The sequence below is a fragment of the Panthera onca genome, chromosome F1 (genome assembly GCF_046562875.1).
Source record: "Panthera onca isolate mPanOnc1 chromosome F1, mPanOnc1 haplotype 2, whole genome shotgun sequence".
Taxonomy (NCBI): domain Eukaryota; kingdom Metazoa; phylum Chordata; class Mammalia; order Carnivora; family Felidae; genus Panthera; species Panthera onca.
In genome coordinates this window covers 48,083,943-48,156,031 of record NC_138355.1, presented here as the reverse complement: position 1 = coordinate 48,156,031, position 72,089 = coordinate 48,083,943, and the positions used below count along the sequence as shown (strand labels likewise).

The following is a 72,089-nucleotide window of genomic DNA, read 5'->3' as shown; positions in this document are numbered from 1 at the left end:
ACGGAAGAGCAGCTTACCTCCACGGCAGCCCTCTCACCTGTATTAGCAGGGGAACTCCTCTTATCTTCCCAATTGTGACACTTTTATGCAACTTGGGCACCAGAATTTTGTCTTTCAAACTCGAAGACATACACCACAACACTTCTAAAACTCCTTCAATCTCATGTGATCCCCTGTGGCACTGACTCTAGTGGTCTTAGGTTTGGCATGTGGGAATTAGCATCTCTCCCCTCTCTCCTATGGCTGGGGGAAGGAGCACAGCACAATCTTCTCTACTATGCAAACAGCCGTTTGCAAATAAATCCTGACTTTGGTGAAGCTCCTTCATGGTCCTGCAGTTTTCTCCTATACAGAAGCTGGATGGAGAGGATGTACTGGGGAGTCCAAAAGATATGTTTGGTCACTTTTTAGAGAGTCCTGCCAGGCGATGTCCAACAAGTCCCTTTTGAATGTGTAAGTAATTAACACCCATTGCCATCAACAAGAGGGCATCAGTTAAAACTCTGAGACCACAGGAAGAGTCGGTTTAACATATTTCTAAACAAATACCATTAAATCCTCCTCACAGCTTCTCTATGAAGGCATTATTCTGTTTTATAAGAAAATACTCCAAGGAGATTAAATAATTGCCCTAATATCAGAAGCAGGAAGGAAGAATTTCAGGATTTCCAGTGCAAATCTCTTAAACACATTACGGGTTCTACAGATGGAATCTTAGTAGGCATATTCATTTATTGGCGTGTATTTATCAAGGAACCTGCTCAAGTTTAGAGTAGCTAGTCTGATTTCCAGTTTTATCCACTGGAGACAATGGGGCCACGAATATAACCTGAGGCTTGTTAATAATTGGTTCAGGCAGAGAACAGAGCCAAGTCCACATGGTGAAGGACTTTAGGCCTGTATTAATTAGATGGAGAAAAAGAGTGTAAGCTAAATAGCCAATAATGCAGGGCCTTATAGAAAAAAAAAAAAGGAAGTGATCACCTTCAGAGTATTCTAAGCAGGTAGACTGCTGTGTTTCACATGGTTGTTTGTTTGTTCATTTGTTTAGAACAGGAATACATTACAGATTGTAACTTTGCCATTCCCTAGAGGAGTAATTGTCCTGATTGGCAAGACCAAAACTCAGCTGATAAATGCTGATTCTGGCTAGAGAGAAGGGCAGTGCGTTGTGAGACATATAATACCATCTGAAAGCTTCATGAAGAAAGTGGCACAATCCCACCAATTCCATGGGTGAAGACTTCGCCACCCAGTCACACCTAATTACAAAGCAGGTTGGATAATGAAGTACAGCCAGACAGCCAAGTGCATGACTATAATCCTCATCTATTAGAAGAATGGAAGAACGAATTATTGGGGAAAACTAGTAATATTTGACATCGGCCTACAGTAGCACACAATTGCAAAACGCAAAAACTGAGCAGACAGGAGAAAAGACACAAGACACAAAGGCCTGGTTGCCTAGAAGACAAGATTGGACAATCCTGAGAGAGCCAGGGATGGAAATGATATTTACAGCATACACATGGCATGATTCACTCTTTGATACTGAATTACATTTCAACTAGTAGGATCCATGCTTCAACTTTAAGAAATATGTTTACTCACTATACTAACTTCCACTTATTTTTCATATTTCTTCTTCCTCTTTTTCATTTCAGCCCTTCATTCCCATCTTTCACTCCTCCTGTCTTCCTGGGTGCAGAGGGGGTCTGGATCCATCTCATAAGATAGAACTCTAATCTCCGATAGGCATGGCTGAAAACTTTAGGAAGACTAGCAAGTTTTCACTTCAATCAAACAAATTCCCATTTCACCATCTCTCACTCTCATCTTCTGAAGTAATGGTAACTCCAGTTCCTTAGGCATTCCAGGATTCTGCACCCACAACCCACAATTCACTTATATGTTTCCTTCCCAGAAGCTCAGGCCTCAGATTTCTTATGTAGAGTTAAGTCACTGGCCATCCATCTTTATATTTTTAGTTTCTAGAATATTGTCGATGCATCCTCTTTCCTGTTGTCCCCCCATTCCTTTTTTTTAAGTGTACTTATTTATTTTGAGAGAAAAAGGGAGAGAGAGCAGAAGCATGAGTGGGGGAGGGGCAGAGGGAGAGAGGAGAAAGAGAGAGAGAGAGAGAGAGAGAGAGAACCCCAAGCAAGCTCCATCCTGTGAGCCTGGAGCCCAAGGTGAGCTTAGAACCTTGAGATCAAGACCTGAGCCAAAATCCACAGTCGGGCGCTTAACTGACTGAGCCACTCAAGTGCCCCAATTTTACTTCCCTTCCTTTTATATTGTCACATTTTAGATGCTGTATAAATATTACCTAATTTCCAGCACCTCCTCTTTTTATGTGTGAAGAAAAAGCACAAAGGCTCTGTGGCAAATTCTGTGGGTTAACCACTCAAAATTATGCTCGGGCCTTTTTTACAAGACTTCCTTTAGTATAGAATATTAAAAATATAAAACACCTTTTCTGCCTAACTTTGGCTAGGTATAGTCACTAAAAAAAAAAAGCAGATGCCATTGGTGCTTTTAAGATAGCATTTTTAAAAAAGGAACTCAAGTTTAAAAAAATTAAATCTGTGCTTTAATAGAATTTAAATTCTCATGAGAGATAAACAACATTAAAAATTTATAAATGTGGGGGAGGAGCCAAGATGGTGGAACAGCATGGAAGTTTTTTGTGTGTCTCGCGTCCATGAAATACAGCCAGACCAACACTAAACCATCCTACACACCTATAAAACTGATTGGAGGATTAACACAACAATCTGCACAACCTGAACCACAGAATTCAGCAGGTACGTGGTGCAGAGAGGTGAACTTGGGGAGAGAAAAGCCGGCGGCATGCAGGGAGCCACTTTTGCAGGCAGAGAGAGGACGGAGACTGGGGGGGCAGGGGGGAATACGGGAAAAGCACCCCTCCCCAGAAGCAGCTGGAGAGAAAGTGGAAAATTGGAAAGAGCCACAGGGACTAAACTGAAAAGGGAGAAAAGAGAAAGGAGAGGGTTTAAATTCCATTAAGACTGTAAACAAGGGTAGCACAAAGGCTGCAACTCTGCAGCTCGATACCTGGCGGTGCTCTGGTGGGAAGGGTGAATCCCCAGGAACAGAGTGGGGTCCGGGAGTTTCTCAGGCCACATGGGGAAAAGCGGTTCCACTGCTGGAAGGACATTTGGTGGAAACTATTGAAGCCACCTGGTCCCAGCAGACCCCAGAAAACGGCCACATTCGCTGGTGCTGGAACAAGGTCGTTAACGGTGAAGCCTGGTGCCAGATGTGTGTTGTGATTTTCCACAATCCCTGAAAAGCTGCTGCTATGCTATCTCACGAACTTTTTCCGGGTGGGGGGGCTGGCACCTGGCCACAGTCTTGGGGCACCAGCAGCAGCAGGGTCCAGCAAGCGTTCCTGGGTGCAGCTGACATTAGACCATTGCTTGGTGAGACCCTCCTGCAGAAGGGCGGAATGCGTCAAAGCCGCTGCAGTCCTTCAGAAGTAAGGGGCCGGGGAAAACAGCCGCATCTGAGACAAAACTCAGGAGAGAGGTACTGCCTGGGGCCTGGTAACGGAGAGTGAAAAAGTGGGGAATGGACGAAAGCTGAAGACAGAGGACAGGTGCACAATTGCTAATTGGAGAAAACAAAGTTCTCATACTAGAGACTGAGTAGCTGGGTGACACCATTTTCATTGCTCCTGCGCAAGCGCATATGCACCTACGAGCCCTGCAACAATCCACCCCAGTAGCCTAGCAGCGCCATCTAGTGGAGAACAGAGCCATTACACTGAGCCCCTCCTAAATGGGCCAACTTCACTCTTCAAGAACACAAGTCTCACTGCCTACTTAGTTTATGGACTATAAAGCATTATACAGTCTGACTTCTGGGAGAAAACGAAGTAATTTCAGTCCTATTTCCATCTGTTAGCAGGTAGATCTATTCATTTTCTTTCCTTTTTTTTTTCCTTTTTTACACTACTTTTTCTTGAATACAGAAAGAGAAAAAATTCATTTTTATTTTCAATTTGTATTAAAATGTTTTTAATTTTTTTCTATATTTTTTACTTTTGTGTAAATTTTTTCAAATACTATTTAACTTCCATCATTTTATTTTAGTCTACTTCAGCGTATTCACCTTTTCAAATTTTCAAACGATTTCCCTTTTTTCTTTTTCTTTTTTCTCTTTTTCATTTATTTTCTTTTTCTTGAATGCAGACAGAGAAAAACTACATTTTTACTTTCAATTTCTATTAAAATATTTTTCTTTACTTTTTTACTATATAGTTTGATTTTATGTAAATTTTATCAAATTCTATTTTACTCCCATCATCTCATTTTTTCAAATTCTCAACCGATTTCCTTTTTTTCCCCCACTTTTTTTTTCTCTAATCTGTCAAACCACTTTCAACACCCATGCCAAAACACACCTAGGATCTAGCATCATTTATTAGATTTTTTTGGGTGTGTGTGTTTTTATTTTTTTAATTTTAATATTTTTTTAATTTTAATTTTTCTACCTCGTTAATTCCTTTTCTTTCTTCGAAATGACAAAAAGAAAGAATTCACCCCAAAGAAAGAGCATGAAGAAACGACAGCCAGGGATTTAACCAACACAGCTACAAGCAAGATGTCGGACCAGAATTTAGAATCACAATAAGAATACTAGCTGGAGTCGAAAATAGATTAGAATCCCTTTCTGCAGAGATAAAAGAAGTAAAACATAGAATGAAATTAAAAATGCTATACCTGAGCTGCAATCATGAATGGTTGCAGCAGCGGAAATGACGGATGAAGCAGAACAGAGAATCAGAGATATAGAGGACAAACTTATAGAGAATAATGAAGCAGAAAAAAGAGGGAGATTAAGGTAAAAGTGCATGATTTCAGAATTAGAGAAATCAGTGACTCATTAAAAAGGAACAACATCAGAATCATAGGGGTCCCAGAAGAGGAAGAGAGAGAAATAAGGCTAGAAGGGTTATGTGAGCAAATCACAGCAGAAAAATTTCCTGACCTGGGGAAAGACAGACATCAAAATCCAGGACGCACAGAGGACTCCCATTAGATTCAACAAAAACCGACCATCAACAAGGCATATGAGAGTCAAATTCACAAAATACTCAGGCAAGGAGAGAATCATGAAAACAGCAAGGGAAATACAGTCCCTAACCTACAAGGGAAGACAGATCAGGTTTGCAGCAGATCTAGCCACAGAAACTTGGCAGGCCAGAAAGGAGTGGCAGAATATATTCAATGTGCTGAATCAGAAAAATATGCAGCCAAGAAATCTTTATCCAGCAAGGCTGTCATTCAAAATAGGAGAGATAAAAAGTTTCCCAGACAAACAAAAATTAAAGGAGTTTGTGACCACTAAACCAGCCCTGCAAGAAATTTTAAGGGGGACTCTCTGGGGGAGAAAAGATGAAAATATATCAACAAAGATTAGAAAGGACAGGAAACACCACCAGAAACTTCAACTCTACAAGCATCATAATGGCAATAAATTCATATATTTCAGTACTCGCTCGAAACATCAATGGACTCAATGCTCCAGTCAAAAGACATAGGGTAACAGAATGGATAAGAATACAAGATCCTTCTATATGCTACTTACAAGAGACCCACTTTATACCTAAAGACACCTTCAGGTTGAAAATACGGGGATGGAGAACCATCTATCATGCTAATGGTCAACAAAAGAAAACCAGAGTAGCCATACTTATATCAGACAATCTAGACTTTAAAATAAAGACTGTGTCAAGAGATGCTGAAGGGCGTTGTATCATAATCAAGGGGTCTATCCACCAAGAAGACCTAATAATTGTAAACATTTATGCACCAAATATGGAGGCACCCAAATATAATCACAAACATAAAGATTGATAGTAACACTATAATAGTAGGAGACTTCAACACCCCACTCACAGCAGTGGACATTTCATCTAATCAAAAAATCAACAAGGAAACAATGGCTTTGAATGACACACTGGACCAGATGGACTTAACAGATATATTCAGAACATTTCATCCTAAAGCAGCAAAATATACATTCTTCTCCAGTGCACATGGAACATTCTCCAGAATAGACCATATACTAGGACACAAATCAGCCCTAACTAAGTACAAAAAGATCGAGATCATACCATGCATACTTTCAGACCACAACGCTATGACACTCTAAATCAACCAAAAGAAAAAAATTGGAAAGGGAACTAACACTTGGACACTGAAGAACATCCTACTAAAGAATGAATGGGTAACCAAGCAGTTAAAGAAGAAATTAAAAAGTATATGGAAGTCACTGAAAATGATAACACCACAACCCAAAACCTCTGGGATGCAGCAAAGGCAGTCATAAGAGGAAAGTATATAGCAATCCAGGCCTTCCTAAAGAAGGAAGAAAGATCTCAGATACACAACATAACCTTATGCCTTAAGGAGCTGGAAAAAGAACAGCAAATAAAAACCAAAACCAGCAGAAGACAGGAAATAATAAAAATTAAAGCAGACATTAATGCTATCGAAACCAAAATAACAGTAGAATAGATCAATTAAACCAGAAGCTGGTTCTTTGAAAGAATTCACAAAATTGATATACCACTAGCCAGTTTGATCAAAAAGAAAAAGGAAAGGAACCAAATAAATAAAATCAAGAATGAAAGAGGAGAGATCATAACCAACACAGCAGAAATACAAACAATAATAAGAATATTATGGGCAATTATATGCCAATAAAATGGGCAATATGGAAGAAATGGAAAAATTCCTAGAAACATATACACTACCAAAACTGAAATAAGAAGAAATAGAAAATTTGAACAGAAGCATAACCAGTAAGGAAATCGAATTAGTAATCAAAAATCTGCCAAAAAAACAAGAGTCCTGGGCCAGATGGCTTTCCAGGGGAATTCTACCAAACATTTAAGGAAGAGTTAACACCTATTCTCTTGAACATGATCCAAAAGATAGAAATGGAAGGAAAACTTCCAAACTCTTTTTATGAAGCCAGCATTATCTTGATTCCAAAACCGGACACATACCACACTAAAAAGGAGAACGATAGACCAATTTCCCTGATGAATATGGAGGCAAAAATCCTCAACAAGATATTAGCCAACAGGATCCAACAATACATTAAAAAAGTATTCACCATGACCAAGTGGGATTTATACCTGGGATGCAGGGCTGGTTCAACATCCGCAAGACAATTAACATGATTCATCACATCAATAAAAGGACAAGAACCATATGATCCTCTCAATAGATACAAAGAAAGTATTTGACAAAATACAGCATCCTTTCTTCATAAAAACCCTCAAGAATGCAGGGATAGAAGGAGCATACCTCGAGATTATAAAAGCCATATATGAACGACCCACTGCTAATATCATCTTCAATGGGGAAAAACTGACAGCTTTCCCCCTAATTTCAGGAACAAGACAGGAATGTCCGCTCTCGCACTGTTATTCCACATGGTATTGGAAGTCTTATCCTCTGCAATCAGACAACACAAAGAAATAAAAGGCATCCAAATCGGCCAGGAGGAGGTCAAACTTTCACTCTTCGCAGACGACATGATACTCTATATGGAAAACCCAAAAGATTCCACCAAAAAACTGCTAGAACTGATTCATTAATTCAGCAAAGTGGCAGGATATAAAATCAATGCACAGAAATCGGTTGCATTCCTATACACCAACAATGAAGCAACAGAAAGAGAAATCAAAAATCGATCCCATTTACAGTTGCACTAAAAACCATAAAATGCCTAGGAATAAATCTAACCAAAGAGGTGAAAAATCCATACACTGCAAACTATAGAAAGGTCATGAAAGAAGTTGAAGAAGACACAAAAAAATGGAAAAAGATTCCATGCTCCTGGATAGCAAGAACAAATATTGTTAAAATGTCAATACTACCCAAAGCAATCTACATATTCAATGCACTTCTTATCAAAATAACACCAGCATTCTTCACAGAGCTAGAACAAATAATCCTAAAATTTGTATGGAACCAGAAAAGACCCCGAATAGCCAAAAAGATCTTGAAAAAGAAAACCAAAGCAGGAGACACCACAATCCCAGACTTCAAGCTATACTACAAAGCTGAAATCATCAAGACAGTATGGTACTGGCACAAGAACAGACACTCAGATCAATGGAACAGAATAGAGAACTCAGAAATGGACCCACAAACGTATGGCCAACTAATCTTTGACAAAGCAGGAAAGACTATCCAATGGAATAAAGACAGTCTCTTCAGCAAGTGGTGCTGGGAAAACTGGACAGACACATGCAGAACAATGAACCTGGACCACTTTCTTACACCAGGCACAAAAATAAGCTCAAAATGGATGAAATACCTCTATGGAAGACAGGAAGCCATCAAAATCCTCAAGGAGAAAGCAGGCAAAAACTTCTTGGGTCTTGGCTGCAGCAACTTCTTACTCAAAACGTCTCCAGAGGCAAGGGAAACAAAAGCAAAAATGAACTACTGGGACCTCATCAAAATAAAAATCTTCTGCACAGCTAAGGAAACATTCAGCAAAACTAAAAGGCAACCGAGAGAAAGGGAAAAGATATTTGCAAATGACATATCAGATAAAGGGCTAGTATCCAAAATCTATAAATAACTTATCAAACTCAACACCCAAAACACAAATAATCCAGTGAAGAAATGGGCAAAAGTCATGAATAGACACTTCTCCAAAGAAGACATCCAGATGGCCAACCGACACATGAAAAAATGCTGAACATCACTCATCATCAGGGAAATACAAATCAAAAGCACCATGAGATACCACCCTACACCTGTCTGAATGACTAACATTAACAACTCAGGCAACAACAGATGTTGGCAAGGATGTGGACAAAGAGGATCTCTTTTGCATTGTTGGTGGGAATGCAAGCTGGTGCAGCCACTCTGGAAAACAGTATGGAGGTTCCTCAAAAAATTAAAAATAGAACTACCCTATGACCCAGCAATTGCACTACTAGGCATTTATCCAAGGTATACAGGTGTGATGTTTCAAAGGGACACATGCACCCCCATGTTTATAGCAGCACTATCGACAATAGCCAAAGTATGGAAAGAGCCCAAATGTCCATCAATGGATGAATGGATAAAGAAGATGTGGTATGTATGTATATATATATATATACACACACACATATATACCTATATTTATATACTCATATATATACACACACATATATACACATATATACACACATACACACACACACACACACATATATATATAATGGAGTATTACTCGGCAACCAGAAAGAATGAAATCTTGCCATTTGCAACTACGTGGATGGAACTAGAGGGAATTATGCTAAGTGAAATTAGTCAGTCAGAGAAAGACAAAAATCATATGTCTCCACTCATATGAGGACTTTAAGAGACAAAACAGATGAACATAAGGGAAGGGAAACAAAAATAATATAAAAACATGGAGGGGGATAAAACTGAAGAGACTCATAAATATGGAGAACAAACTGAGAGTTACTGGAGGGGTTGTGGGAGGGGGGATGGGCTAAATGGGTAAGGGGCACTAAGGAATCTATTCCTGAAATCATTGTTGCAGTATATGCTAACTGATTTGGATGTAAATTTTAAAAAAATAAAAAAACAAGTTGAAAAGAAAGAAAAATAAGTAAACATTTAAAAAAAAAGAGGAACTCAGTGGGGCATCTAGGTGCTCAGGTTTGTGGTTTCCCTAAGGAAAGAGAAAAAAAACCTCAAGGCACCTGACTATACCTTAGGTATGTGACAACATTCCTCAAGGCCTTGTAACATGAGACCACTTAATCAGACTACATGTTTGTGTGTTACCATATATGGGAGACAAAAAAGTAAGAAACATACAAAAAACTACACCAGGTGGCATTCAGGACTCAGGTCTTTGGGTACGAACCCAACTGAGTGGTGTCCACAGGAATAAAGTTGCTTCCTGGAAAGAAATCCCTCGGTGTCATGACTCTGTATGATAATCCTGGTACAGGTGCAGCGTCAGACTTCAGCTCAGGTCATGATCTCAAGTTCTCGAGTTCGAGCCCCATGTGGGGCTCTGTGCTGACAGCTCAGAGCCTGGAGCCTGCTTCGGATTCTGTGTCTCCCTCTCTCTCTCTCTGCCCCCTCCCCCACTCATACTCTGTCTCTCTCTCTCTCTCTGTCTCAAAAATAAATAAACATTAAAAACATAATTAAAAAAAAAAAGAGGAACTCAGCTTGTGAGGCCTTCTTTGGTTTGGCTTTTGTCTTTTGGTTTTGTGTTTTTCACTTTTCTTTATTCCTGCCTGGAATCTTAAGATAATGCTTAGAATATCAGCCATCCTGAAACATGAGGCTTACAGCTACATGATGAAGATATGAACAGAAAGTTAGGATTTTGGGGTTCCCAATAACATCATGGAACAGCTACAGAAGGCCTGGACTGCTAAATTGAGGCTTCTTAATATTGGGAATAATCAATTTGCTACCACTTAAGCTTTTATTTACCAGCCTTTCCTAACTAAGCCGTGCACACTTAGAGTCCATATGTTCATGAACACTCATACCTTTAAAATCCAAAAATGAAAGTTATGAGCTCTAAATTGTACATGTATAAATCATTCTCTCTAAAAGTCAATACTTGTTTTTTAAATATTGAGAGAATAAAACTTTGTGTTTTAAATTTTTTTAATTTTATTTCTAATTTTTAAAAGTTTATTTATTTATTTTGAGAGAGATTGAGAGAGAGAGAGAGAGAGAGAGAGAGAAGCAGGGGAGGGGCAGAGAGAAGGGGAGACAGAATCCCAAGCAGGTTCCACACCATCAGTGCAGAACCCAATGTAGGGCTTGAACTCATGAATGGTGAGATCATACCTGAGCTGAGATCAAGAGTCAAATGCTTAACCGACTGTGCCACCAGGCACCCCCAGAATAAAACTTTCCTAAACTTAATTTCCTGTCATATTTTGCTCTCACAATTTTCCTTCCGATTATGGTGATTATACATACCAGATCATCTACCACGAGATACCCTTTTAGGATCTTATTCTAATTCTCTACGTGAAAGGGAACATATTGATGATACATGTAAATTTTAGCAGCCTTCTTTCAATATACTATAAACATTGGGATTCAGAATAAGTAACAATAAATGTGTCTCTGGCAAAGATATCAAAAATTCTTATATGACAATATATAAATTGTTTACTCCTATTAAATAAAAATAAATACATCTCTAAACAAGTATGTCATATTCATTTCTGTAAGTTAAAAGTGCTAAAACATTCTCAATACTTTTTATTAATTATGTGGGTAATTAGAACATTAGGAAAAATTACATTGAAAAACTGCCTAGGTTCCTGAAAGCATTGATTTTAGAAACAAGTTTTTTTGGAGAGGGAATTGTGTGGTATGTTTGCATTAGACATCTAGTCCCAGGGGCATTATAAACATCAACAAGATCATTTTTGTCACGCTGGTGTTACTTTTTCACTGTAGTTGAGACATCTGACAAGCAAAGTCTCCATGCTACAATACACAAAGTCCCTTGATATCCTACGCTTTCAACAATCTTAATCCAGCGTGGTGGATTTCAAGAGTTTCAATAAATCAGAAAAACCAGGGTGGTTCTTTTCTCTATACACATTGCACAAACAAGAATCATATTATTGCAAAGTTGAAGAGGATTAGTGATTATACCATTTGTCTTTTTATGTTTGCTTGAACATCGTTTTTATTCTCAAATGAAGTAAGTTTGGGAATTCTTAACTCATATAAAAGTTGAACCATATCACAAAAAAAATAAATCAGCTATTTATTTGCTTTGATTTAATGCACATGACAATATTCTAGAAAAGGTGTGATTTGGTTACACTAGAAGTTAAAGCTGAGACTTTTTCCTTGATACAATTTAGGGAGTAATCGAACTTTGAGTAACATGTATACAATTTTCTATCATCTTTCAGTTGCTACATGGTTACCTATACCCTAATCCATGTTAGCATCACCTTTTTCTTGGATTTACAAAGCAACCACATCATCAGTCTTTCTACAAATTTCCTCCCATCAATATTTCATCCATAGGTATCATTCTAAAATCCAAATCTGGAGCCCCTGGGTGGCTCAGCCAGTTAAGCTCCTGAGTCTTGATCTTGGCTCAGGACATGACCTCACAGTTTGTGGGATCAAATCCTATGTCAGGCTCTGCACTGCTTGAGATTCTCTCTCTCCCTTTTTCTCCGTCCCTCCCCCACTCTCATGTGTGCAAGCGTGCACTCTCTCACTTTCCCTCTCAAAAATTAAATAAATCAACTTTAAAATCCGAAAATAATGTCATTCTTTTCCTTGAAACCAATAGCTTCTCATTACTCTTCTACACATATTATTTAAATCTTTCCTGGGGCGCCTGGGTGGCTCAGTCGGTTAATCGTCCGACTTCAGCTCGGGTCGCGATCTCACGGTCCGTGAGTTCGAGCCACGCGTCGGGCTCTGGGCTGATGGCTCAGAGCCTGGAGCCTGCTTCCGATTCTGTGTCTCCCTCTCTCTCTGCCCCTCCCCTGTTCATGCTCTGTCTCTCTCTGTCTCAAAAATAAATAAACGTTAAAAAAAATTTAAATCTTTCCTTATGATGTATAACAACAGCTATCAACACTCTCTTTTTTGTTGTTAGAATTCCAACATTTATTTCCTATATGAATCTTCATGCAGCATATGTTATTATTTTCTTTGCTTAGACAAAGATATGCTCTCAATACACTCCACATCACTTTCTACCCACTCTTTAAAACTTCAACTTAGGGGCACTTGGGTGGCTCAGTCAGTTGAGCATCCAACTTTGGCTCAGGTCATGGTCTCGCCATTCCCGAGTTCAAGCCTTGCGTCAGACTCTGTGCTGAGAGCTCAGAGCTTGGAGCCCACTTTAGATTCTGTGTCTCCCTCTCTCTGCCTCTCCCCTGCTTGCATTTTGTCTGTTTCTCTCAAAAATAAATAAGAAAGTTTAATAAAAAAATAAAAAATAAAACTTCAATTTAATAATCCCACAGTCAATCAAATCTTCCCTAATCTCTAAGACTCAGCAATTCCCCTATTTTATGATCTCACATTAACCTGTATTTGTCTTTTACAACTATTGTAAACAGACAACTAATTGTATATTTAGTGACTTAATGTCTGTCGTCCCTCCTAGAACTTAATTTCCATGAGGCCAGTTATATGGCTGTTTTGTTCATCATCATCCTGAATAGTAGAAACTCAATAAATATTTTTTGAATATACAAATTAATACCGTTTGCCAATTCAAACACAGCCACAGCAATGACAGAAAATAAAGTACTAAACTAACTTGTAAATATCATTAAAATATACCCAAATAACTCAGTCACAGAGAAATTAGGTCGTTTATAATATACAATTACTAGTGTACAAGCTATGTGACTTACACTTTGACCACCGTCTAAAAAAGGATTTGGGATATGGGGCATCTTGGTGGCTCAGTTGGTTGAGTGTCTGACTTCGGCTCAGGTCATGATTTCATGGTTTGTGAGTTTGAGCCCTGCATTGGGCTCTGTGCTGACAGCTCAGAACCTGGAGCCTGCTTCAGATTCTGTGTCTCCCTCTCTCTCTGCCCCTCCCCTGTTCATGCTCTGTCTCTCTGTCTCAAAAATAAACATTAAAAGAAATTTTTTAAAGGATTTGGGATAAAATGAGCAAAAATGATATCATGTCCATAGAGGAACAAACTGAATCCGCTCTAATTTTGCAAAGTAAAACATTCAAAAGAATCAGTTCCTTAGTATTAGTTATAATAACTTGCAATACATCTCATAATATTATTATTGAGGACCAGCAACATAGGTTATAAATGCTATGAAATAACTTACAGGCTAAATACAAGTTTTGGGGTTTTTTTTCCAAAATATTCAGTGAAAATTATTTCAGTCTCTTTAAATATTTAAATTTTGCTCTCAATTTTTTCTTTTTCTTTTTTTTCTTTTTTTTTTTTTTTTTTTTTAGTTCCAAGAGTAGAATTTAGAGATTCAACACTTACAACACCCAGTGCTCATCATAATAAATGCCCTCCATAATCCCCCTCACCCATTTAGTCCTTCCCCTCGCCCATCTCCCTTCTGGTAACCATCAGGTTGTTCTCTATTAAGAGTCTGCTTTTGGTTTTCCTCTTTCTCCCCCCCCCCCCCCACCCCACCCATATTCATTTGTTTTGTTTCTTAAATTTCACATATGAATGAAATCATATGGTATTTGCCTTTCTCTGACTGACTTATTTCGCTTAGCATAACACTCTGCAGCTCTATCCACATCGTTGTAAATCCGCCCTGAATTCTTAATTGCTATTCGGTAAGGATAGTAGATGAAGATGGAAATACTGCAATTAACCTGTAAGTTATTTCAATTGAATTTTGTCTTTAATTTTGTTAGGTAGGGAATAATATTTGTCTTTTCTAGCCACTCCTTTTGAATCCACTGATGCATAAAAGAGGAGGTAAGAGAGAGGAAAGCTAAAAGTAATGAAGGTCTTCATCTTACAAAATTGTTGGAATTTGAAGGTATCTTGGAACAAGTCCCATAAGCATTAAGAATGAACTAATCAAAGTCATCTCTGAAGTTGCCCTGAAGGTGTGAGTTCATGAACACAGCACTGTATCTGCCCTTTAAGAATTAGGGAGCATGAATAAATATGCCACTGATGCCGCATAGACACCAAAACTATCTTTGGACAGAAGGAAGCCAGAGAATGGATAATGGAACACTGCTACAAAAACAAACAAACAAACAAAAAAAAAAAACCTTAAATTTCCACAATTTTGCATACTAGCAACAAGGACCAAAAGGAACAGAAGATGACCTGTGTCTCTCTTCTGCCTTCTTAAATGCAAACAAGAGCATCTAAATAGGAAAACCTGATTTGCTTCTTGAACCCTAAACACACATCACAGCCATAAAGGATAGAATAGGTACATATGGTTTTAAGTTTACTTAATGGCAAAAATAGCTCACCTGCAAAACTCACTTCAAATATTGACAAGGCAACCTTTTATAGGATATTTTATAACCAGATGACTATGACTTTTATGCTGAGAGCACTGTTATTCTTCATGAACCCTTTAGTTCCTAACTTTAGAGTGTGTGTGTGTGTGTGTGTGTGAGTGTGCAAGTGTGTACATGTGTGTATGTTAAGTGGGGGAAGAGTAGATTCTACAAGTTGTATCCACTAGTGATCTGACATTTATCTTATTTTTTTATTTAATTACTCTCAATGTTAATTTCTTTCTTAAAGCAGTACTAGTAAGAAAAGCCCATCATTTCTACCATTTGCAAAGGCGTTTTGTGTCAGGATACAGCACACATAGACAAACACACACACACACACACACACACACACAAATATATAAATATATATGTTATTTTAATTAATGTCCAATTTTATTTATTACACACACCAAGTGGTAATTATTAATTTCTTATAAGAGATGAGGAACCAGAAACATCAAGAGATAAAATTAATCTTCCCTATGTATATTGTATCATTATTTCCAATACCCAAATACTCCAAGTGTCCATCAATAAATGAATGAGTAAAGAAGATGCAACATGGGGCGCCTGGGTGGCTCAGTCGGTTAAGCGGCCGACTTCAGCTCAGGTCACGATCTCGCGGTCCGTGAGTTCGAGCCCCGCGTCGGGCTCTGGGCTGATGGCTCAGAGCCTGAAGCCCGCTTCCAATTCTGTGTCTCCCTCTCTCTCTGCCCCTCCCCCGTTCATGCTCTGTCTCTCTCTGTCTCAAAAATAAATAAACGTTAAAAAAAATTTAAAAAAAAAAAAGAAGATGCAACATATATATATTGGAATATTATTCAGCCATAAAAAAGAATGGAGTCTTGCCGTTTGTAACAACATGAATGGAGCTAGAGACTATAATGTTAAGTCAAATAAATCAGTCAGAGAAAGATAAATACCATATGATTTCACCCATGTGGAATTTAAGAAACAAAACAAATGATGGGGTGCCTGGGTGGCTCAGTCAGTTGGGCGGCCGACTTCGGCTCAGGTCATGATCTCGGGGTCCGTGAGTTCGAGCCCCTAGTCGGGCTCTGTGCTGACAGCTCAGAGCCTGGAGCCTATTTCAGATTCTTCGTCTCCCTCTCTCTGACCCTCCCCCGTTCATGCTCTCTCTCTGTCTCAAAAATAAATAAACGTTAAAAAAAATTTTTTTTAAAAAGAAACAAAACAAATGAACAAAGGAAAAAGAGAGAGAAACAGAAAGACAAACCAAGAAACAGACTCCAAGAAAACAAACTGATGGTTACCAGAGGAGAGGTGGGTGGGGGATGGGTGAAATAGGTGATGGGGATTAAAGAGTACATTTATCATAATGAGCACTGAGTAATGTACGGATTTGTTGTATATTTTGTTGCACTATATTGTACACCTGAAATTAATATAACACTGTATGTTAATTATGCTGAATTTTTAAAAACTTAATTAAAAAATGTAAGAAAATTTTTCTAATGGCATGCAACAGAAAAGAAATAAAATGAAAGCATAATATAACAACCACATTGAGATCAGTATGTCCTTATTAGGCTAAACTACCAAATCCTTAATACTCAAAGTAGATTGGTACCTAATAATACTATTGTTATTACCCTAACATTACTAAATATAACATACAATGAAATTTTAATCAATGTAAAGCAAATAGAAACCAGGGATAATTTGGGATCCTTTGTATGTATGTATGGTATAATACCTAGCCATTAAATGTTTAAAAATTTTTCTCATACTGACACAAAAAACAAAGCTTGTTAGCCTCATAAAATGTCATGTCCAGACTGAGAGTACAAGGTCCAGAACTAAAGTTTCTTTTTTGAAAAGTTAAAGTTGGAATAGAATTTAAAATATGGCATAAATAATATCTAAAATGAGTAATGGACAAATAAAGAGCTCCATGTTATAAGTATTATTTAAATATAATCTTTCAGGGTACCTGTGTGACTCAGTCTGTTGAGCGTCCGACTCTTGATTTCAGCTCATGATTCCAGGGTCATAGGATTAAGACCAGCATCAGGTTCCACATTTAGTGTAGAGTCTGCTTAAGACTCTCTTTCTCTGTCTCTTTCCGTCTGCCCCTCTCCCCTACTTGTGTTCTTTCTCTCTCTCTCTCTCTCCCTAAAATAAAAAATAAATAAATAACATATAATTTTTATATACAATTTAAATTTAAAAAATATATTGAACTTTACAAAAATGTTTATTATAAAGTTTAAGAAAGAAGAGGAAAACAGTAAAACTGGGAAATGGTCCAATTTTTTCACTTAAAAATATTTATTAACATATAAAATGTTCCAGATATTATTTTGAGCACTGGGAGGTTAAAACACTGGCAAAAGTTGATATTCACTGAATGTTATATTAGTAAGAGATCCAGGCATTAATCAAATTATCACAAAACAAATGGAAAATTATAATTGTGATGAATATATTAAGCAGGGTACATGATGGTGTGAAATCACATTACAATGACAGCTGATCTTGTCTGTGGATTTTGGAATGGTTTATCTGAGAATAATATTTAGTTAAGAGTTGACTCAATGAAGGTTTGGGCAACAGAAAATGAATAACAGGTAAAAGAAATAAAAGCGGATTCAACCATATAAAATTTTAAAAGCCAGATTAACAATAGAATGAATTATTTGTCTTTCTGTGTGTGGTATGGGAAGTTCCTCAGTTGGAGAATGAAGGATGTTCACCCACACATGCACATGCACGCACACACACACACACACACACACACACACTCCCAACCATATGATACACAGATAGATAACATACACATATACACATATATATTATATATATAAATGAAAGATAAAATGGAATTATTCAAGAAGTTTGGAGAGAATGAAAAACATAAACTCAGCTCCACAGTCTTAGTAGAGAATAGCCCTGACTAGTGGCCAAGAAGGATTTTCTTTCTTTTTTGGTTCATTTGTTTTCATTTTCCTTTTTTTTTTTTCACTTTTTAGAAATAATCTATTGATCAATTAGTCATGTAGTTTAACATTAATATAATTAATTGATAACCCAAAAGTGCACTCATGGCTAAATGTTTTTAAGTATTGAAAAATTTCTTGACTTATGCTTACAGTATTAAATATGGTTACATATTAAATATTAATTACTTAATGTTTAATAAAATTTTTATGGTGCATATGAAGCAATAAAGAAAGTTTTAACTTATTAATGTCAAATTAGTAATTATTTCATTAATATTTTATCTGTTCCTATAAAGTTCTGTCACTCCCACCCCCTAAGTGTGTGATTGACTCTGTTCACAACCCAGGTTTAATTAAAGAATTCAAGACTTGCTTCCAGCGTTATACAATTTCCAATTTAAAAAAATCCTATTTCTCTAATGAACACTTGCTACAGAAAAACAATATAGACTTTGTAAGCCAAGAGATACATTTGTAATTTCTAACCACCACTACTTGCATGAATAAGTCACTTAATTTATCTCAGCTCCAATTTTGCCTCTAAAAAATCGACTTTATAAAATTAAACTTCAGGGTTGTTTTGAGAATGAAGATAATGTTTTAAATTACCTGCCACCCTTGATGTGCTTACTAAATTTGCCACAATAGATGCACTATGGTGGAAAGAGAATTAGGCTAGGGATAATATGATTTGGGTTTAAGCCCTGGCAAAAGCAATTATCTATCTGATTTCTTTATATGACACTTAACTTCTGAGAGTCTGTTTCCTTATGTTTAAAATAGAATAAAACCTGCCCCACCTTTCTCTGAACATCAGGTGAGATAGTATAGGAGACAAGGTGGCAAACCTAAACGGATGCTGTAGATATAGGACCTAGGAAATCTCCTCCCAAGGTATTTGTGTCCATGGTATTACTTGGCCAAGGATAGCGAAAAAGAAGTAGATAGTCTGGACCTACTCAATGACACTCCAAATACTAGGAAAAAAGAAAAAAAATCTTTCACTTCCACTATTTCCTATTCTATCATTCACCCCCACAAAACCCCAGGACTTCATCCTTGCTTAAAATCACAACCCTTGAGAGAGGGTAGGGTGGGTGATGGGTATTGAGGAGGGCACCTGTTGGGATGAGCACCAGGTGTTGTATGGAAACCAATTTGACAATAAATTTCATAAATAAATTAATAAATAATAAATAAATAAAAACATAAAAAAACTGAGAACCATAAAAAAAAATCACAACCCTTGTCGGAAGGAGAAAACATAGTGGCATCCAAAGGGATCTGTGTTGGATTTTACATCAAGGTCAATGTGTACTAGTTAGCCCAGTGATGTCCTAGTGCTCTATTGATGAGCTATGATTCTGCTTGTTACTAGGTCCTGAAAACAAGAGAATCCCTACCGATGATGGTAATTTTACGTTGATGTTAATTTATTTTTATCTAGTGATAATGACATATAAAATGAATGTGAATATATTTTCCTTTTTAAAACAAAAGACATGAGGACAGGAGATACATTGCCCCAAAGAATAAAGTCTTATGTTTATATTATTTGGAATTATATAACTTTTTAAATGATATCTGAAATCTGCATCAAAATCCGTAGAGGAAACTGACAAAAACAAGTGAAAACACCTTCATGGTTCTAAATCATTGCCTTTTAAATTCACATAATTCCCCTGGTTTTAAGTTTCTCATATACCTGCATTATGTAGGATATGTTTAAATGATAAGAGAGTAAGGACCTGCCCCATCTTATTTAACACTACTACCTCAGCACATATACTCTTGTACATTTGTGTACATATCACACACAATATCAAGTACTATCAGCAGCATTATATGTAACAAAACTTACTGGCAACACTCCTCTAGTTAAGATTGCATTTTTAAGGACAGTATACAGCCTTTGCTTTTCATTCTCAGAAGATTCTTGTGTTGCTAGAACTATGCCAGCAATTTCAATTTTATGTAGAAAAAAATACTTGTGACGAAAAGAAGAGGAAAAGAAAGAAATTTGGAAGACAACGGATTTAAGTGAAAAAGAAACAATGAATTTCTCTCTGGGACCACGTATTATTTGCTAAAAATGCCTGTTGTGCATACCTTAGACACTGAAGCTTATTAATATTCAGGAAGCCCAAATGAAAGTAGATATGCACACTCAAATTTAAAAATAGAAGATTTATGAAAGGAAAATCCTCCTGTGACTTGACACAAGTTCAGATTTTGCCTTTGACCAAAATAAACGAACATGAGTTCGCCTGAGCATTATAATCGATTAATCCTGGATCAATTTCAGCAAGATGCATTTCAGATGGCAGAAGGATAATTATTAAAAAGTGTCCTTTCAGATTAATGGTTTATGATATCCATTACCTTATGTTTTGCTAGTATGACTTTTTAAAATATTATTTTATTGAAGATTAGGGGACAAACAAAAGACCGAGAAATTGAGCTATCTCAAGGGTTTGAAATAAATTTCATATCTGTCATCGCTAATACATGAGAAACCAAGTAATACATGTTTACGCGGCAGTAGAAATCCCAACAAATTATATTAACTGTTTTGTATTATTCATATGTACCCTTCTGAATTTGATTTCTTTCCAAAAAATTTCAAGTCTCATTTTTAGAGCCATAGCTAAAATGCAATGCCTGATTTCTGTTGGATATTATATATCCTTTTCAAATAATATTTTATTCTTGTCTGTAGAATCCTTTTGAAGTTTAATTGAATAAAAGGTAAATATTATTATTTTTTAATAATAAATCCCAAATTTTCATGAATTATTTAACTATTGAAACAAAAATCATAAAATTAGAGGATTCCACATACATTTCCTGAGACTTTCTTTGTGGCTTTTGGAGATTCTTGGTTCTTAGGATTACAAAAACAAAAGAACCTCAATGATTTCATAATTTATTAAAAGAAATAAACTCTCTCCTACAAGTAATTATCAAAGCGAACAAAACTATGAATTCAGCATTATAAACTATGATGCAGCCTTATGAAGAACACTCTCTGCAGAGACGAAGTACACAAAGTATACAATAAAGTATATTTTCTGTGGGAAGTGAAGTAAGGGTGTCACAGAGAAAAACAGATGGAAATGTTGAGGAAAAGCTTTATAGGAACCCGACTGTTCTGCAGAAATGAGAATAGGCTACGATGTCAGAAATGCATGTAAACTCAGTATGACATTGTAACTTCTATGGGTTTAGTGAACTTACTCTTGTGTACTTGGTGTGTTCCAGAAGTCAATAGCATCTTTTTTACAGAGATCATGGAGCAAATTTGGAGTTGTACCCAAACTACCTGGCACATAGAGGTTTGGTCATTTCTAACCACTTACATTTTATTCACAAAGGAAGTATTATTTGAATTAATGCTGCAAAATGACTCCTATTTCTCCTGATGGAATATTAAGAATGTTAATTTCAATTTGAGAGAAAACATAAGCAATATGTAGAAATAGAAATGTAGCACATGCACATGGAATATCAAATATTCTGTTATGACTAGAAGCTGTACAGAAAAAGTGGTGGGGGGAGGGCAGATAAGGCTGGAGAATAGACTAGGTCCTGACAGTAAAAAATTTAAATCCCTTGCTTGTAAGTGTGGATGAGACTGTGTAAACAGTGGGAATCCGGAATGATTGATGGAGGGCTCAAATGGGCTGTGATAAGTTATCTGTAAATAAAATTTATTTTCTTAGTCAGTAATATGAGCAATACCATCACATGAGGATCTGCCTATTGGTCTATACTGTATATTAAATAAAGACCCAAAACAGTTTAGCCAGTGCCATGTTACTTTCAGTGATACATTCACGCTTTGTGTTTTTCCTTAAAAAAAAAAAACATAAAATATTACAATGCACAAACAACAGAGAAAGTAAATAACTGAAACCTGTGTAAGAATCAAGTTTAAGTAAATGTAAACATGTTGTCATCTTAAATTAGAACTGTCAGAGATTGACTTTGGCCATGAGAGCATGATGCGCTCCACTGAACTGCTCTCCAGGGAAACTGTTGAAAATTATCAAAACACACACACACACACACACTATTGAAAATCTTTGCAAGTGGTCCTAAGAATAACAAACAAACGGGGAAGAAATCTTTCAAGAAAATCTACAATTGGTAAGAAAGAGGAGATATGTTGTTTGAGTCTAGACCATTTCCACCCTCTATCTCAAGAAGACAGATACTCTACTCCAGAATACAGCAGCCAAAAACACAAGGATCCACTTCTCAGCTCCCAGGTACAGAGTGTTCTCCCCAAGAAGCAGGATGTCATAATTTCTCATCCAGCCCTAGCTGCATATTGCAAAGGCTAAATCCCGTGGTATTGCATTCGAGAGAAAACCAGAGTGGCTTTACTAATACCAGACAAAGTAGACTTCAAAACAAACACACAAATAAAAATATTACTAGACTTAAAGAATGTTTTATAATGATAAAAGGGTCAATTTGTCAGGAAGATGCACCCAACTTCAAAGCACATAACCATACAAAGCAAACATTTACAGATCCGAAGGAAGAAAGAGACATCAATATAAGAAGAGTGGGAGACCTCGTACCCCACTCTTAACAATGAACAAATTGTCAGACAGAAATCAATAAGAAGACCACAAAACTAAACAACACTATATACCAACTGTAACTAACAGACATATATAGAACATTCCACCACAAGCAGCAAGACACATTCTTCGTAAGTGGACATGGACCATTCTCTTGTACATGCTAGATCACAAGACAAATCTTAACAAATTTAAGAACACTGAAATCATTTCATGTCTCTTTTCTAATCCCAAGACAAGGAAACTAGAAATCAATAAAGAAAATGAGAAAATCTAAAAATACATGAATATTAAACAAAACACTCTTAAGTAATCAAAGGGTCAAAGAGAAATAAAGAAGAAAATTAGAAAAAACCTTAAGGCATATGAAAATAAAAATACAAAGTATCAAAATTCATGGGATGCAGGAAAAATAGTACTAAGAGGGAATTTTATAGCAATAAATGCTTATGATAAAAAGTAAAAACGATCTCAAACAAACCCAACTTTATGTCAAAAAAAGAACAAAGAACACACTATACCCAAAATTAGCAGAAAAGAGAAAATAATTAAAATTAAAGCAGAAATAAATGAAATACATACTAGGAAAATAACAGAGAAAAATCAATGAAATTAAGAGTTGGTTTTTTGAAAAGAAAAGTAAAAACAGCCAACTCTTGGCTAGATTAAGAAAAAAAGAAAACTCAAATAAATAAAATCAGAAACAAAAAAGGAGACATTACAAATGATACCACAGAAATAAAAAGAATCATGAGAGTCTATTATGAATGGTCACACACCAACAAAGTGGACAACCTGGAATAAAAGGATAAAAACCTAGAAACTGGTGGTGGGAATTTAAATTTGTGCAGCTACTATGGACACAGTATGGAGGTTCCTCAAAACTAAAAAATAGAATTACCATTTAATCCAGAAATGCCATGGATGTGTATATATTCACAGGAATTGAAGTCAGGATGTTGAAGAGATATCTGTATTCCTCGTTGCAGTATTATTCACAATAGCCAAAATATGGGAACAACCTAAATTTCCATTAATAGAGTAATGCATAAAGAAAATGTAGTAGATACATACAGTGGAATATTATCCAGCCTTCAGAAGAAAGGAATCCCTGCCATTTGTGACAACATGTATGGACCCAAAACATTATGCTAAGTGAGATAAGCCAGACACAAAAGGGCAGATACTGCGTGATTCACTTTTATGAGGAATCTAAAATATCAAGCCTATAAAAAAGGTAGAATAGTGGTTGCCAGATGCTAGGGGAGGGAGAAATGGGGAGATATAGTCAAAGGATACAAAGTTTCAGTTACATAAATGAATAAGTCTAGAGATCTACTATACAGCATGAGGCCTATAGTCAACACTGTATTGTATATTTAAAAATTTGTTAAGAGGGTAAATCTTATATTAAGTGCTCTTACCACAACAGAAGATCCAATACAAGAAAACATGGGTTTGGGAAGGAGACTTTTGGAAATGATGGATAAATGGATAGCCTGGTTGTGGTGATGGTTCCATAGGTGTATACTTATCTCCAAACTCATCAAGTTGTATGCATTAAATATCTATAGGTTTTTGTATGTCAATTGTACCTCAGTAAAATGATTTAAAAAGAAACCACTATGGGGGCACCTGGGTGGCTCAGTCTGTTAAGCGGACGACTTCGGCTCAGGTCATGATCTCGCGGTCCGTGAGTTGGAGCCCCGCGTCGGGCTCTGTGCTGACAGCTCAGAGCCTGGAGCCTGTTTCAGATTCTGTGTCTCCTTCTCTCTGACCCTCCCCTGTTCATGCTCTGTCTCTCTCTGTCTCAAAAAAATAAAATAAAAAAAAAAAAAAAACGTTAAAAAAAAAAAAAAAGAAACCACTATGTCTTCTGTATTTGTAAAGCATATAGGGATAAGGAGGAATGGCTTACAAAGATTCACTAGGAAACTTTTGGTGTGATGGTTACATTATTATCTTGATTGTGGTGATGGTTTTACAGGTGTATACATATGTCAAATTTTATCAGATTGTGTATTTTAAATGTCAAGTACTCGCCAATAAAAAAGGAAAAGAAAAATTTTAAATCAATATCCAAAGTCACCTGAGGAAAATAACACTCTACACATGTCTGCTGCTTCTATAACAACATTAAGAGGAAAATTGATAATTGAAAAATAAATGTATTCTGTGTCTACCTTGAAGACCAAATTGTTGCTAGAGCTGTGACCTTTGAAATCTTCAATTACTTATTAGTAACCGAATTTTACCTCTGGGTTTCTTTACAGAGCTTGCCCAAAAACTCATATCAATCTCTGAGCAAAAGGTCAGAGTGTTCTCCCATGTAATATGGGTTTTCATTATTTCCTTATAAACTACGACATTTTGAAAATGTCAGCATCAGAGAAAACTTGAATGTTTTTTATTCTTTCTTTTTGATATATAGTATGAGATATATTACATGGAAAACATATGAAATAATTATATATATATAATACATACATATTAAATATATGTGAAAATATGCATCAGAAGAACACATAGAGAAGAAAGCCCTGACTAGGTTTTTAGTAAGTTGTGGTCCTCATTTTACTCTTTTTCTTTTATTTCATAATAACTAATTGAAATAGTTGCTGCAATTAAGTGTCTACTGAATAAGCAGCATCTGAAAGATGAATTAGTATTGCTTGTTAATTTTTATTATCCTAACCGTGAGATAGGGTGATTAACATCAATGTATGAATCATAAATCCTGTGATTAGATGTAAAATTAGCATGCATGACACTACACTGTATCCATACAATAATATTACGTGCACTCTATGGTGTTAAAATATTACAACACATAAATACCAAGGGAAACAAACTTTAGCATCTATTAACTACTGATCACCAGAGATGACTCAGCTGGAATACCTCATTCCTACCTAATAGAGAAGCTGCTATAGAACATGCCTTCAACTGTAAACTACTATAAAATCAGAACATTTCCAGGCAACAAAGATCCCAATGCAGGCATACAATTGCTGAGAGAAAAAAAACTCACGATTTTAGACTCATGTTTAGACCAGATTCCTGCCTGGGAGAACTTTTCACTGTGTAGTGGAGGGAGGTTAAGTCCAAACAAGACACAATAGTCTCACTACACTGAGGATGCGAAGGTCAAGTGTGGAGAGGAGATAGGATTCTCAGGGTCTAGAGGAGAAAGAGCTGTGCAAAAGAAGGGCATCAGATACTTGCATGAAGATCCTTCGTGGCTCCTGAGTTAAGAGCTGGGTTGCAATGTACAAGTCAAGAAAGACTCCATGAGGACTACCTGAGAATGGCTGCCTTAGGTTTGAAAGCCAAGAAGGTGGACCAGAGATCACTCAGTATAGGAATAGGTCAGTGTTTAGGTCCAGCCAGAATTGAGAGGTTCTTCTGAACTTAAAAGACCAAAGTTTAGGAGTCAAATAAAGTCCATTCCTTATTACCGAGGAAAAAAGTAAAATAGATATGCCCTAGCAAAGAATGAAATTAAGCCAAACAGGATCCAGAGGATTCTCCAGTAACTCAACTCCATGCACCAACAAAGCACAACAATAAAACAGGAGAAAGTGTACACATCTGAGCAACACCAGTGAACTGACTGACATCTGTAAAATTTTATACCCAACAAGACAGAAGATAAGTCTTGATAGTTCCATATCTGGTTTTTTAAATAATTTTGTATGTGAAAACTTAAAAAAACCTCAAGACCCAGGTAGTGTCACTGGTAACTTATATCAAATCATAGCAAATATTTAAGGAATTAGACATCTAAGGAAGATATGATATCAGTACATCAGTAATACAGATGTGACTCAACTAATCTGTTCTGCTCACCATCTCCTCCCATTCAATTCCATATATATTCTTTCCTGACATCTTTTTATTGTAGAAGAATATGAAAAATATTAATACAGTTATGAAGACACACATTCTGTGGCAGAAACTGGCTAGTTATTTGTGAACATTCATTTTATCTTGACACTGTTAGATCTTATTGCCCAGACTCCTTACAGAATCTGACACGGTGTGTTCACCAACAGAACAAGAATAGAATTGGCACATGTTACCTCTAGCCAAGGTAGCTGAAAGCATGTGTACCTTCCCCAGTCTGAATGGTACTTACCTACTAGCCAGACCAACAGAATTCAGTCCTTGGAACATAGAAGAGCCACAGGTACAGAAAACCTGACCTCCTGACACCTGCATAGTTAGAACACCTTTATTCCAATGATTCATTTGCATATTGGTCTGTAATGTGAATGAGGAAACCTCATAACTTTAATTGTGGTAAGCCACTAAGATTTTAGGTTTGTTTTTATAGCACTTAATCCACCCTAACTAAAAACACTTCCATACTTTACCTCCTCATGCCAAACACTGTAGGTAAACATATCCTTAAGAAATATAATCTTTTATAATTTTTAAACCACTAAATTTTCTCTTTCAGTGCAATCTTCACCTACTTAGATAAGCCTTTGATGTGAACCTCTCTTAATTCTACTGGTTACATTTTACTTAGAATGAACTCTCTTACCTATTACTGGCAAATTCACAGAAATTCTCCTTTTATTATTCAGAGGCAATCCTATAGCTGTTAAGGAGTCACTAATATCTTCCCTTCATGTAGATTTATATGTTTCTCTGCACACAATGAGCCTCCATTGAATCCTGTGCGGGTATAGCATCTTACAACTATTGCCCTCAGGAAAGGAAGTTATTTCTAAACATGACGTGGCTCGTTGAAAGTACATAATCCTAAATTAATAGTAGAGGTATATTAACCAGTAGATTTTCTTTCATTAAAAGATAGATGAACAAGCTGGAGGTAATATAATGTAGTAGGAAAAGACACTGCTCACAGATTCTGGGAGTTGGCTCACAAGTCTAGTTTCGATATTACAAATATCTCCTTAGGCAAGTCTCCTTAATATAGGAGTCTAACTGTCCTCACAATTACATGACAGCAGCTAGTAGATAACATTTATTGAGATCCATTGCTGTGTAACAAATTGCCCCAAAACTTAGGGCTTAAAACAACAAACACTAATCATCTCACAGTTTCTGTAGAATCGGAACCTAGGCCTCATGTTGCAAGCTTGGTAGAGAAGAGCAGCAGCTGCCAAGAAAGCCCTTCCTAGATCCTTCTTCCCTATCTCTTCCACAAATCAAAGACTTCATCTGCTGGGGAAAACAAACAAACAAACAAACACTCTCTCCCTTAGGCCATTAGGGAAAACCATTACATCTAAGGAATGGAAGACAAAAAATCCACTCCTAGAGCTGGGACAGAAATCCATCCTGGGTAGAGACCTATTTTTGGGCATGAAATAGTATTACAGAGAATGTCCTATATCTAATACTGAGGTTTAATCAGAATAACAGAGGGGTGATTGGGTGGCTCAGTTGGTTAAGTGTTCCACTTCAGCTTGGGTGATGATCTCATGGTTCATGAGTTCGAGCCTCACATCGGGCTCTCTGCTGTCAGCACGGAGCTCGCTTTGGATCCTCTGTCTCCCTCTATGCCTGTCTCTCTCTCTCTCTCTCTCTCTCTCTTTCTCTCTCAAAAAATAAATAAACATTTTAAAAAAAGAACAACACAGGATACCCTGTGCCCAGGACCTCTAGGTATCAAATGGTCTACTGTAGAGAGAGTGGCAAGAATGTGGAGAGAGATCCTCTCTGAGATGCAACATAAAGAAAATCCCTAATTTGAGGGGTGCATAGATATTGAGATAAACCTACTAGCAAACCAATCTAAACCAACACTAAACATAAGTTAATACTAGAACTATTTGAGGCCTATGGTATACTAAGGATAACAATATAAAAAACATAATCCAACGTAGCTCAACTCCTAACTAGCTTGACTCAAAACCCCATTTTTTAAGGGTCTTGCAGAGTAAAAGGCAAGCCCATTTCCAGATAAGACTATTTATCTCAGCTTCCACTATACTACATCTAATTTCCAGATTTCAACAACAGTAATACACTATAAAGAGACAAAGCAATCAATAGGACAATACCCACTGATGATTCAATACCCACTGATATTTCAATATCAGTGATTTTTTTAAATTTTTTTTTAACGTTTATTTATTTTTGAGACAGAGAGAGACAGAGCATGAACAGGGGAGGGGCAGAGAGAGAGGGAGACACAGAATCTGAAACAGGCTCCAGGCTCTGAGTGGTCAGCACAGAGCCTGACGCGGGGCTCGAACTCACGGACCGTGAGATCATGACCTGAGCCGAAGTCGGACGCTTAACCGACCAAGCCACCCAGGGGCCCCTCAGTGATTTTTTAAATTATGATTATTAATTATGTTGAAGACTCTAGAGAATTAGTGTGCATGATGAGAATATTAATTTTAGCATAGATGAAAACTATAAGAAAGAATGAAATAGAATTACTCAAACTAAAAAAAAAATTTGGTAGTAATAAAAAAAAATGCCTTGACAAGCTCACCATTGGCTTAATGTAGACAAGAAAAAAATCAGTGACCTTGAAGTTATATTGAAGATATATCAACATAGATCAAGAGAAATTATTCAAACTGAAATACAGAGAGAAAAAGGAGATTCAGGGTGGGGTCTCTCAAGAGCAAACATTCTCAGAGGTAAGAAGCAGAAGCAGAAGCTGCTAAGAGGCACAGCATTACTCTGACCTTTATTGTTGGCCAAAACAGGCACAATTTCTGCCCAGACTCAAGAGGGCAGAGAAAGGCACTATAGCTCTTGATGAGTAATGAGCCAGTGTTACATTGCATAAGAGCATGTGGGAAGGGAGTTATATTGCAGCAATCTTTGTAAAATATAATCTGTCACATTATTACTTATTGACTTTCTAGCATGTAAAATTGCTGGGTGTCTTAAGATAAGTAGCCCCTGAATTGGCTAACCATATGGAATGGAGAGTTTGGCAACAAAAATTCAAATAACATGATAGAAGGTAGAATGTGCCAAATAGCACAAGCAAAAACAGAGTGCTGTGGAGCTTCAAAGGAAATAGTCAGCATTCCTGTGAGAAGAAATTTAAAAATAACACATGCCACAGTTGGAATGTGAGATGACCCTTCAAGGGACAGAATACGATTTTTACAGAAAACAGGAAGGAACGTAATATCCAGTGAATATTCTAGTTTGTAGAAACAAGGAAGAAGAAAAATAAAAAGATGGGAAAAACTTCTGGAATTTTTGTAGGAAACAGGAAATAATAGTGTTTATAAAAGAGCACTGAAAGTTAAAAAGCAGACATGTACATGGATATTATAAGGCAAAAGGAAAGAAACATCAACAGAGGGCTAAAGATGCTCTGCGAAGTATTCTGTGTATCTTATGTAACTGAGCTCCTATCATCTTCATAGCCATCCTACACGTTTTAGTGCAAATAAAGGAAGTAGGGCTCTCAGAGTTTCAAAAACTTGTCCAAGGTAGAATAGGGAGTCAACTCATGTGCAGTTTGGGAGTCCATATTTTATAGATTTCACCACAAGCCTCCCCCTGAAGGAAACTGAATTGGTTTTGTGGAAATTAATAGAAGGATGTGGACAAGAAGGCAAAATGATTTTAATTATGCTATTTAAAAATGTGAATAGCTTGAAAAGAGAACCCAAGGAAGACAGGGAGACCAACCAGGAGGCCACTACAACATTCTGAGAGACGTGGGACCTTAAATTATGACAAGGCAGAAAACATTGAAAATTGAAACAGTTTTAAAGGGACTTGCAGACTCCACATAAGATTTAATGGCCAATTGTACCTGGGTGTATGAGATATAAGGAGAGCAGTGGGTCCACAGAGCAGAAGGGGATGATCAGTACAGATTTAGTCAGAAAAGACACTGGAAGATATATTTGGTCCTAGAGATATTGATGAATTAAAAAAAAAAAAGATCAATTGTAAAAATAACGACCAACAACAATCAACATTACCAAAAGAGAGATATAATGACAACAAAGACAAGACATGAACAATAGCCTTGAATATTAAGAGAAGGATAAAAATTGTCTGAAAGCTCTGTAAGCTTAGCGACCAAAAATATATGAGAAGCAGGTGGAGTTTATGATTGACCTGGCATGCAGTTTTATTACCTGCAAAGAGTTCTGAGTATTTATAAATGAGCCAGCTATAAAACCTTCAGCAATATCTTACTGTTTCTCATCCAGCAGAGGCCCTTCATAACTGAAATATTAAAAAGTGAACCTATGTCACAATTCCAAAGTTTTACTAGTCTATTTCTCTCAAAGAATGATCCAATATTTTTATGGTAGGCAGATGGTCATTTTTCAGTGAAACACCCACCTCCACTTACTGAGAAACAAAATGAATGGGGTAACATTTCTTCCAGATTTTTCAGCATGGTCACTTCTCTTGTGAACTATTGGTTCATAAAGTAATACTGTGTTTCTAAAGTAATTTTAATTAAAGTCAATATTATATATTACCTTAATTTTGTTCTTACAGTTCCCTTGATAGGAGGTAAATTATGATATTGTATTCTATTATCTCCATTAAATAATTGTGGAAAGTGCTACTTAGAAGAAATAATTATCTTACCCAAAGTCTTAAAAGTGTTGGTAAAACTGGCACAAATATTAAAACCCAAGATTCCCAATACCCAAAACTGATACTTATTCTTAACTGAAATACTTTTTTGTCATTAATAAAAGCAAGAACATATTTACCTAAATAATATTTTATTCCATGCCTATGCCAAACATATTTGAGTCTGAAAATTCTTTGTCCCTATGAAACATATGCTAATATATATTCATATATGTGAATTTATTCATATATATATTCCCCATATATTTATACTTAAATACCAGATTTATATTTAGTATTTATATACAAGGAATTAAAAAAGTGTGTATATACAACAAATACTAATTATTTCCAAATATGATCTTAGGGAAACCAAACGAAAGTTGGAAATTCATTTATTTTTTTAATTTTATTTAATTTTATTTATTTTATTTTGTTACTTTTTTTCTTTGAGAGAGAGATAGAGTGCATGCAAACAGACAAGAGGGGCAGAGAGAGAGAGAATCCCAAGCAGGCTCCACACTCAACTCAGGGCTCAATTCCAAGACCCTGGGATCATGACCTGAGCTGAAATCAAGAATCAGATGCTCAACCAACTTGAGCCACCCATGTGCCCCAAAAGTTGGAAATTCAAAGTCAGATCAAAACAGAGCACCTGGATGGTTCAGTCAGTTGGGTGTCCAAATTCAGCTCAGGTCATGATTTGGGGTCTATTAGTTCGAGCCCCATGTCAGGCTCTGTGTTGACAGTTCAGAGCTGTCACTCTCTGTCTCATGCTCTGTTTTTCTTTGTCTCTCAAAAATGAGTAAATGCCAAAAAAAAAAAAAAAAATTCTGGGACACCTGTGTGGCTCAGTTGGTTAAATGTCCAACTTTGGTTCTGTTCATGATCTTGTGGTTGGTGAGTTAGAGTCCGGAGTCAGGCTCTGTGATGACAGCTCAGAACCTGATGCCTGATTCCGATTCTGTTTCCCTCTCTCTTTCCCCACCCCCCACTGTGCTCTCTCTCAAAAAACAAACATTAATTTAAAAAAAAATTCCAAGTCAAATCAAAACTAAGATTATACCAATATTGGACTTCTTGATTCATGCTACTGGAATCTGTCCACTTTTTGCAGGGGAGGGGATATGTTGTTACACCCGTAATGCCCATAAGAGAGCATGAGTTCTGACTGAGATCATGGGCTTCTTAATTTGATTCACTGACATAAGCAAAGGTTTCCTTTGGTGATAGTCCTACTAAAATTGCATCACTTTAATCTAATCATTATGAAACACCAGAAAAATGCCAATATAGGGACTTTTTTATGAATGGCCTGTGATTTTCAGAAGTTAAGACATGAAAGCCAAAGAAAAACTCAGGACATGTTCTGGAGTAAAGACATGAGAAAGAATCACAATTAAATGTAATGCTGCTTTGAATTGTATCTTGAATCATTGAGGTTTTTTGTCTTCATAAAAAATTAATGGAACAGTTACAAAATTTTAGTGTCTATAGATTAATTATTAATATTGTAGCAATATTTCTTTTCTAATTTTAAAAATTGAACTGAAGTTATGTAAAAGAATTTCTTGCTTTTGAGAAATACACGTGAAATTATCTAAAGATAAGGCATCGGTTCTGCAACTTACTCTCAGATGTTACAGATAAAAGCACACGCACATGTATACACATGGAGAGAAGAGACAAAGAATAATTAAACAGATAAGAAGAAATGTTAATTTGGTGTGGATCTCAGAAATTTACATTTTTTGTATTATTTTTGCAACTTTTTAGTAAATCTGAAAATTTTCAAAATAACTTTTGAAAAGATTATAAATTCTTGCTCACTTTTCTTTTGCTTAAGTTTGAATTTTCTGAAGCCAAGTAAAGTGAAATAATATACATTTTAAAAGAGACAGAACTATGTAAATGCTACCTAAAATAATAAATTACAAAAAGGTACCCTCCAAAAAATTGATGTTCAGTGGTTCACATTTAGTTTTTAAATACCACTGTGTAAGTTTTTGTTAATATTAATGAATATATAGGAATGGATGGTAAATTGCAATGAGACTATTTCAAGTTAGATAAACTCTGTAAATTACCAAGCACCTGCTAGCCACTCCATAGCCTTGAATGAACACAAAGGTATCACTGTAAGATTTTATTGCTCATATTTCCTTGCCCTCGGGAACAAAGCCATAATGAAATATTTAGTATCTTTTTGTTTATAAAGTTTTTTTGTAGATGGGGTAAATGATTCCTTCTTTGAACTTCTTATTCAAAACAATTGCCCTTATAAGTGAATGATAATTATGTCAGTGGTATATAAAACAACAAAGTGGGGGGGGGGGGGGGTTCTTCAACAACTCTGTCTCAGTGCCACTAAAACTCTAGACTAGTCTTTTTTTAATGTTTATTTATTTATTCATTTGTTTGTTTATTTTGAAAGAGAGAGAGAGCATGAGAGGGGGGAAGGGCAGAAAGAAGAGAGAGGGGGAAAGAGAATTCTAACCAGTCTCCACACTGTCAGTGCAGAGCCCAACGTGGGGCATGTGCCAAAATCAAGAATCGGACACTTAACCGACTGAGCCACCCAAGTGCCTGTAAGTTAGTCTCTTATCCCTAGAAAAATCTTTTTCCCTCAACTCCAAATCATCCTTTCTTTGTACTCCATAATTGTTCATACTTCTAGTATAGACTATCACATCTCAGCATAAGTAATAAGTCTCTTTTCTGGATTGTAATGTCTTAGAAGAAGGTACTGGTTCATATGTTGCTTTGAATTCCAGCAGTCAGCCTGTCACACAGTAGTCACTCATTAGTGATGCGGTGAGCCATGCTGAAAAACAGTGGGGACTGTGGTGTTAGGCAAGCCTGTGTGAACTTAAGCAAATTACTTAACCTCTTTTGATATTCAGTTTCCTTATATGTCAAGTGGAAAGAACAATTTTTACCTCATAGAGGAATATTAAAGATATTCACTTAACGAATTTAAAAACTAGCTTGATCGCAGTGTGCAATGAATGTTAAAAAAAAACTTTCTAGAAAAAAAGCTGAATTCCATCAATCTTAAGAAGTTAATAGAGCACAAAATAGAGTAAACAATATGGACAGATACAGTGCAAATCAAACTATGAACCTATCCTTTCTTTCCATAAGTAATCTGTACTTTTTAATATTAAATGATTATACTTAAATATTTTGAAATTCCTTTAAGTGGGATATCTATTAGTGTTGTGCAGGAAGTAGCAGGGTATCAAACAAATAAGCAAACAAACCAAGAACAACAACAACAACAAAAAGGGGGAAGCTATTGTTTTAGAGTTTTTACTCCAAAATGATGCTTAGTTCCTAGCACATTTCCCTAATGCTATGCCAGGTACCAGGAAAGCTTTCACTGAGTGGATTATTGAGTAAATAATTATCTGTTAGTGAATAAATGAATGAAAAGCCATTCTCTCTTTCTTTCCACTGTAACTTCCTCGATTGTTACCTGGGCATAAACTGCCACCTACAATAAAGCCTACCTTTCCCAGCCTCAAAGCGACAGCATAGGACTTCACAGGAAAAATCATGAAGTCATATATATATCTGTTTTTAGATTATAAAACCTGTAAGGAAACAAGACAAGATGTGCAAAGGCAGAAGTCATGAACGGTTGAATCAAATCATAAAAGTATAATGTATTATGATTATTGTATATTTATTAAATATTTGTAATATATTCAAACAAAATTTTAAAGATATAAAGAAAGAATATGCAATTATTTAAAAAATAAAAAAGCATATTTGAAAAAAGACTGAAAAGAACTTCCAAAAATTGAAAATATACTGGTTGAAACCAGTAAGTAAAATGTGGTACCTATTTCAAGTGGAAATAGAGCTATGGAAGCTTCCATAGGGAACGAGGCAATAATGTACAGCAGTCCCCCCTTATCCAGGAGGAATACATTCCAAGACCCCCAGGGATGGCTGAAAACACAGCTAGTCTCAAACTCTATGTATACTATGTTTTTCGTATGTGTGCATACCTATAATAAAGTTTAACTTATAAATTATGCACTGTAAGAGATTAACAATAGGTAATACTAAAATAGAACAATTATAACAGTATACTTTAACAAATGTTATGCGAATGTGGTGTCCATCCCGAAATCTCTTATTGTACTGTATTCACCCTTCTTGTGATGCTGTGAGATGATAAAGTGCCTGCATGATGAGACAAGTGCCATGAATGACGTAGGCACTGTGACCTAGTGTTAGGCTGCTATTGGCCTTTTGAGGATAAATCAGAACGAGGATCACCTGTTTCTGGACCACGATGGGCCTGAAATAACTGAAGCCTGAGAAAGTGCAACCGCAGACAAGGGGACTCCTGTGCATGTTATTTCATTGTCTTTTCTATTTATAGTAACACGACATTGGAAACAAGATAAAGTTAAAAGATTAAATTAGTGCTATACATTAACAGAATATTTTGGTAGAGTTAATGTGTTTTCAAATGCAGTTCATGAAGTGAAAATACAATATGATGTCAACTGCCCTAGTACATTTGACATCCAGAGATGATTATGTATTAGCACTGCCCCATTGAAAAATATTATTTTCAGCAATAATTATGCAATATGCAGTAATATTCATTTTTCAATTTTATTTTAAAACAAAAAAATTCTAAACAATAAATGTCAAATTGAAAGACATTCCTCAATTTGAGTAAAATATTTCATGCATGTATTCAAATGTGCACCAACTAAGCAAAACTATCATTATCTCCTATTTCACTGTTTTAATTTTAAATACATATGCCCCAAATCTCCAAATGCTCATATAGAATGACAGAATTGAAATAAATAAGTTCTATTTATTCACCTTTATAATCATTATGCTTTCATCTTTAAAATTCAACAACTAGTATTTCTCAACCAGAGTTCCATGGAACCCTGTTCTTAGCAAGAAGTCACTAGAGTGTCCGTGAGAGAATATGTATTAAACAAAAGCAAGGTTGCTGTTTTGTTAACTTTACATGCCATGTGATACCAGTGCTTACAATGATGGGCAGTGGATGGCCCCTTTACCAATTGCTTCAAGGGCATTCAGGCCCAGTTGACGGTGTACAGAAGGGCTATGTTCCTTTGGCGGAGTCCAGGCTCCACAAGATGAGAAAGGCTATTGATAATTAGTGAGTATTCTATTGTTCAGAGGAACCAGCAGATGAGTATTTCAATCTATCCCTCTTCAATTAGCTCCCCCCAGTTCCCCTTGCATACAGCTGACTTACTTGAAAGAAAGAACATGCTTTACTCCTATGATAAAAAATCGCAGAGAAATTTTAATTATAAAGAAGGAATTTTCACATGTTGTGACCCAGCCACCCCTGTCATTCTGCTGTTTTAAGTGCTACAATACATGGCTTATGTAGATTAGAAGTACATTGTATTGTGAAGTTTTCATGTTTTTAGTCTTCTCATTTTTGATGCCCTTCTCGTACATATTTTATTAGTTTTACATTTTACAAACATGTCTGATAGTTTTATGTTCTTTTTGAAGATGATGTATGAGCTGGGAGGTCTAGAACTATGAATAATTTTTATAACGTTAGAGATAAAGAATTACAATTTTCAAGTTCCTTCACTACACTAGTGCAAGAGAGGACACAAAATAAATCCTTTGTTATAATGAAAACTACTCATCACTGGGTCTTTCACAGGATACTGATGCAAGTTGTCTTATCTCATTGTGTGTGGCAAACAAGTTTAGATATGCCACAATATCTCCAGCTAGATTGTAAAGCTGCTTAATGAAATATCACAGCATCTGAGAGGTAAAGGTACTGATTGTTTTAAACAACTATTGGAATCTCAAACAGTATAACTTTAAAAAAAGTCAGTGAAAAGCTTCAAGAAGCAAGTTATTCAGCAGTTATGCAAAATCACATAGTTGGTGAGAATCTATTAATGCCAGCATATAAAATTATAGCAGTGGTGCTAGGTCAAGATGTAGTATAAAAAATTTGAAAAGATTCCACCCTCATAAAGTATAATAAGTTGATATATTGATAATATGTCACATGATGCCCAAGAGGCTTTGTGTAATAAACTGGTAAACAATTGCTTCTATGTCCAAGTTGATGAGTCAACAAATTTTACTAACAATTGTCGCACTGTAGCTTTTTTAAGATTTGCAAATGATAAGGAACTTTGTGAAAACGTTTCTGCTGCAAAGGGCTACTTAAAACAAGGAAAGGTCAAGATAGATTTAATAGTTTGTCTTCATATCTGGAAACAAAAACTCTGTCTTGGAGAGACTTGATGTCTTTCCTAATGTTTTCCCATGGGTAGACCAACTTAGAGATGGTCAAAAGTGATTTTTAAAAATGCATATTCTCCATAAAGTGCTGATATAAATGAGTTCCTTTTATAAGAAAGACCTGGAACAAAGTACTTGAAAGAAAAAGTCAATTTAGATACAGTACCTGGCTTCAAAGAGCTAAAAAAAAAAAAAAAAAACCTATCTAGGAGGCAGTACACACAATAAATGCCTTTTAAATGATAGTATTATTACTTGGGGAAAAAACAGTAATCTGTATAATTTATGTGATAATCAGTGTTCACAAAGACAGTCAGGAAAGTGAGATATAGATTGATTTTGGTCTCTAAGGACAGATCCTAACTGGGTCAAGGGGAGTGGATAGAAACTTCCACACATGGGTAATAATATAGACAAATGTGGAGATCTGTATGTCATTGCCATATTGGGCAGCAAATGAGTAAATATTTTACTATTTCACTCAATGTTCAATGAATAGATATTGAGCTCTTACTAGGTCTTACCTATTACACTAGGGGTTGTCGTATCCAAGAGAACAAAACAGATGTAACACGTTTGTGGAAGCAAGTATTGGGAGGTCAAATGGGAAATAGCTAAGTCTCAAAGTCCATTTCTCACCAATGCAAGTTCATTAGAATACCATTATGGTGAGGAAAGATGTTGGATAATTGACACGCAATTCCAAAGTGTTAGTTTTCTTTGAAAAAAAGGAAAAACTGCATAGCCTTTGTAATACAAATGTTCTCTTCATAGACATACAAATTATGAATAGTGTTGATGTAATTAGAGCTTTATGCTAATAGTATTAGTAAATGTCAGGAATGCTCAAAATATTGGGGATACCCTTTCCATTCAACTCCCTGAACGTGTGTTCTAGACATTAGCCAATATGTCTGTACATTAAAGTAAAAATGGCTGAATCTTTTGTGTTTTTCTACTAAGTCCAGACATTATTATTTGTGTCAGGCACACAGTCAAGAATACTAATGAAAGATTCATTGACTGCTTTCTCTACTCACGACTAATAGCCATGGCAGATGGAAAACATTAAAATTGATTCATAATCCCTGAATGTTCATATCATTTCTTGAATTTAGTTTTAAGTGGGGAATAGAATGTTTGGTCCATACTGTGGATCATTTATACAGAACAAGGGCAGGTATCGTTTGATTATTCAGAGTTATCTCCAGGAATATTTATAGCAAACTTTCTATCATCATTTCCTTAACAATTATGTCATAGAAAATAACGTATTTTATATTTGTTTAAAAATAAAATATTTTGGTGTCCTTTGTAAAGTAAAAATGTGTGGAACAATGGAAAACAAGTGAAAAATTCATATTTATATTTCATTACCTAGAAAGATAATTCATATTGTAGCAAATGCCCAAATATTAGGCATACATATTCATGTTTAAATATACATTGAAATACTTGTTTTTGAACTCAATAATGTCTAATTCTTGGGGAACCTAGCTGGCTCAGTCAGTGGAGCATGTGACTCTTGATCTGAAGGTCATGAGTTCAAGCCCCACATTAGATATGGAGCCTACTTAAAATAAATAAATAAACAATAAATAAAATTTTTAAAAATTATAAAATCATTTTTAAATGAATTATCACTATTTTATACTGTATACGTATAACTCACCAATATTGTTATACTAAAATTGACTATATTCTTATACACACATACAAAGTTTTTAATTAAAATCAAAATGAAAAAACATAACTTTGTATCATGAAAAATAGGCTCTTAATTTATCATTTGACAGGCATCATATTCCCAGAGTTAGTCTGTTATTGTTTCTCCCTACACTATAGTAAAGGATCTCAACTGTTGCTCAACTGCGACTCAGCCTCCTGGCCACAGTTGATTGTTCCAGAGGTAGACACTGATCCTAGTTGATGAGTTCCTACTAATAAGTTCCTATACTGAGAAACTCGGATCAGCAAATTAGAGGGAAACCATTTTCTCCTCCGTGCTGGATGTGCTATTTTTACTAGGAGATTGTCAGAAGCTATTTTTCTTGCCGTATTGAGAAAGTTAAACTGCAGCAATAAACGATAAAGCATGTGAGAATAAACAGAATAAAGCAGCTACACAAGGGCAGAGGAAGCAGAAGCCAACTGGCCAGCATTAGGACCTCTCCTCCTATTTCTAGTCCAGCATCATTGTTCCTCCTGGATTTACAGAGATATGACAGACATTTTCTCACCTAACCCTCACAACTTGAGGAGGCAGCTTTTAAAATACCAGTTTAAAAATGTAGAGCAGAATGATGTCAGGAAGATGACAGAATAGGAAAACCTAGACACTTCTTCCCCCACCAAGACACAGATTTAACAACAAATTGGAAAAAAATACCTCTGCGGGGAATACAGCAACCAGTTAAAAGATTGCTGCATCCCAGGCAAGCATGTAGCCAATCACACTAAAGCCAGTAGAGAGTTTTTGACACTCTCTACTATCTTTTGTCAGAGGCCTTCCCTTAACCTGCTCCCCTTTGCTGCTCAGATCATTTGAGAAGTAAAAAGAACACCCTCAGTCTTGCACCTTCTGTAGAGGGAAAACCAAGCTCCTCCCTGCTGTGTCTTTCTTTCCTGTGAGTCTCCTTCACCACTCACACAGAACACTTCAATTCTAGTACTTCTGATCACCAAATGTGTGGAGGTCCCCCCCCCCCACAAGAAGCACTTCTCTGTGACACCAACTGGGTGACCTACAATTTAACTCGATTATGACACTGTCTACCCAGAGAGAGCATTAGGTCCCACAAGTTAAAGGCTCAGACTCACAAGACTGTCACTACCCCATTTCTGATGCCAATCCCAAATAGTAGGTCCCCACATTACCCACAACTTCTGGGTGACTTGGCTACAGATTGGAGGTTCCCACAATCCCTCCCTTGGATTTGATGAATTTGCTACAGCAGCTGACAGAACTCAGGGAAATATTTACTTATGTTAATCAGTTTATTAAAAGATACGATAAAGGGGATACAGATAAAGCGATATATAGGGCAAGGTCTGGGAGTGTCCTGAGTATAAGAGCTTCTGTTCCGTGGAGTTGGATGGATCACCCTGCCAGTGCAGATGGGTTCACCAACCTGGAAGCTCTCTGAATCCCTTATGATTGGTCTTTCATAGAGGATTTCTCACATAGGCATGATCATTAAATTTATTTCTAGCACTTCTTTTTTCTCTGGAATATGAGGGTTGGGACTGAAAATTCCAAGTTTCTAATCATGGTTTGGTCTTTCTGGTTATCAGCTCCCATCCAGGAGTAATCCAGGAGCCCACTCAGAGTCATCTCAATATCACCTCAGTACAGCAAAAAATATTCCTATCACCCAGGAAATAACAAGATTTTCAGAAGCTCTGTGTCAGGAACCAGTACAGAGACCAATATATACTTTTCTATTATCTCACAAGGAGCAAATCCCCAACTCTCATCTTATCCCTGGGAAAAGAAAGGAGTAGAACATCTATTCAACCGACAGGCTCTGGAAGTTCTGGTGTCTTTCTTGCCTATACCCAAGCACGGAAAAGTTGGGGGTCTTTGAGAACAAAGTCGTAAACCATGCACAAGAGTTTGCAATAACTTAAAGATTCTAAGGGGGAGAAAACTGTTAGAACTAAGACTCAAATCTTGCAGGATACAAAACCAACTTTCAAAAATCAGTTGTATTTCTAAATACTAGCAATGATAAATCCAAAAAGGAAACTTAGAAAACACTCCCATTTACTAAAACATAAAAAGAATAAAATACTTAGGAATAAACTTAACCAAGGAGATGAAAAACTTGTACACTGGAAACTACAAAACAGTGTTAAAATAAATCAAAGAAGACACAAACAAATGAAAAGACATCCCATACTCATGGATTGGAAGACTTTATGTTATCAAAAATGCTTATACTACATGAAGGTAAAAAAGTATACAACAACATGTATCATTACTATAACCAACCTATTAATTCCCAAACTATAAAAAGAGTGGCATATTTTATACATTGTTCTGTGACTCCTTTTGAATACTGCATTAAGTAACATGTAGATAATTTTCTATGAGTTCATAAAGATTTTCTTAATTATAACTGGTTAATAGTTTATGGTATACCATAATTCATATTTTATACCTTCTGTTTAAGAAACAATGTTGTCTATAGTCTGATACATTAGTAAACTAGTCATTTCATGCCTGAAATAATATTCCTAGAGAATAAATTTCTAGAAGTTGTATAATTTAGCAAAAAGAGTATGAACATTTGTAATTTTGACAGATATTGCAAAATTTAATCAGAAAGTTTATACCAGTTGATACACCCAGAAGAACTGTGTGAGCACACTGGTTACACATACTCTTGGTCCACAACATTTAATCTAACTTTCTATAGTTGGTCAATATGAGAAGTAAAAAGTAATGTTTTCATAAGGTTTAAATAAATAAATGTGGTTGAACAATTCTTCATGTGTTTAATAGCTATCTGTATTTTATGTATGTATGTCATTCATAACCTTTGGTGATTTCTTGATTATTTGTTACTGAATCCCAGTGATTGAATTTGAATTTTTATAAATCAAAATGTGCGTGTTCTACTTATCTGTTTGAAAATTCCTATGAGGGTATTGGCCCTGATTCTTAGATACATGTTTGATGTAGCCTAATTTATACACTTTACTTGCCCATTGTTCATTTTTTGCATTACTTATTAGTATATATCAGTTTTATTATTAACCCCTGGACTCTAGAAATATACATTTCAATAAGACCCTTACCCATAAAGGAATTATAGTTTTATGGGAAGACATTTAAACAGAATTATAAATCAGATAATAGTCACACATAACAGTATATAGGAGCATGTGGGAAATTGCCTAATCCATAACTGGGGACACAAGAATGTGTTAGTGAGGGTGAATCTTGACAGTAAAATAAAACTTAACCCAGAAAATAATAGAGAGAGGGCCTTCATTAAAGTGGAGGGAATATTTGTTGTGGCTCAAAGTCAAAAAATATATACCTTTAATTTAAGAAACGCAAATCAAAAATATTCTTTTAATTTCAGGAGTTCACATCAAATGTGAAGGTAGGTTTTGTGAGACGTGAGCCTGGAGAGGTAAATGAATGTTAAGGAGGCTGGAGTTTACAGTAAAGATCCCCTGAAGAATTGCAAGCATCTAAGTGACAGGAGGAGTTATGCATTTTAGGAAGAAAACATTGATTTGGTAAAAGACTGGAGAACGAATTGGAGCAGTAATAATGGTGGCAGTAACAACATAAGCAGGAAATCATGCAAGACTGAATGTGAGGAGTCAACAAAAGGTCAGTGGATGACCGTGCAAACCAGACAGCATTTACCTGCAACGCCTGATGTTAAATGCCAGGAATTATCTAGAAGCAACTTTTAGAAGTGACTTTTCGAACTCTCCAACTGGAAGGCACATGGGATACACAGTTATAGATAAAAGTTATAGGAGCACATAGGAGCATATAGATCTACCTAATCTAGAACAGGGAATACAGGAAAGTGTCTAAACTGAAATGCTGGACCCTGAACCCCTCCAGTCTGGAGATTTGCAAGGAAGTGGCATCGTTAGGGACGGAACTAATTTTTTTTTAAGGCAAAGAGACATAGTGAATATTCTGGAAACAGATTAAAGGTATATTTTACTTATCATGGAATGAAGTTTGTGAAGGTCACTGTCAAAAGATTATAATACATAGTCAAGCACAATGGGAGGTGGGATCCTCAGAAAAGAATCACAGAGGATGAAAACTGAGGATGAAAATTAAGGACAAAAAAATAGGTGACACAAAAGGGTAACATAATGGACTGACAGCAAAGACGACAAGAAGAAGAATAATGCTAGCTGGATTAGCCTTGAATGTTCAGATAAAATTCAGTGTAAAAATGCCAACAGAGTTATAAGCTAAGGCCTCAAGTTAGAGGCTTGGCAGAGTCAGCAGGAAATTTGAAACTAATTTTGTAGGTTTATTTCTAAAGAGTACCTTCAGCTAGAAACTTCTGTTTCATTGATAATTTCTTTTCCTATACTTACTAACAAAATACCTAGATCACCTCAGATAACAGTTGAGCTTTAAGAAAAATTTTATTTTCTGTATACACAATAAGAGAACTGCATTTTCCAACCTGCCATTGAATTAATGAGCTATGAAATTTCTGAGTTTTCTGTATAACATCTGTATCAGAGTTTAGTCAGGAGGGAGAAATTACGCTGGTTACTTTAACAGAGAGAAATTAAAATTGTTTAACAATATACTAACTTGGTGTAAAATTATTAACTTGGCAACTAGAAAGGCAAAAAGAGAAGTTACCATGGAGGGGGCAATTGTGGGAAGCTGTTACAACACCTACGTCTGCACAAACAAATGGAAGAGGCTAAAATTAGTCAACTAAGAAGCTGGAGAAGAGATCCTGGATGATGGAAATGCAGATCTCAGAGAAGGGCATGCCGCCGAGCTGGCGCCCAGTGTCTCTGACTTGGGGTAGCACCTGTGGGACTCAGATTAGGTGGGTATGCACGTGTGTATGTGTGCATGTGTGGTGTGTAACATATACATAGTATCTATCTGCATATTATATAGGGCACCTGGGTGGCTAAACTGGTTGAGTGTCTGACTTTGGCTCAGCTCATAATCTCACAGTTCATGAGTTCTAACCCCACATCAGGCTCGCTGCTGTGATCACAGGGTGCACTTCAGACCCTCTGTTTCCCCCTCTCTCTGCTCCTCCCCCCATCTCTCTCAAAAATAAGCATTTAATATATATACATATACTATAGATATAATATATCTATAGTATATGTATATATAATATATATTATATAATGTATATAAGTGTGTATATAATATATAAGTGTGTATATATACAATATATATATTATATATGTACAATGTATATATAATTATATATAATATACAATGTATATATATATTATATGTATATAATGTGTATGTATGTATGTGTGTGTATATATATATATATATATATATATTTTTTTTTTTTACTACAAAGAGTCTTCCTAGAGTATACTTTTAAAAGCCTTTGTCCTTTAATTAACTCTGATAGCAACTTTTTAAAAAATATTGTACTGTGGATTTATTTTAACTTAATTTTTTTCTGACACTGTTTCTTTACCTTTAGTAATCTAATTTAATATGTGAATAAGTTGTCTGCTGTCTAACGGCAGCTGGAAACATTACCCATTGCAGCAGTAAAACCTTATTGGCCTTAGTAAATGAAAAATGCATTAATATCTGGCTTGCAACTCTTGCTGAGCATCCTGCTTCATTATGAGAGAAAAGAATCAGCAAATCTGCCATCTGTCAGCATTTTCCCTGATAGGGACTCTTCTTTTTCCGTCTACTTCACCTGTGAGCTGAATAGTCATAAACATAGCTTTCCAGGATGGTAGTATTATGCTTGGCTCCTCGGGCACCAGTGTTTGCTAATCCATTGGTCTTGCTATCTTAAATCATGCAAACACTTTTTTTTTTATCTTCTACTGTCCACTTTTCACCAAGCTTAAATAGGCATCCCTTTTTTATTTAAATTATACTTTCATTCACTAAAATAGAAATAAGATACAAATATTTATGTGAATATAATAAAACCATTAGTACAGCTGCAAAAGGAAAATGAGTATACATTAATTTGAGCACTGTTATTTCACAGAAGCTTAAGCCCTTATAGACAAAAAGGAGTCTGAATTCTCATGACAGTTTGCTCAAGCAAAGGAAAAAACAACAAAAGCTTAAAAGAAGTAAATCATTAGAAAGAAGAATGGTATCTTTTTAAAAAAAAATAAATTTCTATTTTTATGAACTTAATTACTCCTAGAGCATAAGTTACTCATTAAGTCCTTCTATGAAAAAACTGACCAACAGAAAAGGATAAAATTAAAATATACTTATATTTATAAATATTTATAAAATATATACTCATTGTTTCACCAAAATCATTAGTAATATTGTCTTCACATTTCAGAACTCATATATGTATTAGTACATATCATTGTATTTTTTTAATGTTGGGGCTGTCATAAGATTGTAACCTAAACAGTTTATTATTCTTTACTGAGGTCATAAGGCTGTGTAGCTGCATAAAATATCTAAACTTATATGAGTTAAGTTTAGTTTTGTGACAGGAGGATAATGCATTTAAAGTACTAGATACACAATGATAACCTTGAATGATAATATTTTAAAGAATAAGCTTACTGTATTATTTAAACTAAAAGATTATAATTGTACTTTTTCACTTGGAAATGAAAACCTGGTTGTGAGTGGGGGAGTGGGGGGAACTAATTTGTCTAAATTGGAGCCCACAGTCTAATAAGAACTGTTTTTAGAATGTTTGTTCTGAGTACTATTTAAGAAATATGAGACTGTGCTAGCCCTACAATGAAGAAAATCAATTTAAATCAGAAAAACTGGACCTTTTCAATTGGTGAGTTTCAATTATATTACAAATAGCCAATATAAACTGACCTTCTTTATCTCCCCCAAAATTGAGAAAAGTAGTATTATTGATTGGTGGATATATACTTTTATTTTTTTCCCAATAATATAGTGAGGCTTTTAAAAGGACTCTAACCTGGTTTATATGTTGTGGTAGCCAGACTTCAAAATCACCCCCAATGATTCTGATTGCTTGGCGTTCATTTCTCTTGTAATCTCTTTCCATACTGAATACATCTGACCTATTTAAGCAACTGGATATTGCAGAAATGATGAGTGTCACTTTTAGGATAGGTCATAAAAGACATTGTGTTTCTGCTTTTGTATGCTCTCAAACCACTGCTCTGGGGGAAACAGGTTACTATGTCATGAGGTCACTCAAGAAGACTTATGGAGGGGCCCAAATGATGAGGAACTGAGGCTTCGTATCAATAGCTGGGTAGAAACTAAAGCCTCCTGCAAATAGCCATATGAGTGAGCCATTTTACAAGTGTTGCCTGCAGCCTCAGTCAAGTGTTGTTAATTATAGCCGTGGCCAACATCTTGACTGCCACCTCATGAAACACTCTGAGCCAGCACAACCCACTACACTACTCTTATAGAATCTTAATTCTAATCTACAGGAACAATGCAAAGTAGTAAGTGGTTTCTGTTGTTTTAAGTTTTAATGTATTGGACATCAGTAGATAACCAATACAAAAGTTAAGTTTAATATTAACCTTGAATCCATTGTTAGAGTAACTTTTTGGGCATCAATAGGTAACAAATATATATATATACGTATATATATATACATATATATATATATACGTATATATATATATGTATATATACGTATATATTTGATATCAACCTTGAATTTTAGGATTTCATGTGAAAAGAAACTCAGAATCCTATTTAAGATTACTCCAAGTCAGTTATAAAAATTCCTTATGTCCTTGAAGACTGGCTCAGAGGTTATTATAAAGCTGTTCAGTAACTGCATATTGAAAAATGGGACTGAACCTGGGAAGCTTTCTTTCTAACCAAAGTACCTGTGCATGCAGAGTATCACAGGTAAAAGGGGTAGTTGCATAGACATAATGATTATGATAATTGCAGGTAAGCATCAAAGATATCAGAGGTAGCAGCAAGATCACACTGAGTCCAAGAAGCCAATGTAAGTAAAACTAATTTTAGTGATGTTCTTGAACAAATTTAAAAATAAGGGGGGCAGCTGGACGACTCAGTTGCTTAAGGGTCCAACTTTGGATCAGGTCATGATCTCGCAGCTCACAAGTTCCATTCCCGCGTCAGACTCTGTGCTGACAGCTCTGAGCCCAGAGTCTGCTTCAGATTCTGTGTCTCCCTCTCTCTCTCTCTCTCTGCCCCCTCCCCTGCTCGTGCTCTGCCTCTCTCTCTCTCTCTCTCTCAAAAATAAATAAACGTTAAAAAATAACAAAAACAAATTTAAAAATGAGAATTTCCTTGAGAGGTAAGTTGGTAAAATGTCACACACATTGGATGTGATTTGTCACTTGAGAAAACAAACATAAAGACTAAATCTATACTAACGACCAAAGAGTTCAGAGAAATACACAACTTAAATCAAGGTGACTTGAGAATTATCTCAAAGAAATAACAACTTCAATGTGGTTGCAATTTACATAGAAACCTGTTTATTTTGTCCCAGTTTGTAATAAAATATTAAAGTCAATATAACTCCAATTAAAAATATCCAAAACCTTTTAAAAATTTTTTTAAATGTTTACTTACTTATTTTGAGAGAGACAGAGAGCACGAGTAGGGAAGGGGCAGAGAGAGAAAAAGAGAGGGAGAAAATCCCAAGCTGGCTCTGCGCTATTATCATGGAGGCTGACATGGGGCTTAATCCCACACAGTGAGATCATTACCTGAGCTGAAATCAAGAGTCAGACACTTAATCGACTGAGCTACCCAGGGACCCCAGAATCAAACAAAACTTCTTAAATGTGGTCTCACCAAAAACCCCACCCATGGTATAGTGACCCACAATCAGGGGCATCTCACAAATTTCAGAGCTTCTTCCTGAGAACAAAGGGTTTGCACCCCACATCAGGCACTCCAACCCCTAGGATGTGCAATGGAGAGAGGAACCCCCAAGTGACTGGCTTGAAAACCAACAAGACTCACATTCAGGAGACCCAAAGCTTGTAGGGAAGTGAAATACTTCTCTTAAAGGGCTCATACATAGACTCACTCACCCCCAGGACCAGCACAAATGCAGCAATGTGAAAAGTGTCTAGACCATGTATGAAGGAGACTTATCTGCTAATCTTAAAGCATCTGCCAGAGGCACAAGTGCCTGTTGGGATTCTCTCTCGGGGTGGAGATGCCAGTGGGCACCATTTTTGCACTCTCTCTCTCTCCCTTTATAGAGTCAGTGGATACACCCCAGTCCTATACTGTCCTTCTGCCTTGTTAAAGCCAGTGGGCATGCATGATCCATACAGGGAATATTCCTTGATCGACTGGCTTTGCTGTCTAGGGAGAGCTTGCATTTCTGGGTCCCATGAGACTGTAACAATCAGAGACACAGCTCTTGGCAGGTTACCACCCCCAGGGCACCACACAGACAGACAGACTAAAACATACTCCCAAGTCTTTCTGTGAAAAATGTTCATTCACTTGTTCTGGAGCTTAAGAGACAGACTTCAGGTTTACCACACAACTAGAGGCTACTGAGAAGCTGTCAGGGAACACAGGCCAGGACACCATCTTTGTGTTCTTCTCAGCCTCATTACAGCTTGCCAGAACCTCCCAGAAAAGAGCTTATACGCTCCTCTGAAGCCCCAGTTTTTGTAACTGCCACCCAGGGGACACCTCTAGATCACCTGGTCTGTTGGCCAACATAACTTTGCAAGAAACAATGGGAGATGCATATGTTCAATACAAAGTTAATCCTACGACTCTTAGAAGCAATTTGATCGCTTCAAACCACTCCAATATATTTGTCTTAGCTTCCCCAATTTGCTGCCAGATTTAGCCAAGAATTTACAAATTCAAATTCAAAACACAATAAAACACATCGTGAGACCTCTATATTAAGACAGATTAGAAATCTTTAACCTTTTCTCTCAACTGTACATCCAGTCAGTTACCACCCTAAATATCATCCTCATTTAGCATCTTGGCAAATCAGCCAGACATTATAGTAGGCTTGGGGAGAACTAGGACAAGAGGCTTATGCCTATGGTATTGCAACAGTGGTCCTTCTACCAACTTTACGCTATTCTCTAAAGTTATTTTTCTGTTCTGAGAGCACTGATTTAATCACATCATGAAATTCATAACTGCATCATAAAAACTTCTTTGGTTTCGTCTAGAGGATGAACTAAATTCATCCTTCAAGACAAGCTAAAAGACCTTTAGGTCTGGACTTGATCTGGCATCCAGACTTGGTTTCTAGCTATCCTTCCCCACCTCGCTTATGTTCTGGCACAATAAGACTCTGGCTCAGACTGGACTCACCTGGGGAGCAAAAATGCCAGTGCCTGGTTCCCAACCCAGAGAAATTAAATGAATGAGCCACTGTGACACAGGCTGGGTGACAATATTTATTAAAACTTCTCTAGATGAGTCTAATGTGCATATGGCTGAAAAGTAGTTAAAAAGAACCACTACTCCATGTTGCTGTTTTGTTAGCAAGCTAGCCTAGTTTTCAGGTGTACATATTCAAAATCAAATGAAACGGGGATAAAATAATAAATTAGTCTTCTTATTATTTTTCAACATATGTAGGTTTCTATATTCTCATGCTTTGAGTCTGTTTGGAACAATCTTACCCACCTTTGCCAATTGGCAGGCTTCTACTTATACTTGAAAATGTAGCTTTAATACCACTCCTTAAAAGTATCCTCAGGACAGTTAGTAAATTCTAGTTCTAAACACCACAGCACTTTGAATTGATCTCTCTTTAAACATTGTGGAGAGATTACTTACTCACCAGTCTACCTCTTGCATAAGTAAATATCATACCCTTAAGGACAAGGAACCAGACATTTTTTATCTGCTTATCTGACCTGTTCCTCTTGAGAGCTATAACCAGTAAAATAGGAGGAAAATCAGAATGTGGAGTCCCAGAAGCCAATGGAAGACAAATTTCTGGGGAAAAAAAATATTTTTAACATGCTGTTATAAGTTAAATAAAATGAAGACCAATTATTTATAATATGGAGGCTGTTTGTTATTTGGAGAAGCAATATAATGTAGTGGCTAAAAAGGACTTCAGAAGCAACTGTCTGGATTTTTATCCCCATGCCACTTTTTACTAGCTGCCTTGCAGGTTGTCGTGTGGTTTAGATTAGCTACTAAATGGTTTTACAAAGTGCTTGGAAGGTAGTGTTATATTAGTGTGAGCTATATTACTAAAATATTAGCAATATTTTTACATAGCCATTTCACTGGAGTGTGGAGAATAAAACCCTATTTGGAATAAGTTTAAGAGAGATTTAGAAGAGAGAGAGGAGTATGTGTATTCTTTAGAGGAATATTACCATAAAAGAAAGCAGAGAAATGAGTTAATAGCTGGAGGGCAATATTAAACCAAGAGAGAGTTTTTATTTTTAAGAGAAGAGAAATAATAAGATGCTTGTATGCTAATGGGAATGTTCCAGTAGGGAGAAAGAAAATTTTTCAGTGCAAGAGGCAGTTACCAGGTTCACTGAAATGATGTCCTTGAGGAGGTTAGAAAGGGGAAGGGGGAGTTTGTGCACAAGTGGAAAGATTGTACTTGGAAGTACAGTTTATCTGTGATAAAAGAAAATGGAGACGAGATTATGGTTCCTGAAACTCTGAGGCCTAGGAATGGTAGGTAGGTGGATAGACGTGGTGAGAGAAAACTGTGGAAGTTCTTTTCTAATTGTTTTGATTGGCACAGTGAGACAGAAGGCAGAGTGAGCAGCTGACAGAGTTGGTGGAAATCTGGGAAAAGCTGGAGATGTGAGGTAGTTGCCCAGGAGAGCAGGAGAGAAATGGGACTGGGGGGACTGTGCTCAGATTGCCAGGGGGCATTGCGAGCCACTCAAGATTTAAGGTTATAAATTTAAAGAGAGATTGTCAGTATATGTGTATGCTTTTCACCTGCCTTACTCAGCAGCATAGCTACAGTACCGAAATGTCACAAAATTGGAATAAACATTATGTTGTAGACTTGACAAAAATGAGGCGAGAAGTAAAGGAGTTATGAGTGGATGCAAAAGAGATGTTATAATGGTGAAGCATTAATTTTAAGATAGGTTGTATGGTCAATGGTTTTATGAAGGACATGAGGGACTAAAACAAGGCTAGGAGCAGTGGATCCTAGATGGATGTGGGGGTCTAAAGCCAGATAGACATGGGAGCTTAGGTGGTTGGATTCAGGTGCTTCTTTCCCTTACACCACATACAATTTAACTGACCACTTACCATTTATCCTTCAGCTTTGCCTTTTGATGTGGACTCCTCCAGAAAGCCTTCGCAAGCCCCACAGATTAGGTCGACTGCTTCTCCAATATGCTCCTAGACCGCTCTATGCTTATTAGTCATATCTATTAAAGTAACTGAATTGTCCATTAGACTTGTCATAAGAGGCTTGACTGTAGGCTGCTTGAGGGCAAAGTACCTGGCAAAGTAAGTATTCAAAAAAGTTTTGATAGGCACATTAAAATATGTGTGACAGAGTCGATAATCAAGTCCCTTGGTGTGGTAGACGGAGTAATGGCTTCCAAAGATGTCCATATTCTGATTCCCACAATCCAGGACTATGTAACTGTAACTGGCAAAAAGGACTTTGCAAATCTGATTACATATGAGATAGTGAGACTATCCTGGATCACCTAAGTGGGTCCCATGTAATCATAAGGGTCCTCTTAAGAGAGAGGTTAAAGGAGCTGTGGTAATGGAAGCAGAGGTTGAAATGATGTACTTGATAATGAGGAAAGGGCCATGAGCCAGAAAATGCAGGCAGCCTCTACCACTAGGAACAGCAAGGACACGGATTTTCCCCTGAAGCCTTGAGGAGGAACACACACTTTGATTTTAACCTCTTAAGACTCATTTTTGACTCCTGACTTCCAGAACTGTAAGATAAAAAATTCGTGTTGTGGAGAGAGAGAGCGGGGGAGGGGCAGAGAGAGGTAGAGAGAATCCCAAGCAGGCTCCGTGCTGTCAGTGAAGAGCCCGATCTGGGGCTTGATTCCACAAATCATGAGATCTTGATCTGAACCAAAATCAAGAGTCGAACGCTTAACCGATTAAACCACCCAGGCACCTACAGATCTGTGTTGTTTTAAGCCAGTAAGCTTGTGGTAATTTGTTACAGTGCCAGTAGGAAACTAATAGACATGATAATTAAACTGATGATTCCCTTGGACTATGAACAGTACACTCTTCCTCTCCTTAAAGGGACTGAAACATCCCTAGCAGATACCATTGTCCTAAGGGTTGAATTTCTATCTCGCTCCCACATAAACCCAGATAGTTTTGCTTTGCCTTTGATTACCCCATCAGTTGATCTCCAGAATGGAGAATTAAATGAATTTTATTATGATGATAGATAAGTGTGACACAGTAATATCTTTATGCCATGTGTGGTTATAAGATGATAACAAAAGCCCCAGCTTTACAGACATGTTTTATTTCAGTTGGATGTAACATTAGATGTACTCTAATTCTTATACACATTATAGCAATTCCTTATTTAGCCTCAGAAACAGTTTGGCAAATGACATGCAGGTGAATTCAAATTTGAGAAAATATTGGCAAGCAGCTAATAACTTTTTGCACAGTCAGTTGTGAAAGTGACTTACAGTGCCAAAATATATTATACACACTAAAATATTTAAGCTCTCTGGACATATCATGAATCATGAGGCAATGGGTATTTTATTTTTGATGCAGCTAAATGCATCTGCAGTTTGATGGCCCTCATAAGTAATAATCTGAATTGCCTATCAGGGGAAAGTACTGGAGTTATTTACAAAGGAAAAACTAACCCAATAACCCAAGGTGTCACCATTTTATACAGAAATAAAGTGAACCTGGCAGCAAGAAAAATGAAATAAGTCATACACTTTTAAATCTTATATTTTATGTAAAAAAAACTTCATAAAAACTATTTATAGACATCTATAGGTTTACTGAAATAGAATTCATATGAATTGCATACATGATCAGCCACAGAGCTGACTCTAAAAATCCTTGTAATGACTCTGGTCACCCAAGTGTCTACGCCTATGTCTTCCAGCAGCCATGCCTCAGGCTGACAACCTCTGAGTTTCCTCCTTCCTTCAAAAACAAAGCCTCTTTATTCCACAGAGTATGTCTGATGTCTGTCATTCTCTATTGCTTAATTGAATCAGAAGACACTCTTCCTATAAGCCTTGGTTTTATTCAGTAGATACTAACATTTTTGTTATTATGCAGTTTAAACAAAAGTCTGTTTTCCTCACATTTACCTAGGACTCCTATTTATTTGTAACTTCCTTGCAACAGACTTTTTTCAAGTCATTTCATTTCCCAATTTGTACTATGTTCACAGCTAATCTTCATTTTCCCATAATTCTTAATTATTGCTGTATTTTATAATTATTGCTTAAGGGGAAGGCATAAATACTATAGAAAAAACATAGCCTTGGGGAATTCATCGCTGGTATTATTTAGTTGTACATGCCAAGTAAAGTTATTTACCATCTTGAACTTCACTATCCTCTTTTGTAAAAATGGATATTAACAATTTCTGCTAGTAGAAAGAACAATTCAGAGTATTTAGGTAAATAAATAATATAAAGCAAAGATGTCAAATACCCAGGTTGGCCTATATGGTATATGATGTGTTTTCTCTTCTTTCGGTGTTTAAGGAATATTGTAGTCTTGAACAGGGTAAGCTATGGCCAAAAGAGTGAGGAACACCACATTTACCTTTGTCAATGTCTTATCTGGTGAGGATAACAGCAGCAGCAGCTACAACCATCCATCCCAACCAATCAATTCCTTTAGCCCTGTAGTTCTCAAAGTGTGGCTTATGAATTCTTGGAAGTCCTCTGCAGATGGCCCACGAAGTCAAAAATATTTTCAGAATAACACTAAGACAGTATTAGTGTTTTTCACTCTCATTCTCTTACAACTGTTCAGTAGACTTTTTTAAAAATTGCATAACACCTTTATTGCAACAGAGTAAAGGAAGAAACAAATGTGAAAATCTAGCTATTTTCTATTAAGCCAGTAATCAAGAGGTTTGTAAAAACATAAAACAATCCCATCCTTCTCATTATACCTATAAAAATATAGTTACTGAACAAAAAAAAAATGTTATTCATGTTAAAATGTAGTGGGTATATTATTAATTTAAGTAAATTATTTAAGATTTTAAATGTCTTAGCTTTAATTTCTAATGCAGTAATCAAGATAGTCCGCAAATACAAAAACTTTCAGCGGTCCTCAATAATCTTTACCCATGTAAAAAGTTCTGAGAAGATGTTAGGACTAATTCTTTAGGTCTTCTACTCTTGGTATATCACTCACTGTCCCCCCATTCCATTTGCATCATTTTATTACTCCACTGCTGTAACATGACTTGCTGTGATTCCTTGTGAGTATTAATTCATAATATAGTATTCCCCCTTATCCATGGTTTCAGTTTAGCCAGTTTCAGTTGCATGTGGCCAACTGTGGTCCTAAAAGCAAATGATCCTCATTCTGACATATTGTCAGAAGGTCAGTGGTAGCCTAGCGCTCTATGACAATGCCTGCATTATTCACTCCACTTCATCTTGTCACGTAGGCATGTTATCACACATCATCACAAGAAGGGTGAGTACAGTACAGTAAGCTACTTTGAGAGAAATAGATCGTATTATCATAACTTATTTATTTTATTATTATTTTTTTAAGTAGGCTCCACAGCCAATGTGGGACTTGAACTCACAACTCTGAGATCAAGAGCCACATGCTCTCTCTACCGACTGAGCCAGCCAGGTGCCCCACCTTCACATAACTTTTAATGCAGCAGATTGTTACAGTTGTTCTATTTTAGTATTAGTTATTATTGCTAATCTTCTACTATGCCTTATTTATAAATGAAACTTTATCATAGTTACATATGTACAGGAAAAAGCGTAATATGTGTATAGCATTCAATACTATTTGTGATCTCAGGCATCTACTGTGGGTCTTGGAACATATCGCCCACAGATAAGGAGGGACTACTCTATTAACCTTTGGAGTTGAATATATTCAACCATGATGTACACATGCCAAGTTCTGTTTTACTAGAAGAGTTCAAGTGCTGTAATCTATATTTGCTAATCATAGGAAGAAAGATCGTTTAGAACAGGGAATAGAGGGCCTTCTCAGTTTTATTGGATATGGAGGCACTCTTCTCTAATACTCAGTCTGAAACTTGAGGTCTTCATGTCCCTACATGTGTTTGAATCCTTTCTCCTTTTTTCAACCAAGCAGAAACTCCATACATGGAAGCCTGCTTCTCTGTAGAGATGTTACATCACACTTCTTTCTTACATTTACAGTATAGACTCCAACCACAGCATATTGCTTTAGAATTCTGGCATGTACTAGTTTCTTCCTGTCAAATTGACTTATCCCTAGGGAAAGACTAATTGTCTTATGCCAATGGACTGATAGAGTCTCTAAAAGAACATGAGTTGTAAAAATCACTGTGCCTGACCCTGTTAAATAAGCCAGAAGTGAATTTTTTTGGTTATCACTTTCTAGAATATCTAAATTTTTTAAATATTATACTCTTAATAAAAGGTTTGGTTTTTGTTATTGTTTTTTGTTGTTTCTTTGGGAAAGTGGTATTTCTAGAGCATGCCAACTCCAGTATTCTACAGCTATGCTATCTCATATGGCTACTGAGCTCTTGAATTGAGATGTGTTGTAAATTATACCTTGGGTATGGAAGACTTAATACAAAAGGAGACAGTTTATCCCTATAGTTTCGATTACATTGTTCTGTTCTTCCTACTTTCACATTTCTGTTCTTACAATCCATTTTCCACATAGCAACCAGAATGGAAACCATTCATCATTCCTCAAGACTGTCAAGGTCATGAAAAACAAAGTCCGAGATACTAACAGACCAGAGGAAGCTAAGGACACATGACGACTAGACCAGAGGAGACTAAAGAACATAGCAACCAAATGCAAAGGAAAATTTGGTAAAATCCAAATAAAGTCTGGACTATAGTTAATAAAAAAGTGCTAATAATGCTACTTCGTTGGTTTTACAATGTACCATGGTAATGTAAGATATTAATAATGAGGAAACTAGGTGAGGTGTACATAGGGACCTTCTGAAATGAAATCCCTTTCCTTTGCTCCCTTCAATGTCTTCCTACTTTTCACACAATGAGACCAAGTTCCCCTCATAGCTCATAAGGCCCCATCTGCCTGTCTGTTCCCATCTTGAATGCCCCCCTGCCTTTCCTACCATTTAGCTTCTATTCTGCTCCTGAAATATGTCAAGGTAATTCCCACCTGAGGATTTTTGTATTTACTGTTCCTTCTTTATTGAACCATAAAGATATTCCATGGCTGGCTACTTTCATCATCATTCATATCTCAGCTTAATTATCTGTTCAGAAAATCTGGTCATAATCTTCCATCTTAACTTACCGTTTTCCCTCAAAAGCACTCAATATCATATTACCTTGTGGTACACATTACCTTTACATATATATGTATGTATCATTTTATAGAACTTATTTTTGAAATTAAATCTTTTCTACTTATTATGATACTTATATTTTTTCTGTTTCTCACAAATCAATTGTAAGCAGAATATTGTCTATTTTATCCATTGTTATAAATCCAGCACTGAGAAAAGTACTGGTGAATACAGGAATGTTCTGATTATTTATTGCTGTATAACATTCCAAAAGTTAGGGGAATAAAACAATCCCATGATTTTGTGGTTTAGCAATTCAAATAAGGCATAGCAGGGATGGTCTCTTCTTGCCACCTAATGTTTGGAAATTCTGTTGGAATGGAACAGCTAGGCTGAAATACTCAATATGTCTCCTCCAATCATACAGTAATCCAGAAACTTCAGTTGAAGGCCTCATGTGGTCCTCCATGTGGTTCTCTCCAAGGCCTCCTCACAACATGGCATTTGGGTTCCAAGAGAAAGCAACTAGAGACTTTCAGTCCAACAAAGAACTATACCCAGAGCTTTTTTCTACCTTATTTTATTGGTCAAAACAGTGATAGGTCAGAGTCAAGGGAATAGAAAGGAAAAAAATAATAATAATAAAACGTCACCTCTTGGGGCGCCTGGGTGGCTCAGTCGGTTAAGCGGCCGACTTCGGCTCAGGTCATGATCTCGTGGTCCGTGAGTTCGAGCCCTGCGTCAGGCTCTGTGCTGACAGCTCAGAGCCTGGAGCCTGTTTCAGATTCTGTGTCTCCCTCTCTCTGACCCTCCCCTGTTCATGCTCTGTCTCTCTCTGTCTCTCTCTGTCTCAAAAATAAATAAACGTTAAAAAAATTAAAAAAAAACAAACAAACGTCACCTCTTGATGGAGCAGTAGCAAAATCACAATGTAGATGAGTATGTGGATGGGAGATTTCACGTGCAAAATACACTCACACCAAACCTAACTTTCCCGAAGTATCATTCAATTATGGACTCAAATCAAAATCGCTATATGATACCTGAGGCCTCAGCCGGGACAACTCAAATAGCTGGGGGTGAAGTGTGAAAAATGGCTGTTTCATCTTCACTATCATGGTGGGCAAGTTGGTACTGGCTGTCAGGTAGGAGGTCAGGTGGGGATGCCAGCTGGGAGCTATGATTTCTGCCCATTTGGGTCTCTTCAGGGCTCTTTCAAGGCAGGATTCTTAAAGGAATAAAGTAGAAGTTTCTAGGCCAAATAAGATTTATGTTTGTATTTAATCAGCCAAAGAAGTCATAGGGCGACACAAATCACAGGGGTAGAGAAATAGTGTACAATAGTTTGATGTTTCAGAATATGACCTTTTCCAGCAGAATGCCTAAATTTGCCCTCTGATTCCATCTAATTGTATTCTATGACTTTCCTATAATTTACTTAGGTCTCTAAGACTTGGTCTCCTTGTTTGTAAAATGAGGTGATAATAAGGACCTATTGTGTCATTGGAAGGATTAAGTGAGTTAATTCAAATAAAATATTAAAAAGCAGTCTCTGGTAAAGAGGAATCAACCAATTCGTATTATCTCTGCATTTTCCTTCATCCCATTTTTTGGGGGTTCCTATTCCTATGTTTTCAGGCTTCCAAGGAATATAGATTTTCTGAGAGCTAGCATTTGGCCTTCTCCTACTCTCACTTCCTCTCTTGTTTGCTACTGAGTTCAGATTACGGTTTTTATTTCTTAATTTATTATACATTATGAAAGATAAGAAAGTGTAAGATTAGCTTTCTGGATGAATAAAAGAAAATTTGAAACCAACAAAATATTGTTCTATCAGTAAGCCAACATTGTTAGAATTTTGCCACATCACTTCATTTTTTTTTCTTGATATAAGATGTGTCAAACATCAGTTATATGTGTAAAGTAATTGTGTAAAGTAATCCCACTCCCTTAGGGATGTCACACATCTGGACATTCCAATATCTGGAATGTCATCCATAATATTGTTTTAACAGTCTAAGAGGTATAGCATATGACAATGCAAACAAGTTCACTATTTTAAGCAACACATAAAGAAGCCCCATTGACTGAACCCAATTTACTGTATTCCTAACAGTGGTGACTTTGTTCTAAATTCCTACTTACATATAATCAATTTTACTAAAAAAAAAATTGCTTATGGCTCTTTTATAAATTCACAAGCTATAATCATATAAATGACATTTTTCTACATAAAAGTTAAGATCTTAAGAATTTTTGGACTACATTTATTTGTAACCAAAGTGGATATATATAAATAAGCATTTTGCAAGATGTATACACTGTTCCATCAAAAACATTAATTGGAAGCAACAGAAACTAAGTGTGACTCATTTAAGCAGGAAATGCTTAAATGTATATTGGATAATTAATAGACTTCAGTAGTTCACAGAATCTCCAGGAATACTGCAGCTAGGAGGATCATGCCACAAAGATTGAAGACTGAAATCTGTTATCCCAGGACCGGACCCCCATTGCCATCACTTGCTCTTCACAAGACACTGCCATGAACCACTGTCTTTGCTTCATCTGAAGACCTGGTAATGCTGGGGCTGCAGGCCTCAGCCAACAGACCGGATTTTCCCATGACTCCTTTCTTCTGTCCCTTTCTGTGCCTAGATCTGGGTTCAATATTGTGGGCCGGTACACTTGATCAGCCTATGTGATATACTCAAGCTTATCAAGGGATGCTTGGAAGGCAAGTATTTGGTATTTTAACGAGCTCTTCCTTCTACCCAGATATATAAGTTGTGAGATCCCCTGAATATAGAAGTGAGATTCAAAGCACAAAAAAAGGGACAAAAATAAATAAAATAAAATAAAATAAAATAAAATAAAATAAAATAAAATAAAATAAAAAATACCCATGATATAAATATAAGTATTCTAAAATTACTGGAAAACAGTAGTGTAAGTTAATGAGAAATTTATTTTACAGTATTAAAACATGTACTGATTTGCACTGACACATTGCAGCATTTGTTTTAAAGGTCAGAAGAAATGTTTTTCATTTTTCTAACTATAAATTATGTCTTTAGAGATGTGGTGTGGTAATAACTTGGAAATTCCTTTTCTGTTGCATGTGTGAGGTTGAAAATAAACATGCCTGTCATATTCTTGTAAATATATTATCATTTATCTAAATTAGCTGCTAAGGTAGTAAAAATCAACTAAGAAAATATTCTCAGTACCATATCTGCAAAATCCATGTTTATAAGTCTCTGTTTCAGACTTTGTTGTTGCAATCAGTAGTCTATACTAGTTTTCAATATAGACTGAAACCAAACTACAATTACTAACAGCATGCTCAAACTGCTCATTGACATCCAGTCTAAAATGCATCCTATTTTATCTCCAATACAACTTATAAAACACACAAGAAATTCTAAAAAATTAAACATCAAAACAGAATCTAATGAGGTGTGGATCCAAGCATCATACAATAAAAGTTAACGTGTTGGGAAAGGATAAAATATTCTGTTCCTAATGCGCACACTTTGAATTTGAATTTATTTGAAACTGTTTTAATGAGGAAACCTAAAGGAAAAATCTCTTTATAGTCATCTTTACCTCTTTATAAAACATCAACTGTTTGGCTTTAGTGAAATGGATCTTAAATTATGAGCAGAGAGTTACAAAGAAAGAAGAAAAAAATGAGCGTGGATTTTAAGAGATGGTGATGAATGGTGTACAATTAACATTATATTATGATGCTATTTGGCTGGGGAACAAATAAGTGCTCTGCCCTGTAAGTTCCTTTAGAGATGCCTAAGGGAAATTTATGCACAGAGAATGGAGCAAGAAAAGTAACTCTTTGTCATAATTGGGAATTTAAGTATCACATCCCCAAAGCAAAAATCTAGTGAGTTAATCAGCCCCAAATATTTTACATCTTCTAAGCACTATTGTCAATGCTAGGGACAATGAGACGAGCACTCAACATGGTACCTGTCTTCTTGGAGCTTAAAGTTTATTGGGAAACATACAGACCAGACAAGTCACTTCAGACAATTAATTGAATAATTCAAACTGCACCAAGGCTGCAGGCAGCGTATGGGAGTGTCTGAGAGTGCACCTGATTCATTGTCAAGAGCTGAGAAGGGGGCTGCAATTAGGCTGAGACTCCAAGGGTGAGTAAGGGTGAGCCAGATGGAGAGAGGAATATAGAGGAACCGTATGTTCGAAGGCCAGGAGGTGAGAAAAAAAGCATGAAAATTTTGAATTTACATAAATCCAGCATACTGAGTGAAGAGAGAGTGGCATAAAGAAAGTCTTCCGAGGTGGGCAAGGGTGAAATCATTCCGACCTTGCAAAGCCCTTTATGGTTTTTGGCTTTGTCTAAAGGTGACAGGGATCTATTGCCTGGGGGGAATAGTATACAATTTGCATTTTACAGAGAGCTTCCTAGCTTTAATGAGGAGAATAGGTTGTTTGGAAAAAAAATACTTGGAAGAGGGGAGAACAGTTAGGCCCCCACTTCGGTAGTTGGGGTAGATGAGTGACCCCGTGGAATTCCTTACCTACCCTAGACTGACCTAGAAGCAAAGAAGCCCAAATTGTCAATCCTTCCCATCACCCTTAAGCCTAAACCCAAAGCTAGTTCATGTGGAAGCATTTAGTTGCAAGTTGTAAGAATGTGTTTGCCCGTGTTGTTTAAATTGTCCTCTGCTTTGTATTCTGTGAAATATGTGTAGCCAGATTCAAGGACAAGTTTGAATCGGCATGAAATAAAATGTAAGTAGCCTGTCACTGCCTGAAAATCAAAACTCTAACACTGGCTATATTACTATATACTGCCATGAAATCTACCCCTAAAATTACACAACTTTGTTTTTTTTTATGAAAATGATTAGCATATTTTATAATGATTTTGCATTTTCAACAGCTATTTTAAATCTTTTCAGTAAGGAGGACTCTACCCAGTTGTATTAAATAAACCCCAACTTTGGATGAAGTGTGTGTGTGTGTGTGTGTGTGTGTGTGTGTGTGTGCGCGCGCGCGAGTTGGGAGTGAGAGGGTGGGAAGGGCATAGGGATAAAGAATTTTTCAACCTTAGAGCCTAATAGTCAATTTTTAAAAAGTTCAGCAGAGATTGTGAATGCATTGACTGAATTGCATGTTGTTTTTCAACATGTAAGCCTGAGTGTGGTATCCTGTTCCCTAGCATTCATACTGCATAACTCTGAGATCAATGAGATTCCCTGGCTCAGTCGAGCTATGTGTCGAACTACTCAAGCCTTGGTAATAAAATACCAGGACTGAAGGAGTTCTGAAGTGGCCCTCCACTCAGATGGCATCTTCTGAAACCTTAAAATCTCTGGTCAGAATGTTGAGATCAAAAGCTTACAATTCTGAGTGATCCAACCAGCACCGTTAATCACTCTACCATGAGCGCCAATGGCCCCACCTTCCTGTTGATCCTTTAAATAGTAATCCTTGCTTGATTTATTTAAGTGGCACCTGGGGCTGCTCTTTCCATCAGTCTGAACAAACTGTTGACATGATGGTTGTGCACTTTCCTGGCAGAGGTCTGACTATTTGGATTCTGAAAGAATCACAGCCTACTTGTCGATGCACACTTGGGGTCTGCACACCCACGAATACATAAAATGTGTGTTTTTGAACTGGTAGTGGAGCAGCAGCAGGCACTGACAGAGATTCAAAAAGACTGAAGTCTAGTCGGCTCCCCTGGGGCGTTGCGAGAACCCTGCTGCTCTGATGTTGCAAACCTGGCTCCAGAGCCCATGCCGTGCACAGCCCCGGGCAGAAGGCAGGAGTGCCAAAGCCTCGGTCGTTGGCCCCTTGGACCAGAGGACCGTCAGATGCAGCTGCTCGCTACCCACCCTCCAAGTGGGCGACATTTGTGAGCTTCCTCTTGGGCACTGTTTGTGGCTAGATATGCAGCTAGAGACCAAATAATTCTGAAACTGGAGGTTCTGATGTCTACACATGTAAGGTAAACATTTAAAATACGAAAGGAGCAGGTTTTTAAAAAAAATTCACTAATTTAATGACAGTAGTAATTAAGTCTAACTCTCTGGAGCACCTGCTGGCAAAAACAGGCTCCAAGCATTGGCCTACCTGGGACAGATGCTACTGAATGTTACATGTAGGTCAGAGGCAGATTGAGCTAGAAGCCTGTAATTGTTTGCTAAGGACTGAATTATGTGTGCTATGGTGACAGCGTGATACCCTGGTGGCTGCAGATACAGGGAGATTCAGCCATTAGTAGGCTTCTCCTCCGAGAACATTAACAGGCATCCACAGGAAAGCTTAGGAGGATCCTGGAGAAAGGTTTATCTGTGTTGCTGCCTGGGAGATGCAAACAGCAGTCACCGCCCAAAGTCTACATGATGCATCACGTCTACATTCTCTATGGAAAGCTTTATTCTGCATGAGGAAGAACCACAAAAAGTTTGGCCTCAGTCATGGTAGAAACCTATTGCACCTGAAGTATGAAGACGGGGGAAAAAATCTCTACCCTTGGAGAAGGAGAAGGGATGCACATTAGGCTCAAAATTATATTTACAGAGGAGCCAAGAAAACTGGTGAAAGCCATATCCCGAAGCCCAGGTCACAGTGCCTGCTTGATTGGGACTCACGCAGAACAGCAGAGAATACTGCCACACTCCACTCCATGTGCCACACTAACAAGCGTGAAATAAAAATCAATGTCGGATACACCTGGGGGCTGTAGTAGGCAGATTTTCTTGAGGGAATAGCAGAAAGGAAAGGCCCATAGATGAACAGGGAAAAGACATTCAGGAAAAAAAGAGGGGGAGGATCCTGGGTACTTCAGTCGCTTCAGAGTCTGACTGCTGATTTTGGCTCGGGTCCTGATATCATGGTCCTGAGATCAAGCCCCGAGTTGTGCTCCATGCTGAGTGTGGAGCCTGCTTAAGATTCTCTCTCTCTCTCTCTCTCTCTCTCTCTCTCTCTCTCTCTCTCTCTCTCCCTTTTTCCCTCTCTCTTTCTCTCTTTCTCTCTCCTTCTATCTCTCTCCCTTCCCCCCCCCACCTCTCTCTCCTGATCACGCTGTCTCTCCCTCTCTTTCAAAAAAAAAAAAAAAGACATTCAGTAATAAAACCCTGGCAATCAGCTCACCATAGATAGACTTCAATTTCACTAGAGTAATTTGAAATCTCTTGTGCAGTGACAGTAATCACACAGCAACAATAAAAACTTTAAACTCAGTCCAACTCTTAAAGAGACTAAAATGAATCCCCCACTATCAGAAGAAAAGGAAGATTCACCTCCAACCAAAAAGGATATTTATGCTAGCATCAACTGTCTTATGCATGTCTTGTATATACATACGTATACACATACATATAAGGCACAGAAAAAGTGACTAGCATGGGAAAGTTACAAATGGAAAATATAGAGTATGTCCAAGATAAAATAGATATCTTCCTCCGAAAGACGAAAACTATAAGAAAGAAGTAAATGGAAATTGGTGACCTACAAGATAGATCAGTAGAAGTTACCAAAAACCTGAGAAACAGTAGGTGAATAAAACAAAGCAAAACAAAATGAGCATCCAAGAGTTGTAGGAAGATACCACATGGTCTAAAGAATTTGGCGGGGCCCTTGGGTGGCTCAGTCGGTTAAGAGTCAGGCTCTTGATTTCAGCTCAGGTCATGATCTCACAGTCCTGAGATCGAGCCCCATGTTGGGCTGCAAATATGGGATTCTCTTTCTGTCCCTGCCTCCCTTGCTCTCTCTCTCTCTGTCTCTCTCTCTCTCTCTCTTTCAAACTCAATAAATAAACTTAAGAAATAAAGAATGTGTAATTGGAATTTCAGAATGAGAAGACAGAGAGAAATGAGTAGAAAAAATATTTGAAGAAATAATGGCATGGAGATAGATACAACCCACAAATCCAGGAAGCTCAGTGAGCACAAGACTCATGCGTAATAACTTTAAAGACTTTAGCATGTCATATTCAAACAAACAAACAAAAAAGGAAAAGAGATAATATTGAGGGCAAAGAAAAAAGACACACTAACCAAAGTAAGATAAGAATAAGTATTTCAGCCAATTTTTTTTAAAGTTTATTTATTTTTGAAAGAGAGAGAGAGAGTGCACACACAGGGGAACAGCAGGGAGAGTGAGAGAATCCCAAGCAGACCCCGTGTCAATGCAATGCCTGACACAGGGCTCAATCTCACGAACTGTAAGATCAAGAGTCAAGACACTTAACCAACTGAGCCACCTAGGCGCCCCCAAAATTTCAGCAGGTTTTTTGTCACAATCCACGCGAACAAAAAGAAATAAAATGACATCCTTAAAGTGAAAAAAGAAAAAAACAAAATATCAACCCAGAATTCTATACAAAGAGAAAATATCCTACAACAGAGATGGAAAATTGAGACTATTTTTCAGTAAAATGATGGTTGAAGGAATTTGATGGCAGACCTTCTATATAAGAAGTGATAAAGAAAGCTCTTTGATAAGAAAGAGTATGATGTAGGTCAGATTTGGATCTACAGAAAAAAATCAGTTTTTAGAAATGAAATAAATTAAGGTAAAATATAATATTTTGGGTTTTTATCTTTATAACTTACTGTTTAAAAGAAAATTAGTTACAATATAATGTATGTTAGTAGCGTGTGTGATAGTGAAATGAGTAACAAAATGACACAAAAGACGGGGTGGAAAAAGTGGGAATATATGGTTATAAGGTCCATATTACTGCAGAAGTGATATATCAGTGTATGAATTTTGGCTCAGATTACTTAAAATGAATATGGTAAAGCCTAGGAAACTACTGACTTCATAAAGAAGAAGCATAAATAATAAGTCAATAGAAGAGAGAAAATAAAATCCTAAAAAAAAGACATAAATTCAGAGAAGGCAGGCGATGAGGTGAAAACAAAATCAAAAAACAAATGGAAAAATAGAAAACATCTAGCAGATCTCCAATTATTTGCATCATATTAATAATAACTTTCAATGTGGATGGTTCAAACACATCAGTTAAATGACAGAGGTTGTCAAATTGGGATTCAAAAAGCTGGAATCAACTTTATGCTATCTATCTATGAGAAAAAGTGCTTTGGGAACATTGCTTCACTTTTGGGGTGTGAACTTCCTCCTAGTGAAACTGAAGGAATTGCACGTGTAATCGCTAACTTGTCTTTCAGATTAAAGACTCTCGGTTCTATTCTTGTCAAACTTTGCACCTACAGGCAGAGAGGCTGGATATGATCTCTAATGTAATAAGCTCACAGCCTAAATTAAACAGTCCAGGAAATACATTCTAGAAAAAAAAAAAAAAAGATTGAAACGAGGACATATTCCTTGCTACTGGGACCATGATCAACATTAGACATTTTGCATATGGAGAAAAATTAACATTAGATTTATAACGTTGAGAATGGGTAGGAATTAGACACTGTAAGTGGTTCCTAAGAAAAAAAGAAATTGATTAAAATGGCCCCTAATTCCAGCATAAAGAGTGGACTACAGGAAGCCTAAATTTGGAGACATTTAGTGCATGCTCACTATTAACACGTAATACGAAAAACACAAATTTTGATGGCCTTTTGCACTTTTTACACTTACGATATGTCTCCTACAAAATAAGATTGTTCTCTTTGTCTTATCAAGCCCTTAAATTCTAAAATATTTTTAAAGTTTAATGGTGATATGCTTTCTTCAACTTTTTCTAGAATATTTAAAATCGAGGATGCCTAGGTGGCTCAGTTGGTTAAGAGTCCAACTCGATTTTGGCTCAGGTCCTAATCTCATGGTTTGTGAGTTAGAGCCCCACACTGGGCTCCACGCTGGTGGTGTAGAGCCTACTTGGGATTCTCCTCTCTTTCTGTCCCTTTCCCACTTGTACTCATGCTCTTTCTTCCTTTCTCAAAATGTAGAAATAAACTTTAAAAAATAAAATAAAAAATAAAAATTAAGTTCATAGGTAGAAGCATTTCTGATTTTAAGGGAGTTCTATGTAACAGATGATAATTTTTTTATTCGAATATAACTTTGTTTTCTTAACTTATTAGTTTTTAACTTATTAAGTTAGCCTAAAAGGTATATTAGGATCTTTCTCAAAAATCTGTATAATGATTACTTTTTTGAATTTTAAATAACACAAAACCAGTGCCTATAATCACAGTAAAATCAATGCAGATATAGTGTTGTTTAAGTCTAATATGGTAGATTATTCATAAGAAGCTTTATATAGAAAGAAACCCAGTTTGCAATGGAAAACTATTTTCAATTTGGCCACAAGATGGTGATATCACAAAGCAATTCCAAAGATAAACCAAATTATAATTGTGCTCTTACTAAGCCCAGCCTTTAAATGTAACAATTCCCATCAGTCAGTGTCTTCTCCAAAGTATTTTGTATTTCATGGTCTGTCTCATGTCTTCATTTTTGGGCTTTCTTTGTTCCTGACCCCTACTGCGGATTACTATCCCTTGAAAGAGATCTATTAAATCTATTGTCTTGAAAACTGTATGCAAGGTTGGCAAAATAATATGTTAAAAAGAAGAAACAATATACTTCTATTTGTATTCATTGTTGCTATTTATTTTCTTCTTGTTATTTAACAGAAAAATTATTTCCTTTTCCTGGACTTACAGTGTCAGTTAACGGAACAGTCACAACCTGAGCAAACACTTGGGAAAATAACAAGCTCAGAAACAAGCTAAAATAATATTTTCATTAATTTGGTCAGGTGCTTCTCTTTCCTCACCATCTGGATTTCCATGTGTTGAAAGGTTTGCCTAGCCAGCAGAGGCAACAAACAATTAAGGGCCTTCTCCAAGATACACAGAAACTGAAAGGAATTCTTAAAGCATCATTCACAGATGATTTGACATCCTTCATGCTGCATTCTGTGGTATTGTGTCAAAAGGGTGTGATTACTATTATTGTTTTATGAGGCTCAAAAAATTCAGGGTTTTAATGGTGCAACTCCTCTAGAATTCAAGTATAATATCTGAAGGTCCTAGAGACCCTCAGTGTGTCATTTAGAGGATAGCAATTTGAGGGTTTGTTGAAGCAAAGAATAAGTTGTACTAAAAATTGCAGAGGCTAATGGTCCAAAGATAAAAAATGAGACAGTCTATGCACTATAAAGATAACTCAATTGCACCCTTAGAAAGAAAACTTAAATTTCTCCAAGTATTTATGGAAAATAATTTCTGCTATACTTGTTAGCAGAGAGCATATTTGGGAGACCTCTTCTGAATGAGGAGTGTGCAGATTTTTTTCTGTTGAAACTACTCTGCCATTATAGCAAAAGTGGTCACAGCAAACAGGTGAGCCGATGAGGATGATGGTATTTCAATAAAGTTTAGTTACTAAAAATAAGTGGAATTAAATACTTAGGAATAAATTAGACAAAAGAAATGCAAGACTTGTACACTGAAAATTACAAAGCATTGCTCAAAGAAATTAAAGACCTAAATAAATGGAAGGTGTTGCAGTTCCATGGATCAAAAAACTTAATATCATTAAGAATACTCCCTAAATTAGTCAATAATTGAATGGAATATGTATTAAAATCCCAAATAACTTTTTTAGTAATAGACAGGCTAATCCTGAAACTTATATGGACCAGAAGGGCCAAAACAATCTTGAAAACAAGAACAAGTTGGCAGACTTACCACTCTTGATTTCAAACATAATACAAAACAGTAATCAAGACCATTTGGTACTGGCATAAGGTACACATAGCAATTCTCTGGGCAGATAAAACTGAGTGAAACAACATCACTATTCTCAGGAACTCAGAGCAGATCTCCGAACAGAAATTTACATCTCGAATTCCACATTAACATTGTTGAAATTCATTCCTTGAAATATGTAATGAGAGCCAATTACGTACCAGGCACGTTGCAAAGCACAGGCTTAAACAGGCAAGATTCTTACCCTTGTAGAACTCAGCCTCTTAGGAGAAGCAGATGAAATTCACATCAACAAATGCATGATTTCAATGAATGAATTCTGTTTCAAAGTTTTGAATATAATCACACAGTCATGTGTGAGAGAGATATTTTAATTAGCATTTCTAAGTATTTTGTTGTTCCTTAAGCCTGAAAATCTCCTACAACAAAATATCATACACACACATACACACACACACACACATACATAGCTATGTGATCATATTTCAGAACAGAGTAGAATGAAAAATACAGTCTCATATTTGATTTTTAATATTCCTAATAGTTGATGTTTAGTGAAACTTTGTATTGTAATAAAAAAGTGGTTTTAAAAAATTAAATTCACCTAATTTACATAATCTTGGTCAAAACAGTTACAGCCATAAAATGACAGGTTTTGATTAAACAATATTTAATTGCAAAAATATAAAGTTCCACTCATCTGGATTCCCTCACTCTCCCATTCATCATTGATCTATTCACTAATTTAACAAAGATTCGATAAATGAACAATTACACCTGAGATACATGACATTTTTTTAAAAGGTGCTTGGTGCTATGAAAACTTTCTCTTGCCAATAAATAATACTTTGGGAAATGACTTACATATTTTCACACCTATAACTTGTCTCCATGTTTCCAATCTTAACTCAAGCCAATAAATCTTAAACACTACTGCTGGATGAATTTTATCCTTAAGCGAAAATTAGGTAATGCCAATCTTCTGTTCATTTTTAACTTCCCCCTCTCCCCCAAAAGGAAAAAATTTCTTGTTATCATATTACAGATCTCCATCTATTTGATTCCAACCTGGTTTTATTCCCCTCTCTCTTATCCTCACTCATGTGGGTTTATTTTTTCTATAAAACATCAAGATTGGGGAGCCTGGGTGGCTCAGTTGGTTGAGTGTCTGACTCCAGCTCAGGTCGTGATCTCGCAGTTCATGTGTTCAAGACCCTAGTCGGGCTCTGTGCTGATGGCTCAGAGCCTGGAGCCTGCTTCCAATTCTGTGTCTCCCTCTTTCTCTGTCCCTCTCCCTCTCGCACTCTGTCTCTTTCTCTCAAAAGTAAAATAAACGTTAAAAAAATTATAAAACATCGAGATTGTCTTATTTGTTCCATGGACTCTAATGTTTTCTGCCCCAGGTGTGCCTTTGTTTATAATATTCTCCCTACCTGAACATTCTTATAATTTGAGTATAGATTGGGAGAACCTTCTTGGGCCATCTCAGAGTTAGCACGATGCTTTCACATTATGTTTATGTGGTGACTGCTGTTAATTAACTAATTGATTTCTCACATTCCTGTTGAATAGATGTTGAAACTGGTCTTCTGCAATAAGACCTCGCAAACAACACTATAGCCGAGAACATATATAAATGTGAGATATGAAGACTGGTCATTTCTACCGAATAATAATAATAATATTTATTGAGTGCATATTAAACATTAACTTAGGCAAATCTCACAACAATTATATGAAGTACATCACTTTATGCCTATGTCTATGAGGGAACTGGAACACCCACGTACAGAACTTGTCCAATGGTCATATGATCGTAAATTGGGGACCAGGATACATACCCAGGCAGTCTAATTTCAAAGCCCACATTCAACCATGGCCATAATGCCAACATAGTCCCATAAAACAAAATCAATTTTAATCCACAAGGCAAAATGCATTCATGGCACCTGCAAAGAAATGCAGGTCTGTTGAAGTTGATTCTTAGTGACTGAGAACAATTCTGTTAGAAATTACATACTTTTATTCATGGTGGAATTCAACTTCCTACCCTGGAAATAGATTTCTACTGTTTTGTTTTCTAGCTATTGTTGAAGTAGGCAAATTGCTTAACTTTTGTAGGACTGTTTCCTCAGTCGGAAGGGCAGATAATACAACCTGCCTCATATGATCATTGTAAGTGTTAAGTGAAAGAATGAATGCAAAAGTGCCCAGTAGAGAACTAGGCAATTTACATACTTGTAAATTGCCTTAAAAAATTTGTGTAACAAATTGCCTCAAAATACAGTGGCTTGAAACAAAAAGCATTTATTTTTCTTTATTTCTGTGGGCCATCTGGGGGGGTCAGCTGATTGAAGTTGAGCATGGCTGGGCTTGACTCCAAGCTGCAGGTCGGAAGTCTGCCTTTATCTGTCTTGTCCTCCTTGGATCAGCAGGGTAGTCGGGGGCACATTCTGTTGTTGTTGTTGTTTTTTAATGTTTATTTATTTTTGAGAGAGAGAGACAGAGTGTGAGCAGGGGAGGGGCAGAGAGAGAGGGACACACAGAATCTGAAGCAGGCTCCAGGCTTTGAGCTGTTAGCACACAGCCCTAGGCAGGGCTCCAACCCATGGACCACAAGATCATGACCTGAGCCGAAGTCAGATTGTTTACCTGACTGAGCCACCTAGGTGTCCCGGTTGGGGGCACATTCTTATCTCAATGATAGAAGAGCAAGAAAGCAAGTCAAACCAACCTTAAGCCTGTGCTTCCATTGTGTCTGCTTACATGCCATTGGACAGAGAAAGTCACATGGTTAAACATCAGGTCAAGGGACAGGAAATTGCACCCTGCTTCTGCTGGAGGGACCCCACAAATTCACAAGGCAAAGAGTATGGAGAGGCAGAGGTGAAAATTGACTAAAATCTATTCTCTAACTCATAAACACTTTGCACAGATCTGTCATCTATAGAAGCCAAAATGATAGTGACAGTTCTTTCAACTGTCCTTCTTATAGTTAATACCATCAAAGATTATTCAAGGCATTTCCTGTGCTATAAATATTTGCCTCAGGTATAGACCTTCCTTCCTTCTTTCCATCCTTCCTTCCTTCTTTCCTAAACTTTGACTAGAAAAATAAGAATAAAAGTTCAAATAAGTATTTTGTCCTCAATAATCATATCTAAAATATGTTACTGACAGTGATTATTACATAAGTTTGTCTCTTTCCCCAATATTTGAGATAATAAGCTATAGCATTCTAAGTAATGATTTCACCAATCAAAATGTCTAATTAAAATAATAATAATAATTAGTTTTAGTCAGTGTGCTGTCATTGAGATTTTTAAGTTGGCATTACCTTGCTTAATAATATACTCTAAACCCCTGGTAATGTTCAGAATCTCTGACACAGAATTCTTATATATAGCAGCCTTTTTCTCTGCCTGAGAACTGAGCCACTGATAGAGCTTTAGAGAACATTCCTTAGTTATCTGGCAACATGGTGTTTCTCATACTGCAGCCCAGAATCAAAGACTTGCCCATTTGATGACAGGCTCTGCCAGAAGAACTGCAAGCCTTCCTAGCAGGACAGAGCCTTTATCAAGAAACTTAAGGCACAAAAGCCCACCAAGGCACATGCTCTCTGCAGGCCTATAGATCCCCAAATAAGGAGGTGATGGACAGGACCTGAGATCTCAATGTTCTTGGTACTTGCTCCCAAAAGTATCATTCTGAGAGGCCAAGAATATTGCTCTAAAGACTGTCTCCACGTCTTGGCAAATTCAGGACTAAGGAATAGGGTCTAATACATGTCTAGAAATAAGTCTTTAGCCATAATCAG

The 72,089-nt window shown here is 36.6% G+C and overlaps 1 long non-coding RNA gene across 2 annotated transcripts; it reads left to right on the top strand.

Annotated features, from left to right (window-relative positions):
• Window positions 1-46,341: 46,341 nt before the first annotated feature.
• LOC144614919 (uncharacterized) lies at window positions 46,342-56,188 on the top strand. 2 transcript variants are annotated; one of them, XR_013553231.1, is made up of 2 exons: window positions 46,342-46,596; window positions 55,979-56,188. It is a non-coding gene; the product is annotated as an uncharacterized LOC144614919 (long non-coding RNA). The 2 variants fall into 2 exon arrangements; XR_013553232.1 differs by lacking the exon at window positions 46,342-46,596 and adding an exon at window positions 54,851-54,931.
• The last annotated feature ends 15,901 nt before the right edge of the window (window positions 56,189-72,089 follow it).